Source organism: Canis lupus, chromosome X, assembly GCF_048164855.1.
Source record: "Canis lupus baileyi chromosome X, mCanLup2.hap1, whole genome shotgun sequence".
Classification (NCBI taxonomy): domain Eukaryota; kingdom Metazoa; phylum Chordata; class Mammalia; order Carnivora; family Canidae; genus Canis; species Canis lupus.
The window spans coordinates 95,202,666-95,274,754 of NC_132876.1; the positions used below are offsets into that span (position 1 = coordinate 95,202,666).

The following is a 72,089-nucleotide window of genomic DNA, read 5'->3' on the forward strand; positions in this document are numbered from 1 at the left end:
CTGGGAGCACAGAACCTGGTGGGGGAAAGAGGAGAATGGATCTGGAGGGACAAATGGAAAGTATCCAACACAGTGGCCCAAATGAATAAGGCATTCTCTGCCCCCTTCCTTGAAATGGGGCATGGAAATGTGTGACCGCTTATGCAAATACCAAATTGCTCAGTTGGGGGATTCCTCATAGAATGTACAAGGGACAATACAGTGTTCCTCACGATTATTTGATTGTCTTCTCATTTATTACCTTACTTTTATACCAAAAAAAGGATAAACTGTTTTAAGACAACATCTATTATATTTTTTCTTACTTCTGGGTTTTGTTGTTGGGGACACTGCTGACTAGGCTTTCCAAATTGTGTTCCAAAGCCGCTACTGCACCTGTGGCAGAGTGGGCTAGGCTTGAATAATATGCATTCCCAGAATTACTGGTGTTCAAACTGAAAGGTGGCTTTCTCTTCCCTTTGGATCAGGCTCAGCCAGATCCAAATCAATCTCAAAATAGATCCAAATCAATCATCTAGTCCCTCTAGCCTATTTTCCAAAGAAATTCTTACCTCCCCTGTCATCAGCATTAAACTTTCCTAATAGGCGTGAGATTGCAAACTCCTTTGTAACAACATCTGTTAGTCATATCTCACAGGATGATTAAACTATCTCTGATCCACTGTTGCTGCCAGGTAGGACCAGGGTTTTTACTGGTCTGGAGTTGGCCGAAATGTGTAAAGTTCCTTGTCATGCCTCCTCCTCCAACAACAACGACGACGACGACGACGACGACAACAACAAAATGTGTCTATCCTCACAGAGGATGATTAGTTCATGGGGAACTTGGAGCTGGGTTAGTCCCAAAACTCTAGATCTTCAAGTAGCCTCAGACACTACCAGATTTTAAAAAAAAATCAGGACAGAGATTAACTTGGGTTTGAAAACTCATGGTCACCTTCTGAGGCAGAAACAATTTGGCCCTATGCCTGCCACACTTCTATCTCTGGGAGTTGGCCAAAATTGGCAATCAGGCTCCAGTGACTCCAGAGAGATGGAGTGGTGTTCACAGGGATAATCTCTGAACTTATCTTAAAGGGAACCAGAATGGAGAATGTGTCCCTACAATAAATGGATATTTTACTGCTGCCTCCTCCTTGATCTTGCCATTACCAGCAGAATAAGTCCTCAGGCACTAGAGTGCTAATTGAACAAAAAATCCAGCTTAAAAGCATGGCTTTACATCCAAACACCTTCAGCTCTTGAAAATTCATTTCTGTTTAAGACTTCCTATCCATTTTACAGAGAGGGAGGGAGGGTGGGCGGAGGGGGAGAGGGAGGGAGAGAGAGAGAGAGAGAGAGAGAGAGAGAGAAGAGAGAGAATACAAACACATACACAAGAAATGCTCAAAAAAAAGAGATCATATTGAAGTTGATAATACAAACTTGGAGTTCTAAATCTTCCCACTGGTCTAGGTAGCCTGGATGCTTGGTCCTTTCCTTATGGTTTCATAAATCTCTTGGAATCTGTGCATGTGTATAAGTCACTAATATTAATGGATGTCTAGGTGGCTCAGTGGGTTAAGCATCTCCTTTCAGCTCAAGTCTTGAACCTGAAGTCCTGGGATCCAGCCTAAAGTTGGTCTCCCTGCTCAGCAGGGAGTCTGCTTTTCCCTCTCCCTCTGCCACTTCCGCTGCTCTCTCTCTCTCTCTCTCATAAATAAAATCTTTAAAAAAATATTAAGACAACATGCCTCTGTTCAAAGTAGTGCTGTGTTTGGGGCATCTAGACATTTGGAATGGCCTGGGAAGCAGAAAATATTGTGACCTAAATGGTTGATGGTTATCCCCCAGCAGAAAGGGAGATGGCAGTCTCAGCACCTCTCTCTGTGTGGGACAGCATGTGCCCTGTCTGAGCCCATCCAGAGGCCTCCAAACCCTCAGGAGTGAAGCTAATACAGGAGCAGGGCTGGGGGACTCTACTCTGACACACATTTGTCAGGAAATTTGGAGCTTCATTCCATGTTGTATAGTCCCCTTCCTTTATAGAACAGATTCTATGATCTCTTTTCAAGTTTTTAATTATTTATTTTTAAGTAATCTCTCCACTTAACGTGGGGCTTGAACTCACAACCCTGAGTTCAAGCGTCACACACTCTACCAACTAAGCCAACAGATAACTCAGATTCTATGAGCTCTTAAGTGACACAAAAAACCACAACTATGACAACAATGTCACCTCTTCAGCAAAATAATAATTGTAATCACAAGAAATAGCATTTGTTGGACATCTGCTATATGTTTGTATAGGCTATATTACTTAATCCTCAATACAGTTCATAAAGTACTATTACACACACCCCCTTTCACAAATAAGGAATGTGAGGCATAGAGCGTGGAAGTACTTTCTCCAAAAAGTACCTGTGTTATTAAGGCAGTAAACCTTGAGACTCCTAGAGTACAACAAACTGGCTATCACTGCTATCACTGAGTATCACTGGTTGTCAGACCAGGATGGGCAGAGCTTTTTAGGAGTCATCTCGAAGAAATTGATGCTAAAAGAGATTAAGTTAAATAAGCTCTGAAAGAACACGCAGCCTTTAGTGTCTAAACCGGGATTCAAAGTCCGGGTTTTCTAAACCTCTTTATACTATGCCATACTGGTTCACCTCACAACTTCCTCTAGGGGGCCCTATGTATGACTATTTTTCGTTTCGTTCAAAAATACTCCTTTTGAAAGAATGAAACACTCAAAGGAATGTAACTTAAAAAATATTTTATTAATTTATTCATGAAAGACAGAGAGAGGGGTAGACTAGAAGCAGGCTCCCTGCGGGGAGCCCGATGCAGGACTTGATCCCAGGGCCCCGGGATCATGACCTGAGCCAAAGGCAGATGCTCAACCACTGAGACACCCAGGCGCCCGAGGAATGTAACTGCTAATGCTCAGCTGCACACGTGTAACGGTTGGAAGAGGGATAAAGAGGACCTAATGATAATGGTGCAACTCAGCAAGTGCCAGAGACATCACAAGGTGTTCAACATGAGGTGTTCTCTAATTCTGATAATATTTCAGCATCATCTGTCAGTAAAACACCATCAGTCAACTGAAAATTACAGAAAACTCAAGCTTCTGTTGTTATGCTGTCCACTGGGCACTTCCTGCTGCAAGGGAGCCCGAAGAAGCAGGGGTTTTAGGAGCAGTCTAACACTGCTACCCTAGTTCTAGGATTATTTGTCCTTTTTTTTCTCCCATGACAAAATGCTTTAGGGTCGCCTCCTACATCCCCAGATATGTCATCCGATATTTCTACAAGAAGAACTCATTTTAATTTTTTTTTTTTGGTCTCTCTCTCAATCCCTCCCTCCCCATCTCTCTCTCTTTCTCTCTCTCTCTGGCTTCTGTTTCCATGGACTTTGCTTTTTATTTATTTCCTCTCTGTCTCTTGCTGTGCTTTCTGTGGTGGCTGCTCTTCAATGTGCTACTTGTAATTTAGTCTTCATTTAGAATTTTGTTTTCTATTCAACGATTTAGGCTGATACACATTTCATATCCTGTTTTCAGGCCGTCACTTCCTGTTATCTGGTCACCTGTTCTTTGGGATCTTCTATTTGTGCTTTGTAGAGTCCCTGCACAACTAAGACAGCTCTTTCAAGGATCTGTTAGTTTGCTGATGACTCTTTTTAGTTCTTTCTGCAATGTTGTAATTCTCATCTGCTTTGTGGTAACCATTTGCAGATAAATATTTCTACGATCCATAGGAATTGATGTTGTTCTCATTTATGGTTTATTCTATAGCATCCCTGTGTGTAGGCAGAGCTTCCTCATAGGATGGATTTTCCTAGACTTCTAGTAAGAAATGGGGCAGGGGATATAGGGATGTGTCAATATATCATTTCTAGCTTTACAGCTCACAACTCCCTCCTCTGTTACCACAGTGAATGTCTCAAATACAGTCATCTCTGCAGCTAGCCCTGCTCTCTCAGAGCCCAGCCTGGTTCTGGTGACTTCTCCCACCAGCCCTGGGTTTCCTAGTCCCCTTCACAGCCCTTTCTTCTGCCACAATGCACTTTCAGATACTATTTTTTAAAAGATGCTAGTTATTCGAGAGAGAAAGCAGAGAGCACAAGCAGAGAGTGGTGGGGGGAAGAGGGGCAGAGGGAGAGGAAGAGGCAGACTCCCCACTGAACAGGGAGCCTGATGTGGGGCTCGATCCCAAGACTCCGAGAATATGACCTGAGGGGAAGGCAGATGCTTAACCAACTGAGCCACCCAGGCGCCCCTCTGACACTATTTCTTGATGGGTGCATCTGCCACCTCTTGGCTCCTGAACACTTTCTGAACCTGGTCTCTCTCTTTCTTCCCAGGTGCTCTTGAGGTGCTCAGTCTCAGAAATCCTCACAGCAGTGCCTGTTCATTTGGGAAGCAGCTGTCTGCTGGAGAGGTCTGAGATATTCTAGCCCTCAGAAACCTCTTTGCTTGCCCTGCCCTGCCTTGCCCTCCCCTCCCGTCCCCGTCTTTATGGTCCTCAGCTTCTATATGACCTCACCTTTGTTGTAATCCATATGCAGATGGGAGTTTTCTCTGTCTCCCAGTTGCAGTGAAAATCTAGTTTAAGGTTTGTTTTTAATTTCTCCTCCCCACCCCCATAAGGTTTCCATCACAAAGGAGATATTCCAAAGTGAGTTGCCTGGTTATAAAACTCTTGGTTCTAAAGTTTGATTTCCAAACTTTTCCACACAGTTGTAAGAGTAGATATAACTTACCAAGTGCTGCCAAGGGCCAGGCTCAGTGCCCCATACTAGAGATAGAATGACTCAGTAGAATGAACCTGAGAGCTAATTGCTGTCATTATCTCAGTGTCAGATGGAGTAACTGAGGTTCAGGAAGGCTAAGTAATTTGCTTAACCTGCTACAGAGAGGATAAGTTAGAAGAACTGGGATTTAAAACCAATTTGTTCTAAATCCAGAGCCCGAATTCTGAGTGCATGAAATGACTTGCCACTTTTTCTGCAGATATTAATCTTTCAGCATTAAAATTATTTATATACCTTTCCTACAGTGTGTACAATACAATACTGCATCCTGTCATGACTTACTATGGACCAAACATAAAGACTTCACTTCAAAAACTTCACTAAGTCTGGCTCCCTGAGAGCTTCACTTATTTTTCATTTAGCCTTGAAAGTGGAAATCTGATCTCTCATTTCAATATGAAAAGATAACTATGGCCTACATTGCCGCTACACACCTGATTTGAAATCTTTGAGATAATTGGAGAAGTTTAAGAACACCACCACTGGTAACACAGATAATCTCACAATTTTAAGAACATCAACACTACAAATGGAGTTAACTATATATTGTGCAAGTCTTTTAACAAATGTAGGCATATGCTTTGGTATTTTGATATTTTATCCTCTGGTATAAACTTTTATTATGTACATCCTTAAGATAACAGGTAAATGTAAACATGAGGCATCATTCAAATATTTGTTTGTCATGAAATACGAATTCTTTCTTGAATAAAATTTAAAGAACACTAATTACAACATTAGGTAAATCTCCAAAGATTACTGACATCCCTACTAATAGTCAATTTCAGGAGCTATCCTTCATGACCGGTGGGAGTACAACTTCAGAAGACAGGCAGTTTCTTCAAAACTAAACATACTCTGAGATCCAGCAATCGCACTCCTTGGTATTTACCCAAATGAATTGAAAACTTATGTCCACACAAAAACCTGCACATGGACATTTATAGCAGCTTTATTCCCGAGTGCCGAACCTTAGAAGCAACCAAGGTGTCCTTCAGTACATTAATGGATAAATACACTGTGCCACATCCAGACAACTGAATGTCACTCGGTGCTAAAAGAATCAGCTAGTAAGTCATGAAAAGACATGGTGGAACCTTAAACACATATTGCTAGGGAGAAGAAATAGGAAAAGGCTATATACCATATGATTCCAACTGTAGAACATTCTGGAAAAGGCTATGGAGACAGTAAAAAGATCAATGGTTGCCAGGGGTCGAAGGAAGGGAGAGAAGAATAGGCAGAGCACAGAGGATTTTTAGGGCAGGGACACTCTTCTGTATGATACTGTAATAGTGGATACACATCATCACACATTTGTCAAAACCCATACGATGGACAACACCAAAAGCGAACCCTAATGTAAACTAAGGACTGTAGGTGATAATGATATGTCAGCACAGGTGCAGGATGTTGCTAGTTAAGGAGGCTGCGTGTGTGAGGGAAGGAGCAGGGATGTCTGGGAACTCTGTACTTTCCCCTCAGTTTTGCTATAACCTCAAACTGCTCTTTGTAAACAGTCCGGTGTTATTTTTTTCAAGACTTGTACACTTATTTGAGAGAGAGAGAGAAAGAGAGAGAGAGAGAGAATGAGCAAGGGGAGAGGGAGAGAGAGAGGGGAGAAAAGCAGACGCCCCACTGAGCAGAGAGCAACATACTCATCCGATGACCTGAGATCATGACCTGAGCCACAATCAAGGGTCAGAGTCTTAACTGACTGAGCCCCCCCAGGTGCCCCCAACAAAGCCTATTTTTTAAAAATTCAATGTCGAGCAGCCCGGGTGGCTTGGCGGTTTAGCGCCACCTTCAGCCCAGGGCGTGATCCTGGAGACCCGGGATTGAGTCCCATGTTGGGCTCCCTGCATGGAGCCTGCTTCTCCCTTTGCCTCTCTCTCTCTCTCATTCTCAAAAAAAAAAAAAAAAAAAAAAAAGGAAAAAAAAATTCAATGATACCTGTAGAAGAGGTCTATTCACTAATTCGGCTACAAGTTTGGAGTGTATCACTCCTCTTCTACTGTAAAATTAACCCTGGGATATGTAAGAACATTCAAGCATGTGTCTGACAGTGGTGAGTAAATGATATATTTGAAAATTCCTAGCAGTATCTGACTACAGTAAGTACTCAACAGATGTGAATTGAAAGGTCATTAAGGCATCGGTATGAATTATTTGGGATGCTTATTAATATCCTGATTCAGCAAATCTGGGATGGGGTCTGAGAGTCTGCATTTCATACAGTTTCTCAGGTAATGCTGATGTTGCTGGTTCTTCAGACCACACTTTGCATGGTAAGAATTGCTTTACAAACTGGTAGGACTCTGAAGGGTATTCCTGCTTAATGGTGGTTGGCAAAGGAAAAATTTGCCTAATGAAATTGGTCTGGACAATGATGAATATATGGCCACCTTCTTGGAGAACCTGATATACATGGAAACTTCAAAAGCTCTGGTGAAAGTGTTGAACATGGCATAACCCAGCATTCTCCAATCATATAGGACCATAGCACCTTATAACCTCTCTGAGTAAAAGCTACAAATCATCTTAATATTTCACAGTACACATTTCACAGGATGCTGATTTATACAGGTTAAGAAAATCAAAAGCACACAATTTTAGCATAAGGGTGACTTAATTCCTATGAAAATATTTTAAGCCTAAATTACTCAGCCTCCTTTACCTGATTCTCTTTAAGTGAAGGAAAGGACTGCTCTTAAGTGGCTGGTTAAGCCTAGACAACCGTGAGTTACCTAACTATCCACCAGGAGGGGAACTTCAGGGGACAAAAGTAGATTCCAGAATCTCAGACAGTATGCCTGCTGCAGAGTGAAGATACAATATTCCAGATTGGGTGCCCAGGTGCATGTCAGAGATGATTAGTGAAGGAAAAAAAGGGAACAAAGTCGTTCACTTTCTTGACATCAACTGTCAGGTAAAGGAGAATAAGATCACCTGTTTCCTGCTGACTCTAGAGTGTTCTTGGCCATATATCTCTTCCTCCAAGCAAAGGTACTAGTCTGTATTTTCTTAAGGTTACAAGTCAACGAGGTATGGGCTGCCTGCCCCTCTTCCACCTTGGGTGGAGGTGGGAGATACTTTTGGTTTTTCTAACTATGTGTATCTGAAAGAGTCAGTGCACAATTCCATCACGTTACATACTGTGAAGCAGGCGTAGCTAGGCCAATCATCTCTTCAGATATCACAATCTGACAATTACACTGGCATCCTACCTTCCCACCTAAGGCTAAGAGGGACAGTCAGCTATGAGGAGAGCCCTCAAAGCTGTTCCCAGTAGACTGCAAGAGTGAACTTGAGATTGACACATACGTATTCTTAGTTTCTAGAGCTCTATGCCTTCCTTTTGAAAAAAGTTAATGGAGTAAAAGAGTATTTGAGAAAACAGAGTGAGCAAACAAAAAAAATACAGGGTGACATCTCTTTTAAAAATAATGTTTTGTACTTATTTTAAAAATACATAACAGAAAATACTGATGAAAAGTTAAACAAAATGAATTACAAAATTCTTTCAACTTTACGTTTGAAAATTTTCAGGATAAAATTTGGGGAAAACAAAAGATAATCACAACCATTAAACTGAACATAATTTCTCATCCTGTGACTCAAGAGACAACCACTATTAATATTTTGGCATATTTCCTGTCAGAGATTCTTTTTCTCTGCCTTACACATTATTTCCTTTATAGACTTGGACTCCTGCTGTGTAAGTAACATTTTGTGACTTAAATATTTTCTTTTTTTTAAGACTTATTTATGATAGACATAGAAAGAGAGAGAGAGAGAGGCAGAGACACAGGAGGAGGGAGAAGCAGGCTCCATGACGGGAGCCTGATGTGGGATTCGATCTCGGGACTCCAGAATCGCGCCCTGGGCCAAAGGCAGGCGCTAAACCGCTGAGCCACCCAGGGATCCCCAATATTTTCTGTTATTAAATAGATATTTAGAATATAATTCTATGCCAGGTAGTATGTATAAAATAATTTATTTAACCATCACATGACAGTTTTCACACAGAGTTTCAGTTTCATAAACAATTAAATCCTTCCCCAAATGGCCAGGAGAATAAAAAATGGTTATTTTAATATTTTTGACCTTGCAGGTGTTTTCAGATAGCAGCTAATTTTACAGAAGAATCATAGTATCGACAATAGATACTCTGTATGGTTTTTTTCACCACTTATTCTTCTCATATTGCTACACAGAAGGAAGAGAGTGGCTTGTAGTGATCAGGATCCAGGCTTTCTTTAGAATCAAGGAAAACATTATTTCATTTCTAGATTTGTCACTTACTCTATGATTTCAGGGGAGATGTTACTATACCTAGGCCTCAGTTTTCCCATGTGCAAACTCTGAATACTACTACGATATTCCCCACAGAGGTGTCGAGCTGATGCAATGAAATTGGCTTTTACGCAGGCACCACTGTGTACCCGGTGCTGCTTGCTAGGCTTCCCCAGCTCTTTTCTGAAGAAGCCAGGCAGGTTCAGTCCAGCTGGGTACAGATCAGTGTCCGAGTCTTCAGCTTACAAGAACGACCTTACAAGGATAAAATGCTTTGTGATAATGATTCAATCTGTCACTTGATTTGGGAGCTACATAAATAATCAAACATCTCATAAAACGATGTATGCCCGCAAAAGACACACAAGTGGGGTTCCAGTCTCAAAATGCACGTTTCCCTCTGTGAGGATGAGGTGATAACCCTTAAGCCACGTGGAGAGAGACTAATCTCTGGACTGCTTGGCTAGATTTCTCTCTTTTGAAGTCCTCTTTTTCCTACGTTTCCCATTTCATTTGTGAGTCACAGAAGTTTTTTTCTGAAATGCTACTATCCTGGCTGAGGGCTCTACTCACTGTACACACAGAGTCTCTCCCTATTCTCATGGCAAGTGTCCATGACAGGGCCTACAAGGACGGTCTTCAGCCTTTGTTTCCTACTGCAACACACTCCATCCAGACACTGCGCAAAATGCAGGTAGTGTACCCGTCGTCCAGGTAGCCAAGGCAAATTTCTGCTTTAGCTCTTGCTCTTGATCCATCCTGGAGCCACCTCTGCATCTGAAAACTATATTTTCTAGCTTCTTGCACCGCGTATTTTACTTCACTTTTAATTTTTAAAAGATCGTAAATAAATAAAATTAAAATCAATTCCTGATTAGAATCTGAATCTGCCGCATAAATGCCACCAAATCTTCTGTGAACCTGCCCTGAACATCCCTTTTAGGCAGCAGCCACTCCAGGAATGTTCCCATGGAAACAATCATGTTCAATATTACCTCAAGTACATTAGTGCTATGTCTAGTCTCAAAGTCAATTATGTTTAGCTGAGGATAATCTGCCTTAACGCCCATTAAATTAACTCCTTTTACTAATAATGTTATTATTTATAGTATCTGCCTTTTTTATATTTGCAGTTTTTCTAAACTACAGAGCCAGAGTTTATATTTAAAAAGCGAACAGATCCATTTTTTGACGATTCATAGTTCCTATTCTTTTTGATGATCTGTTATTAGATTCTAAGAATATTCCCATACATTTTGATGAATTTGAGTGTGTCATTTACAAAATGACATGACCTCTCAGTATCTCAAAGAATCACTTGTTCCCACTACTTTAGAAAGTAATATACTCAGTTCAGCTTTAACACGTAAGAGATGCAGACTCTAGAATAGTCCAACAGAACTTTCTGCAATAATATAACTGTTCTCTACCTCTTCTGTCCAATATAGTAGCCACAAAGAGCCCTTGAAATGTGACCAGTGCAACTAAGAGTTGGAATGCTTAAATTAATTTAAATAGCCACACATGGCTAGTTACCACCATACCATGCTGCACAGCTTCCAGAAAACTTCGGAAGGAAATGTCTAGCATTAAATACACTCTGTTTAATATCTTATGCTGTAACAAGCAATATTTCCTTTTGGCTCCTTGCAGCTCTTTTCTTCTTTGTTCAGAGTGCACATTCAGCCAGTCACACTCTGCCACCTCATTATCTCCTATGCATTGGAGTCATTTATAAGTATCCACATCTTCTCCAAGAGGTTAGAAACTCCTCGAGTACAGGAACATCTTTCTCAATTCCGTATGCCTCACTGACCATACTACAGTACGTGGCATATCAGAAGTACTCAGAGTTTGCGAATAAAATGATAACCCTTTCTCACTTCAGTTTTGAGAACATATTCTGAGGGCATGCTTCCTTTAGTACTGACTGCTCTGTGACCTGGTGCAGCTGAACTCCTCCAGAGTTTCAGCTTTGTTCTCTGTGTTGTCCTAGAAGCCTCCCAGAGAGCGCATTTTATTGCTCCGGGAACAATCTAAATCAGAACTCTAGAAGAATACCAAAATTTATATCTTTGCTGTCATATGTTTTGAAAGAACTAGAGTCGACATTTTTTTTTTTTTTTTGCAACACTGCATCAAGAAAAAGCTCTGGTGCTGAACTAGAGGTTTGCAACCAGAGAATTAAAAAAAAAAAAAAAAAACTAGTTCATTAAATGCACCCTTCCTTTCCCTAGCTTTGTCTGGAGGCATTGTTTCATTGATCTTTTGTGACAAACACAAAAGAGAACACTAGCTGGGGGGACAACACACCACTCAGTACAAGGGCATACTCATACCAATTCACAAGGGAAGGAGGCAAGGGGCAGAAATCTACTATTCATCCATTTTACTATGATACATTTTAAAATAACTTCACTATAGACAATTAGAAAGCTCATGGTTTAGGACTAAGGGACAGTAGCTTGAATCATTGATTGTTCCAAATGTTTGGTACCAAGGTGAAGAAAATAAGATTTTAAAGTTTAAAATAAAATCTATAGATAACAGGGGATCCCTGAGTGGCTCAGCGGTCTAGCGCCTGCCTTTGGCCCAGGGCGTGATCCGAGTCCTGGGATCGAGTCCTGCGTCGGGCTCCCTGCATGGAGCCTGCTTCTCCCTCTGCCTGTGTCTGCCTCTCTCTCTCTCTCTGTGTCTATCATGAATAAAAAAAAATCTACAGATAACATTGTACAGTCTAAAAATGATGATAATGAATCTGCTCAAGTATTCTGTTTTACAAAAAGCTAGCTTTATACACAGTTCTGTTTAGGGGAGGAGGGAAGTAAGAATATAGACTGTTAAAAGATACACCGTGTCTGGCTGATTAAATTTTATATAAAATTTCATTTTTCATTTTATTTTTTACTCTGTGGACAAAATGTGTGGGAACTTGATGGCAATTTTGTCTCATCTATAGAGTCTTGTAGAGTTACATGAGAATAAGGGTCTTCTACAGCCTAGAAATCAGGGGCACAGCTAATAAAATCAAGCATTAATTCAAAAGAGTTTGATTATGCTTTCTAGTCTATTCTCTTTTTTTAGATATCAAGTTGTATAGCTAGGTTAATCAACAAACTCTAGGTTGGCTTCTGGTTGAAAAGAATTTGTGCCTCCCTTAGCATAGGAAGACTATAAAATCAGAACAGGTATCAAAATTATGCATCCTGCCATTAAATTCATGAATTAGGGTTCCAGTCTTTGCATTTCTCATGTCTTTTATCGTTTGCAATTACAAGGTAAAGGAGATTTGGTTAGTGGGTGAACAAATTTTTTTTACTAAAAGGATTTCTTCACACTGATACCCCCCAAAATACAGTTTTCTGACCACATAAAAACACACTACAACGGACCTTTGAACACCACAGATCTGAATAGGTGGGTTCATTTATATGCAGATTGTTTCAATAAATATATTGGAAAACTTTTTGGAGATCCATAACAATTTCAAAAACCTTGCAGACAAACTGCATGGCCTAGAAATACCAAAAAAAAAAAAATTAAGAAAAAGGTACATCATGAATGCACAAAATATACGTAGATACTATTTTATCATTTACTACCATAAAATATAAAGTTTATCCAAACTTACACACCCATTCACAGACTGTAAATGGCACCATTCATCGTGGAGAGAAATGTAAACAAATGTAAAGATGTAGTATTAAGTCATATGTGCATAAAATGAACTGTAGTACATACCACACTACTGCAGTAGTTTCGCAGCCACCTCCAGTAGCTACTGCGGTGAGCTCAAGTGTTGCTAGTATCTACTTAGAAAGCCACGTGATGCTAATCATCTCTGCGGCAAATTGCCTATCATGGGAAAAAAGTGATCTCTCATGGTTCTCACATTTTTTTCATCGTGTTTAGTACAATACCGTAAACCTTGAATAACAGTATGGGACCATACGAAGTGCCACTAGCGATGCTGGAAGTGCTCCCAAGAAGCAGAGAAAAGTCATGATATTGCAAGAAAACGTTGAATTTCTTGATATGTACCACAGATTGAGGTCTGCAGCTGCAGGTGCCCACCATTTCAAGATAAATGAATCCAGCTGAAGGACCATTGTAAAAAAAGGAAAAGAAAATTCATGAAGCCACTGATGCAGCTATGCCAGCAGGCATGAAAACCTTGCACTTTTTGCAAAATACTTTTTATCTCATTTTGAAAATGCAGCTATTATGTGAATACAGGATTGCTATAAGGAAAGCATGCCTATAAACTCTAATGTGATTCAAGAAAAGAAAGAAGTCATTATAAGACCACTTAAAGCAAAAGGAAGGTGAAGGATCTAAAATTAGAGAATTTAATACCAGCAAAGGATAGTTTGATTTTAAAAAGCGGTCTGGCTTTAAACAAATGCCAAGATAACAGAAGTAGCTTCTGTCGACCAAGAGGCAGCAAAGTTCCCAGATACCATTAAGAAAATCATTGAGGAGAAAGCATATCTCCCTGAACAGGTTTTAATGAAGACAAAAGTGCTCTATTCTGGAAAAAAAAAAAAAAGCCACAAAGGACGTTTATTAGTAAAGAAGAGAAGTGAACACCAGGATTTAAGGCAGGAAGGGATAGGCTAACTACTGTTTTGTGCGAATGTAACAGCACTCCAACCTGTCTTAACATTTGAAATGGTTAACTTGTTTCAGGTTGACTTGCTTGCTGACCTAAGTAAGGCCCTTGACCTGTAACAGAACCAATTTACTTTCTTTGAGATTTGCAGACCACTGGCCTTGGGGAATGAAGGACCAGAATTTTCCCAGGCCACAGAGGCCAACGAGTCTGTTTGAAGTTGGCTCAGCTTTCTGATTAGCCCAGCAACCTTTTAGCAAAATGTTTTTCTTTTTTAAGGTCACACAAATGACTTTTCCTGACCTCCCTTTGTGCATCCATAGACCTTGGCTTCCTTTGCAGAAAGAACAGAGTATTCTTGCACAACCTTGGGCACTAAGGAACCAGACCCCCTTGCACAACCTCCAAATACTGAGATAACGTCTGTAGCTGGTACCACTGAGGCTGAACGTAATCAAGAAGTGTTACGGACCACTACACTCCCTTTGCTGATTAACTACCCTTATCCCTTAGGCCAGGTAAAAACCAGGGAGTTGGCTTTTGGACTAGAGTCTGCCTTCTCCCCAGGTTGCTGGCCTCCTGAATAAAGATCAAATTCCTTTCCAATCAAAACTTGTCTCTCAAGTGTTGGCCTTTCCAGTTATAAGCAGTCAAATGGGTTTGGTAACACAAATGCAGTGGAGTTTATGATTGAGACTGCCCTTATCTATAAAGCTGCTAACCCCCCAGCCTTGAAGGGAAGAGATGAACACCAGCTGCCTATCTTGGGGTTGTACAAAAAGGCCTGGACAATAAGAAGACTCTTTCTGGATTAGTTCCATCAATGTTTATCCCTGAAGTCAGGATGTACCCTGCCAGTATGGTACTTCCTTTTAAAATTCTTTTGACATTGGACAGTGCCCCATGGCTACCTAGAATCCCATGAGTTCAACACCAAAGTCTAGAAGGATTACACAGTTGAAGACGCTATTGTTGTTATAGGAAAAGCCATGAAAGGCATCAGTCTGAAATAATAAATTCCTGCTGAAGAAAACTGTGCCCAGATGCTTTGCATGACTTCCCAGGATTTATACAGAGCCAATTAAGGAAATCATGAAAGAAATTGTGGCTATGGTAAAAAAAAAAAGTGGGATATGAAGGATTTCAAGATATGGGTCTTAGAGAAGTTCAAGAGCTAACAGACACCACACCAGACGAATTAACAGAAGGCAACTTGATGGAGATAAGCGCTCCCCAACCAGTGTCAGACAATGGAGAAGAAGACCTAGAGGTCACAGTGCCAGAAAACAAATTGACATTAGACAGCCTGGCAGAAAGGCTTCAATTATTCAAGACTGCTTTTGACTTATTTTACAACATGGAACCTTCTGTGATATGGGCACTGCAACCAAAGCACACAGTGGAAGGACAGGTACCATATAGAAACATTTTTAGAAAAATGAAATAACAAAAAAGACAGAAATTACAATGTATTTCTATAAAGTTACACTGAGTGTGCTTGCCTCTCTTGCTTCTCATTTCACTCCACCTTTCCTGCCTTGGCCACCCTGGAGACAGCAAGACCAATCCCTCTGCTTCCTCCTCCTCCTCAGCCCACTCAACATGAAAAGACAAAGATGAAGACCTTTATGATGGTCCACTTCCACTTAATGGGTAGCAAATAATCATCATGCCATCCAGTTAAATAAGTTTATCTGTTGTATATGTGTATGAGTGCCCTCATGTGAAAATCCAACTGTACGACAAGAAATGTATGAGATGTTTTTGTGTCTTCATCGTCATCATCATCACTTAAGTATTCATTGTGTAGAACGTAGCATGCAAGTCTCGTATGGAAGTTGTTAGCCTAAGGTGAGTGATATTTAATATAAAATTAGTAATGTGTTAGTTTTACTATTTTTTAACTTTGCTTTCAAAGAATTACGTGAACATATAGTATGCCTCTCTCTTGTAATTAGAAAAACTGTATATCAGACTATCATCATAGGTAAATGTTTAAAGTGTAACAATATTTCCAATACTGTATTATGAATATGACTGTAATACTATATGTCATAAAATTTTTATAATGATCCATTCATTAATGTATAGGGTGCACTACTGTGAAGCAATATTGTCAATTATACTAGGCTACCAATTCTATTGCTACTTCTTTGTTAATCCATGAATTGTAATACCTATAAATAGACATAAATCTTTTTCACATTATCTTTTTATTTTTGATACCTCATGTTAGCGATAAGTACAACATCTACAGTGTTTTGTGTCATATAAGGCAATATTGCTATAGGTACTGACAGTTCCATCTTTAGAACAGACAATGTAAACTTACAGTATTGATAAATACAGTACTGTAAACATATTTTTTCTTCCTTATGCTTTTCGTAATGATATTTTATTTTCTCTAGCTTACGTTAAGAATGCAGTATGTGATACATATAGCATACAAAATAGGTGTTAATCGACTGTTTACGTTATTGGTAAGGTTTCCAGTCAACAGCTATTAGTTAAGTTTTGGGGGAGTCAAAAGCTATACACACATTTTTAACCCATGCTGTTCAAGGGTCAACAGTAGTTTCAAATCAAAATGAAGCATATAATAGAGCATTTCCTCTCAAGGAATGAAGATCCCTATCAGTTTATTATTTTCCAAATATGGTTTGGCACTTTAGTAGCCTTGGAATTAAAGAAAATGGCCAATGATTTGAAACCAACCATAAAGTTCAAGCCTCTGCTTGGCTGTCCTGAGTAAAAAAACGGGGGCCAGTTGGTGAAAATGATTATGGGTCAGTCTATTCACTACATATGTAGGTAATGGAATATGATAACTCTATTAGCTGCAGTATTTGCAGTTTTTGACTTTTGTTTTTTTCATTCAATAAAACATTAAGTTTTTTTAATTTAAATTTTGTTAGTTAACATATAGTGCAATATTGGTTTTTGGGATAAACTTCAGTGTTTCATCACTTACATACAACACCCAGTGCTGTATCACATTAAGTGCCCTTCTTAATACCCATCACCCATCTAGCCCATCCCCCACCTACTTCTCTCCATCAACCCTCAGTTTGTTCTCTAAGAGTCACTTATGGTTTGCTTCCCTCCATTTTTTCTCTCCTTCCCATATGTTCATCTGTTTTCTTTCTTACATTCCACATATAGGTGAGAACATATGGTATTTGTCTTTCTCTGACCAACTTATTTCACTTAACATAATACACTCTAGCTCTGGGGTTCCTGGGTGGCTAAGTGACTAAGCATCTGCCTTCAGCTCAGGTGATGATCCCAGTGTCCTGGAATCAAGTTCTGCATCAGGCTCCCTGCAGGGAGCCTGCTTCTCCCTCTGCCTATGTCTGTCTGTCTTTCTCTGTCAGCATTCTCTCTCTCTCTCTCATGAATAAATAAAATCTTTAAAAATACACTCTAGTTCCATCCACACCATTGCAAATGGCAAGATTTCATTCTTTTTAGTGGCTGAGTAATATTCCATTGTATGTATACACCACAGCTTCTCTTTCCATTCATCAGTCGATAGACATTTGGGCTCTCTAAATAATTTGGCTATTTTTGACAATGCTGCTATAAACATTGAGGTTGCATGTACTGCTTGGAATCTGTATTTTTGTATCCTTTGGGTAAATACCTAGTAGTGCAATTGCTGAATTATGGGGCAGTTCTATTTTTAACTTTTTGAGGGAACCTCCAATCTGTTCTCTAGAGTGGCTGCACCAGTCTCCATAGTATATTTTTGAAAGTGATATAATTGATATTTACTATCATAAAGGAAAGTATTAAAAATAAAAGCTTAAGATTTTTCCAAGACAGAAGTCCTAATTCTAGGATAACCAAATATGAATCAAACTGTGAAGATAAATGACCTGTTTATTTAATGTTCAAAAAGGTGACTTGTATTTGGATATTTTATTCATTTTAAGTAAGCCAGTTCTATTGTTAAATCTGGGTATATGCTTTGATTCTGTGAAAAAGGCAAACAAAAAAGAGCAAGAAAGCTTAAGTATAGCAACAAGTATTTTATTCTAACAAAAACTACTAGACACTTAAGATCACAGTTCTCCATCCTTATCCCTACAATGATATACTGCCTTTTCACAGCTCATATTTATAATGAGCCTAGCACTGTTTAGAATAATTTTTAGTAATGGACCCAGCAGGAAGAGCATGTAGGCTTTAGAAACTAATGTGAATAAAAACAACAAAATTGCATTAAAAGGGTGTCCATTTACTACAATTTAGAATTATAAGACATTTGAGGGGAGCATTTCCACCTTATTATGTTTTTAATTTTATACTGAACAATGTTAAAGTGTGTACTTTAGCTATATACTGTTTTGAAGCCTACTGATCAGATTTACATTTTACTTTACATATTGAAATGCCAGCACCAATTACTAGTAATATAATAGAGAACAATCATTCTCACTTTATGGCTAAAGCAAATCATCACACTGTCAAAGGTCAGTTAATTTTTTAGAACGTATTTTTGATTCTGTTTAGAAATAAATTCTGTTGATTTTTTTCCCTTCACGTTTGGGTAGCATTCAAATCTCACCTGCAGGAGTGACATCACCAAAATATGGTGATGTAGAACACATCAGCCTCCTCTCCACGTCTCCCTATAAATATCAACAACTAGACAGCCATCCACAAACAAAAACAGTTCTGGGAGAGTCCTAGAGTCCTATTAAGAAATTTCCACCACACAGTGGAACAAAAATACCTGAGAATAACTGCAAAAGAAGAGATGGAAGACAGCTTCATTTGGCCTGCACCATCCTGTCCCAGAAGCCAGCATTGTTCAGTGCCAAGAGGGAGTTTCCCAGACAGAGAGTTCCCCTCTCCAGGAAAGGATGAGTTGGGTAAACAATCAGCTTGCCCATCATTTCAGGGCACCGAACAATGGTTAACCCCACCCACAACAGAAAGCAGAGATGTACTGAGAAGGCTGGAACAAGGAAGAGAAGCAGGGGTTATTATCGCAGCTACACAGCAGGAGCAATTATAGTTCACAGTGACCTGCTCTGCACAGAGACCCAGCAGATTTCACCACTGATGAAACCAACAACCAGCACAACACTGTGGACCACCTGCAGATGTCATCAGCTTTCACCCCACAGGTGTTCATATTCACTGATGCCAGCCACCTGAGTCACCCCCGGCTCTCTCCCCCGCAGTCCCTGCCAGAACCAAGGAACAACCCTAGCAGCTGACTCAGGCCTCTGCAGCTGTGAGATTGCATGATGCCAGCCTACATCCCCTCAGCTGGCCCCCTTGCCCTGCAAGTGCTTAGGGATAGTCCCTTCAGCTGTGTATTCACACACCCTTGGCCCAAGCCCCCGTCACCAGCCTCTACTGCAGTGTGTACACCCAGCGAAATAGTGTGTAACCATGGGGAGCATGTAACTGCCAGGGCCCCCATAGCTGCTTGTGGGCTCAGATCAGGCCCTGCCTTCTATCACTGGCCTGCACCACCATGCTCATCTGTAGTCAGCCCCCTCCAGATGTGCACCTGCACACCCTCCATATAGACCCCCATCCAAGTTTCCACTGCAAGGTGCTGGAGGAGAGTCTGTAGTCATTGGAGACCATGCTGGTGGTCAGGGTCCCTGTAGCTGCTAGTGAGCTATTAGTTGGCCCAGGTCTTTGCTGCTGGCCTTGGACTTGACCACTGTGTGTGCATCTGCAACCAGCCCCTGCCTCTATATAGGCAACTGCAGCTTGTCACCACAGCTGAGAGCGTGAATACCAACAGCTCAGGCCACCACCAATGTTTTCCCTGCTACCTAGCAGCTGATGTTGGAAGGGCCACTGAAGACCTCACTAGTGCCTATAGCCACTGAGGACCCCTGACAATATTCACCAAGAGCCACATAGTTGTCAATAATGTGGAACCAAACAACCTGAGCCAGAGAGACATCATGCTTCCCCAGACCCAGTGCTACCACATGCCCCTACCCTAGGTGTCCTGCACCACCAGACCCAGAATCCCAGCTTGATCTAGTGCCTACCCGCTCACAGGTGAAAGTCTAGTCTTCCCTTATCAATGTCAGTCCGTAAAGTCTGGCAGAGGTGACCGCTTCTTCAAATGTGCAGATACCTACACAAGGCTATGATATCATGAAGAATCAGGAAAATATGACTCCATCAAGGCATACAGTAAACCTGCAGTAACTGGCCCCAAAGAAATGGAGGTACAGGAATTGCCTAACAAAGATAAGTAATTAATGATACCAAGAAAACAATACAAGAACAAAATGAGTAGTTTAACAGAGAGAGAAAACATTAAAAAGAACCAAACAAATTCTACAGGTAAAGAGTTAAATAACTGATATGAACAATTCAATAGAGATCTCTACAGCATACCTAACAAAGTAGAAGAATCAATGATCTAGAAGCCAATGCAATAGTTTTACCCAATAAGAGGAACAAAAGGGGGTAGAAAGCTTACTTAAAGAAATATTGGCTGAGAATGTCCCAAACCTGGGGAGAGATTTGGACATCTAAGTTCATGAAGCTAATGGTTTGTCCCAAGGGTCCAATCCAAAATGATCTTCACTGGGACACATTGTAAGATAATGGGATGATTTACTCGAAGGACTGAAAAAAAAATAAACTGCCAACCAAGACTACATTACCAGCAAGCTGCCTTTCAGAGATATGAAGGCAAGATAAAGATGCTCCCTAATAAAGAACAGCTAAGGGAATTCATCACCACTAATCCTACCTTATAAGAAATGCTGAAAGAAGTTCTTCAGGCTGAGATGAGAGGATGCTAATTAGTAACATGAAAACATATGAAAATATACAACACACTGGTAAAGACAAACATATAGTCAGATTCAGAATACAGCAATGTAGTGTTCTAGTTAACTCTAGAGTAAAGGATAAAAGGTAAAAATGTATTAAAAATAACTACAGCTACAACAATCTATTAATGGATACACAATATAAAAAGATGTAAACTGTGACATCACAAACATAAGAAAGGAGGATTGACAGGGTAGCATTTTGTATGTAATTGAAGTTAAATTCTTACCAACATAAAATGGACTTTTATTTTTAAAGATAAGGCATAACAATCACAAATATGTATGCAACCAACATCAGAGCACCTAAATACATTAAGCAAATACTAACAAATCTGAAGGTAGAAATAGACAACAGTATAGTGATATTAGGGATCTTTAATACTCTGCTTTTGGTAATCCAGAACAGACAGAAAAATCAACACAAAACATTGGACTTCCATCACACTTTAGAGCAAATGGATCTAACACATATATAGACCATTCTGTTAAGTGGCAACAGAATATACATTCTTCTTAAGCACGCACAGAATATTCTAAATCATAAATCATATGATAATTCACAAAATAAGCCTTAGCAAATTAAAAACATTTGAAATCATAACAAGTATCTTTTTTGACCACAATGGTCTGAAACTAAAAATCAATAACAGGAGGAAAACTGGAAAATTCATGAATATGGATATTAAACACTATATTCCTGAATTATCAATGGATCAAAGAAGAAATCAAAATTGAAATTAAAAAATATCCTACCACCGAGGGGGGCACTTGATGGGATGAGCACTGGGTGTTATTCTATTTGTTGGCAAATTGAACACCAATAAAAAATAAATTTATAAAAAAAATTTAAAAAAATATCCTAAAACAGGGGTGCTGAGTGACTCAGTTGGTTAAGCGTCTGCCTTCAGCTCAGGTCATGATCCCAGGGTCTTGGGATCAAGCCCCACATTGGGCTCCCTGTTCAGACTGAGTCATGAAGAAATAGAAAATCTAAACAGACCAATAAAGGATAAGGAAATTGAGTCAGTAATCAAAAATCTCCCAACAAAGAAAAGCCCAGGACTATATGGTTTTCCTGATGAATTCTGCCAAACATTTAAAGAAGAATTAATGCCAATTCTTCTCAAACTCTTCCAAAACTTGAAGAGGAAGGAACACACCAAAACTCACTTTTTGAGGCTGGCACCACCCTAATACCAAAGGACATTCCCAGAAAACCATAGATGTATATCTCTGATAAATATACATGCAAAAATTCTCAACCAAATATTAGCAAAACAAATTCTACAGCACATTAAAAGGATCACATACCACGATCAAGTGAGATTTATACCTGGGATACAAAGATAGTTCAACATACAAAAATCAGTAAATGTGCTATACCACATTAGTGGAATGAAAGATAAAAGTCATATGACCATCTCAATAGATGAAGAAAAAAACATTTGAAAAAAACGCACCATCCTTTCATGGTAAAAACCCTCAACAAAATGGGTCCAGAAAGAACATACCTCATGGCAATAAAGGCCATCCACATATGACAAACCCACAGCCAACATTATACTAAATGGTGAAACTTTGAAAGGTTTTCTTCTGATACCAGGAACTAGACAAGGGTACCCACTCTCACCACTCTTTTTTTTATATAAAGATTTTATATATTTATTCATGAGTGACACAGAGAGAGGCAGAGACACAGGCAGAGGGAGAAGCAGACCCTGCGGGGAGTTCGATGTGGAACTTGATCCCAGAACCCTAGGATCATGCCCTGAGCCGAAGATAGACACTCAACCACTAAGCCACCCAGGCATCCCCACTCTCACTATTCTTATTGAACACAGTACTAGGAGTCCTAGCCAGAGCAACCAGGCAGTAAAAAGAAACAAATGGTATCTAAATTGGACAGGAAGAAATAAAATTGTCTTTGTTTATTGATCATATGATCCTATATATATAAAATCCTAAACACTCCACTAGAGAACTGTTAAATCAATAAATTTGGTCAAATTGCAGGATACAAAATCAACACATGGAAATCAACAAGACGTGAAAAAGAAAGAATTGCATTTACAATAGCATCAAAAACGACAAAATGTTTAGGAATAAATTTCATAAATTTAATCAAGGATGTGAAAGATCTATACACTGAAAACTATAAGACATTGATGAAAGAAACTGAAGAAGACACAAACAAATGTAAAGATACCCTGCATCCATCGATCAGAAGAACTAATATCGTTAAAAGATCCATACTGCCCAAAGCCATCTACAGATTCAATGCATTCCTTATCAAAATTCCAACAGCATTTCTCACTGAAATAGAACAAACATTCCATAATTCTGTATGGAATTACAAAAAATACTGAATAGCCAAAACAATCCTGAGAAAGAAGAAACAAGCTGGTGACATCACCCTTCCTGATTTTCAAATTATACTACAACACTACAGTAATCCGAACAATATGGTACTGCCATAGACACGGACACAGACCAATGGGAAGGAATCAAGGGCCCAGAAATAAACCTTCACATATACCTCCAACTAATATTTGGCAAGGGTGCCAGAATAGTCAATTGAGAAAAGATAGCCCATTCAATAAATGATGCTGGGAAAACTGGATGCTTACACACAGAAGAATAAAGCAGCATCTCATCATACACCACATACAAATTAACTCAGAATGGATTAAAGGCTTCAATGTAAGGACTGAAACCATAACGACAAAGAAGAAACCTTAGGGGAAAAGCTCCTTGACATTGGTCTTGGCTATAACTTTTTGGATATTATAGCAACAATTCAAGCATCAAGAGCAAAAATAAACAAGTGGGACTACAAAATAAAAAGCTGCATAGGGGCACCTGGGTGGCTTAGTCAGTTAAGCATTTGACTTTGGTTCAGGTCATGATCTCAGAGTCCTGGGATCACACCCCCATGCCAGGCTCCTCACTCAGCAGGGAGTCTACTTATCCCTCTGCCCCTCCCTCCCTGTACACACACTCTTTCTCTCTCTCTCTCTCTCTCAAATAAATAAATAAAATCTTTCTTTTAAAAAGTTGCATAGCAAAAGAAATCAACAAAATAAACAGGCAACCTAATAAATGGGAGAAAATACTTGGAAATCATGTATCTGATAAGATGTTAATATCCAAAATATATAAAGAACTCACACAACTTAATAGCAAAAAAGAAAAAATCTGATTTTTAAAATGCACAGAGAATCAGAATAGACATTTCTCCAAAGACATCCAGACGGCCAACAGGTATATGAAAAGGTGCTTAACATCACTCATCATCAGGAAAATGTAAATCAAAACCAAATGATCTATCACTTCACACCTGTTCAAATAGCTACTACCAAAAAGTCAAGAGGCACTAAGTGTTGGCAAGGATGTGGAGAAAAGGAAACCTCTGTACACTGTTGATGGGAGTGTAAATTGGCACAGCCACTTTGGAAAACAGTATGGAGGTTCCTAAAAAACTAAAAATGAAATGACCATATGATCCAGCAATTTCACTTCTGAGTATATATGCAAAGGAAATGAAAACTGGATTTCAAATGATATTTGCACTTCCATGTTCACTGCAGTATTATTCATAATAGCCAAGACAAGGAAACAACCTAAGTACATGCCAACAGATGAATGAATAAAAATGTGGTATATATTAACAATGGAATGTTATTCACCCAGTAATAATACAAAAGAACCTCGAGAACATCATGCCAAGCAAATTAAGTTAGAGAAAGACAAATACTCTATAATCTCACTTATATGTGAAATCTAAAAAAAAAATGATCTCATAGAAACAAAGTACAGTAGTGGTCACCAGGGGCTGGGGTGTGGGGGAAATGGGGAGATGTTGTTTAAAGATTACAAATGTCCACTTATAAACAAATTCTAAGGATCTAAAGTACAGTATGGTAATTATAATTAATAATACTGTATTAAATACTTGAAAGTTGCTAAGAGAGTAGATTTAAATGTTCTCACCACAAACAAGAAATGATAATTAAGTGACATGATGGCAGTGTTTGTTAACACTATAGTGGCGATCACTTTGCAGTATATATTAAATCAACATGGTAATAAATAAATAAATAAATAAATAAATAAATAAATAAATAAGTTGTATACCTTAAACTTACAAAATGTTCTATGTCAATTATATCTCAATAAAACTGGAAAAAATGAAAAAACCCAAATCTAATCTGTAATACATAAAAAATTTCCGAGTCTGAAATATAAGAAAAATTGAACTCTTTTCCTGTAATAGGATAAAATTTTAAAGAACAAAAATACATTGAATAGATTAACAATGTACTTTCTGCCATTTATGTCCTTTATTACAATAATGCATGAATAATGATTGCAATGAAACCTTTGTGGAAATATATATATGACATTCACATTAATATCTAATGAATCCATTATGATTGGTGTTATTTTGATGAATACTAATTCACTTCAGAAGACTAAGCTACTCAATTTCATAGTATGTTTAATTAATGCCAAGCTACAGTGGAATTCTCATGACATTAACTATGATAGTTACATGATATCAATTATATTAATATTGATCAGTGCCTTGACATTGAAAATGAATAGGTAAAATTTTTATGATCAAGTATCAAAAAGTCAGTAAGAAGTCTTCACAGTATATTTCAAATTTTTACAAATCCATGATAATATCAATAATATAGAATAAATCAACATTTTACACAATTTAGCAATCCAAATTCACATTCCCCTTTATAACAACAATCATGATGGTCATGATGATGTCGAATTATAGTTAACATCATTGACTGCATACTTTATGTCAGGAGCTATTCTATGCTCTAAGCACTTTATATGAATCAATTCATTTATAAGAAAGATTTCTAGAACTCTCTATATAATTTGCATACAATTAAGAAAACTATAGTGATGCTCTTATGCAAGAAAGAGAGACCATTAACTACTTATGAGCAGATATTTCACAGCTTTGTTGGGATTGAAGACTCCTTGGTATCATCTTTAAAGCCATCAAAATAGATGTATGTTTGTCCTCATTCAGAAAACTGTGTATTTTAACTGTGTATTTTAAGAACTGTGAATTTTAAGAAATACCAAGACTGATATTTTATATTTCTTATCATTCAAAGAAAAAGCATCTTTATAAATTACAACAGTGATAGACTTTACATTTAAATGCAATTTTTTATTTGTGCATTTTTATAAACTTAAATGTAAGTAAATATACATCACTTGTTAAAGCGTAGGTCAGGAGGAAAAGGTGTCAACATAGTAGTGATCATAATCCTATCACCTTTGTTAGCCAAGTCCTTTCCCTCCCTATTTTGCACCAAATCCAAACAGATGATTTTATTTCTAACATTACTGAGATTTTAACTATTTAACATGTGCTTTCTCACCTCTACTCCATCCACCTCCCTCTCCTCTCTTTCTTTTCTCTTATGTTTCCTTCTTGGGTGAGAAGATGGGACATGTATATTTCTTTCTAGGGCTAACACAGTCACCTTGCACTTTGATGCTTGGGGCTTTACTCTGAATTACCCATACTCCCTTCTAAAGTTTTTGTTTCTTCCTCTAAAATTTATTTTGCTTGATTTGGGGTTATGATTCATTTTTTTCTCTTCTTAAACATTTCTTTTCTCAACCCTGCTACTTTATAAAGATACTATCCTTCCACATCCTTCTAAGTTCTTCCAAGCGCCAATCCACACCTCCACAGTTACAATTTTTCTTTTGATAATCAAAAGCTTTATCTCTTCACCCTCTTCAAATCCTCTGCAGTACTTAAACCGATGATTAACTTCTCCAACTCTTTATTCCCTTAGCTCTCATGATGTTATAGCCCATGGAGGTTTGCTCCTATTTCTCTAATCTTTGGTTTTCCCATGTTGTTAGTTCTCACACCACCTTTTAAAGTAACATATCCTAAGATTCCACAGTAGCCTCTTATTTCTTACCTCACGATTCCTAGTTAATATGCATATCTACCTCCACAATCTCATCTTTTCCTCAGGGCAGAATTTTCGATCCTTGAACTTTAGCCCTGATTTCTCTCTCAAATTCCATATCCTTATGTACAAATGATTCTTAGACATCTCCACATGAATATTTCCCAAGCCCCTTAAACAACATATCCAGAATTAAAAGGATTATTTTTCCCAACTTCAAATCTACCAATTACACTAAAAGGAAAACAACAATATCCACTATTTTCTGTCTTCTTTCTTTTTCTTGATGCCATTAACATTCTTTCCATTAACCAAGGCCTAACATCTGAAAATCATATTTAGCCCTTCCTTCTCCCTTAACCACCCCTTCTATTCAGTTACCAAATCATTTGACTTTTAGCCTTAATTCAATCAAATAAATAGCCCACCTAAAAAAAAAATCTTCTGTGGCTTTCCATTTCCTAAAGTCCGTGTGAATTGTTTAGGGTTCTCCACAACCTGACTTGTACCTCCTTTTCTAGAACCATCTCTTGCTACTCCTCTCCAAGAACCTTTCAACCAAATATGGTCTTCTCCCAAATAGGGTAACTTTTTCTTGTTTCCATGACATTGTTTATAATACTTCTTTGGCCTGAAATCCCTCTCCTTATATTCATACACACATTCATCAATTCATTCAGTGAGTACCTGCCTGCTACATACTACATACTGTTCTAGATGCTAGAGATGCGATGGTGAAGAAAACAATATCCCTCCCTATGTTAAAGGGGCCTGTATTCAATGAGAAGATTAAGTAAATAAGTATTAAGTAAGGGAACATAATAAAATGTCAGGTATGAAAAATAAAACAAAATAAGGGGATAGAGGTTACTACCTAAATTCTAGCACTCAGGGAAGCACTCCCTGACAGGAGTGACATTTGAACAGTAATCTGAATGATATAAGAGAGCTGGACACATTATATTGGGATTTGTGTAATGGTAGGTACAAAGGACCTTGACAGGATTATGTGAAGTGGTAAGAGGAATAGCAAGGAAACCAGGGTGGCTGATATACCTTGAGTGAGGGGTTTCAAAAAAAAGAAGGTAAGAAACAAGGTCAGAATAACCAGAAGCCAATCCTCTAACGCTACAGACTGTAGTAAAGCTACAGGATTTATTCTCAGTGCCATATAAAGTATTTAGAGGTTGGAGAAGAGGGGAGTGATATGATTTTATTTATTTTTCAGAAAGATCACTTTGCAGGTGTACAGAGACTGTGGGGGTGGTGGAAAAAGTGAACATAGGACAGGAGTTAGGAGACTATGGGACCAATCCAAGTAAGAGATGATTGTGGCTTAGGCTGGGGAAATTGGCATGGAGGTGGTAAGAAATGAGAAAATTAAAGATTAATATGAAATCAGAAACAAAGATTTGCTAACAATTGGACATGAGAAATCAAAGAATGGGAAGAATCCTGGATGACTCCTAAATTTGGGCCCTAAGCAATGGGCTGAATTATGACATGTGCCATCTTCGGAGATAAGAAACACTGACTGGACAAGGAGCAGATTTAGTTGGGGAATCAAAAGGTCGACTTTTGACTTGCTAACCTTGAAAATGGGCATTAGACAGCAAAGTGGAAATATCTAGTCAATCCTTTAATTATGAGTCTGGAGTTCAAGGGACAGCTCAAGGATGGAGATTTCCATTTGAATAACCAGATTTTTTGTGTGTCATTTGGGGTCATTGAACTGCATGAGTTCACTCCATTCAGCCATTCTCAACCCTGGTACAATTTCAATTAACTGGGGAAGCTTTAAAATAAAATACTGATCCCCTCTCCCATCTCCAGAGCAACTGAATCCGAATCTCTGCAGGGAAACCAGAGTATTGGTGAATTTTTAAAACTCCTCTAATGTACAACTAGGTTGAAGAACTCCTGACCTACTGAAATGAGAGATGTCTGAGTACTCACCTCTGTGGCACACCGAAATTTAGAGATCTATAAAAGTAGGTCACAGAAAGGAAGCCAGAATCAAGCTTGGCCAGCAAGGCACAGAGGAAATCAAGAGAACAGGGCAGTATCCCAAAAGCCAAGAAAAGACACTGTTTCAAGAAGAATAAATGAATTCAGTCAAATGCCATTAAGAGTTCAGTCAAAGTGAGGACTGATTTTAGAGCAGAGGACTTGATCATGGGAAGGTAGCTGTAACAAGTGGTTTAGACAGTAGACCTGGACCAAAGACTTATGTCATGCATTCAAAAGAGTAGAAGATGAAGTACAGAGAAGAATCAACACAGGCTCCTGGCCCATACGCATCTATCAGTGTTCTGCCCATTTCCAAGGCCAGTTGAAAGGTGCTGAAGCCTCTGCTAATCTCACCAACTAGAGGCAATTTCTCTGCTGTGCAATTTTGACTTGCTCTTTCCTTTAAGATGCCAACTTGAACTCTAGTTATTTGTGCTCTTGGTGGAGAAGGATCAAATTTAGTTAATCTTTCTATGCCCCACAGTGAAGGAGAAGTAGGTTCTTAGGAACTGTTGGCACAGAATTTAGGAAAGAAAAAGCTTTGAAATGAGGCACCTGGGTGGCTCAGTTGGTTAAATGTCTGCCTTCAGCTCAGGTCATAATCCTGGGGTCCTGGGTCAAGTTCTTTGTTGTCTTGACAGGCTCCCTGCTTAGCGGGGAGTCTGCTTCTCCCTCTCCTTCTGACCTCCCCCACCCTCACCTCCCCACCCCTGCTTGTGCAGGTGCACACCCTCTCCCCCAAAAATAAAACTTAAAAAAAAAGCTTTGAAATATGCTGCAAAGTAATGAGGATTACTGCAGTGCTAAGTGAGCAGAACTCTCATCTCACATACCAGAAAGGGAAGATGTTGAAATTCACTCAGGCATTTCAAGTAAATGTGAAGTATTGGGAGATTTTTTAAAAAAGGCAAAAATACTCAAAGAGCTGAAAAAAAGTTTCAGTAATTATCTCTAATGCTATCTTCGTTCCTGAGCACTGTGAGGCCCTAAATTGTAGTTATGTGACAAGCTAGTGACCCATGTATAGATGACAACAAACCGTTCATCCTCCTCTTAACTCACACAGAACCGCCAGCCCTCACCTGAACCTCCAAATCTGCCTATAACAAGGTGATCAGCCGGAAAATGCTAAAGTCGTTGTAAAGGAGATTCATGGTCATAATTTGTTTGTTTTAATTTTTTTAGTAATACAAATTTTACGACACAGAACATTTTTGCAAAATCTGCCTATATAAGTTGGCAAAAAAAAAAAAAAAGCAACCTGGAGGGAGTGGAGATCATTTAATAGGTATATATCCAGTGGTGAGTGTCAGATTTTTCAGTGGCTTTGAACATCCCTGAAGTGCTTAGTATTTACATAATTTCCTCTTTTAGTGGATCTTTAGACACATTCACTCTATCTGGTAATGATTTTTGGTTTAAATGCTTTGTAAATTGAATTTATTTCAAAATATGAACCATACATAGCCAAAGGCCTTGGGTATATTTTGATTTTTAAAAGTCTTTACAGGGTTTGATTGCCTCTTTTGAACCCCCAAGGCACTAAGTGCCCCCATAAACTTGAGTACAATCGCTTCAGCTGCCATCTTTGAACCTTTTGCCCCCAAATCAATAACCTTCCCTCAAACTGATGAATAACCCCCAATGTTGGAGCAAAGATGATTTTGTCTATCTTTCTTTTAAAAATGAGATACAAGAAAACTGAGTCACAAAAAAAAAAAAGAAAGAAAAACTTCCCTCACCTCCCCTTGGAAAAAAAATTAAGAATACATTTCTTATGAAAGAGCTCCATGAATAAAAAAGCACTGCTTAATAAAATTAGAAATGAAATTTGAACTTTCTCTCTCTAAAGCAAGAAAATATATAGTACATATTTCAACATATGTTTACTTGGAAGAATATGTTGAATCTGGTTCATGATTAAGGACTACAGTTTCTGAATCAGAGCCATGAATTTGACTTCTGGTATTTCTCTGAATATAGATAAAATTATGTATTACAGAATACAGTGTTTTTATAACTAGTGAAGAATAAAGGAGAAATTATTACTAATTAGAAATAATTTTCAATGCTTAGACATACATCTATTATAAAGGACATAGCTTTTCTAACAACAGAAAATACCCACAAAACAGATACTACTTTTAAGCACTTTTTTTTCTGGTAAATCTTAACATGAAAAGAAAATCTTAGGTTGCTGTGAAAAACTACAATATAAATCAGTGCCTCATAAAGACCTGAAATTTCTTTGCTTTTATTAAATCTGTGATTTTTAAAAAATAATATCAAAGAGTCACTAGTATATCTGAGAAAGCACTTACTTTTTATCTAGCCCAGCTCCAAAATCAATAAGGAATCCCCCAGAAGCAACCTTAAATGGTGGTGTTCATACAGCACCTTCTGGAACTTTCCCAGCAACATGAAGTTCATTACTTTGTCAGGCAGGCTGATCCACTATTAAAAACTCTAATTGTTAGAAGCTTCTACCATAAATATCCAAATTATGAGCCTGAGTTACAACTGAGGAAGTCAGCCCAGACAGCATTAGCCTTCATCCTTTAATATGCTCCTCACACTGAGAAAATGTCCTTAAGTCCTTTGCTGTTAAGAAAGTGAAAGAAGGAGGTCCTGGGGTATAAAAATTTCTTTTTTCTAAAGATTTTATTTATTCATGAGAGGCACAGAGAGAGAGGCAGAGACACAGGCAGAGGGAGAAGCAGGCTCCATGCAGGGAGCCCCATGTGGGACCCGATCCCGGGACTCTAGGATCAGCCCTGGGCGGAAGGCAGACGCTCAACCGCTGAGCCACTGGGGCTGCCCTAAAAATTTCTTTTTTTTTTAATTTCTTTTAAAAGAAAGAAATTAAATTAAATGTACCCAATGCTGAACCATTTTAATGTTGCCACGTGATAGAAGAATGATTTACTAGAACAAATTCCATAAAAAATCACATGAAATAACCATTTTCTGAAAGATATCTATAAGAATACCTGAAGACAAACCTACAAAAGTGTTTCCGAGAAGCCAGACAAATAAGTTACGGATCACAAGTTGAAGACTAGAGGGGAGAAGAACAAGAATTTGTGAATTAAGAAGAAACTATAGAGCAATCACACGGAAAGGGGGGGTGTAGAGGAAGGAGAAAGGCCACTGCTTGGTTTCAGGGGACAGGCTGTAGGCAACTGTGCAGGGCATGCCCACAGCAGAGGTGGGAGCACTATATGATTAGTACCTCCTTCTCCTCCTCCATATGTACACAGCAGGCTCCCCGGGTGAGGCCAAGTGGGGACCCCACTGCCACTTACATAAATATGGGGGTGCACAGGCACGCAAGACACACGCACTCCACTCCATATCAGCTAAATGTAAACACAGAGAAACTCATCACCCTCTGCTGGCCCCAGAACAGCACCCCCAGCACCCTGGCCCTAGCCACAATAACCTCTCCCCCAACACTCAGCCCTGTTCCCTAATCCACACCGGCGCAGATGCAGAATTTGGCAACAAGGGCACCTGGGTGGCTAAGCCGCTGAGCATCTGCCTTCGGCTCAGGTCATGATCAGCCCAACGTCCGGCTACCCTTCAGGGGGAGTCTGCTTCTCCCTCTCCCTCTGCCGCTCACTCTGCTTGTGCTCTCTTGGACTTTCTCTCTGTGCATCAAATAAACAAAGAAAAAAATCTATAAATAAATTAAAATAAAAGTGATAGTTAAGTTTTTGAGGTTGCAAATAACAAAATAATGAGATTTTAAAGTCTATATAGAAATCAAGTGAGGGACACCGGGGTGGCTCAGCGGTTGGGCGTCTGCCTTCGGCTCAAGGCATGATCCTGGGGTCCCGGGATTGAGACCCTCATCTGGCTCCCTGCATGGAGCCTGCTTCTCCCTCTGCCTGTGTCTCTGCCTCTCGCTCCCTGTGTGTCTCTCATGAATAAATAAAATATTTTTAAAAAGAGAAATCAAGTGTTTTCATTTCTGACTTGAATAAATTAAACATGGGTGTTGAAAAACAAAACTAACCTAATACATATTCTCTTCAGAATATAAAGACCACCTTCAGAATTCATGCTCAGACATGCACATACATATAAACACAGCCTCATATTTTATATCTCATTAGTAGGATAGTTTAGAGGCAGTAACTATTTCTTCTTTGACTTCATACCCTTAGTTTCTAGCCCACTATCTTCCTGCTTGATGTTTGGTATCTTCCTTCTTGTTGATGCTAAATGAATGAAGCTCCCAAGATACTGGCTGGCAAGCTTTTCTGAACAGTGCTACTACAGTCTACACAGCTATTTGTCCTCTCCCTGCTCTGATTCTGTGTTGTGAAGAGTAACGTATGTCTTTACTTTTCCTTACGTCAACGGGAACACTGTTCTTCCCAGTATGTAAAGCATAGGCCTTATGCATCCTACTTTATGCAATGTTGCATTTCCAGTATCTGAGGACTTTAACAATCACCCATAAATTTTAGCCAAAAATCCACAGTAAATTGGGCCTGATCATCTACCATGTTACCTCAGAGTGTATTGTGGTTAGTATAAAGATTTATTGTGGCACTGGGCCATACATCTAGTAAGTTAATCTCTCCATTATTTATTGCTAAAATAGAACTAACTAAATCAAATTGTTTTCTCCATAAGAGCTCTAAGATTTTGGAACGAATACAACTGATGTCCCCTGGAGTCTACACTCTTGGCTAAAAAAATCAAAAGAATTCTGTTTCCATGCTTTACATTGTTGCTCTGGGTCACTTCCCTTGAGCTACACTTAGGATGAATTAAGAAAAGTAGTTTCTGATCAATACAGTAGGACTCTCCCCTTCTGTAAACTAGATACTATTTCTTTTTCTTTTTTTTTTTTTTTAATGATAGTCACACACACAGAGAGAGAGAGGGAAAGAGAGGCAGAAGCAGGCTTCATGCACCGGGAACCCGATGTGGGATTCGATCCTGGGTCTCCAGGATCACGTCCTGGGCCAAAGGCAGGCGCTAAACCGCTGCGCCACCCAGGAATCCCCGATATTATTTCTTTTAATGCAGCCTAAGATGGCAGCAGTGGGATGTGGCGTTAAACACTGCCAGATGTTTCATGGTTTTTATTCTGAGAGCCATCACTGCAACTCATGTAATGCTAAACAGAAGTGTAGGTCACAGTTGCTATGTGTCCTTACAGTTCTCTATTTTCACCCAAAATCATTGCCAGTCATGGCACTTAACTGCCTGGTCTATATCATAGGTCTGAGAAAATACCTTTGCTTTCCCTCATATTAAATAGTGATCATTTCTTACCTTATACCTTCTAAAATTATCTATTTCCCCGTATACACATGACTTTAGCTGGGTACTATTTTTAGATGAGCCAATGCCTTTTTCTAAATATGTTATCTAAAAGATGTACTCTTTTTCTAAATTATTTTCATATTTTTAAAATTTAAATTCAATTAATTAACATATGGTGTATTATTAGTTTCAGAGGAAGAGTTCCATGATTCCTCATTCTTTTATAATACCCAGTGCTCAGGGCACCTGGGTGGCTCAGTGGTTGAGCATCTGCCTTTGGCTCAGATGGTGATTCCAGAGTACTGGGATCATTTCCTGTACGGGGCTCCCTCCCAGGAGCCTGCTTCTCCCTCTGCCTATGTCTCTGCCTCTCTCTGTGTGTCTCTCATGAATAAATAAATCTTTTTAAAAAATCTCTGTGCTTATAATACCCAGTGCTCATTACATCACTCAGTTATCCCATCCCTCCACCTCCCACCCCTCCAGCAACCCTCACTTCGTTTATGATTAAGAGTCTCTTAGGATTTGTCTCCCTCTCTGATTTTGTCTTGTTTTATTTTTTCCTCCTTTCCCCATGATCCTCTTTTTTTGTTTCTTAAATTCCACATACGAATGAGATCATAGGATAATTGTCTTTTGCTGATTGACTTATTTCGCTTAGCATAATACCATCTAGTTCCATCCATGTCATTGCAAATGGCAAGATTTCTTTTTTTGATGGCTGAGTAGTATTCCATTGTGCATATATACCACATCTTCTTAATGGGCGATGCCTCTTAAGAGGGCACTAGTTATGATAAGCACTGGGTGCTATATATAAGTGATAAATCACTAGATTCTACTGCTGAAAAAAAATAAATAAAAGATGTTTTCTTAGGACAAATGCCCTTGGGAAAAACAGCCATATTTATTCTTTAAAACAACAATCTCTTTAGCTCTATCCAAAGTAAAAATTACTAATTTTACTTAGTTGTAAATTACATTAATATCCAATTGGTTGGAAAGGCAAAAAGCCACCTTAAAATTACACATTAGCTGTATTAACTATGTATCTGATAGTTTCAAAATGATGTCTGAAAACTTGTTAGAGAGTCTTTCATAAAGTTAATTATCATAAATTACTAAAAATGCTGGCAAGAGGTATGCTTTAATTCATCTCCTAACTACCTTCTACCCCTCTGCTATAAAGCAGAATGGTGATTGTCTTAGTACTGTTGAAAAAATGCAGAGTATAGACATTATATGATTCTAATAATAACATCAAATAGTCTGAGTAACTTTTTTAGATAATAATATTTTCCAATCTTTATGTAATTGTACTCAGTTAAAATATGAGATTCATTTTCCTACAAGGTCAATTAAATATGCAATTAAAAGCTACTCCCGCATGTCTTCCTCCCATGGCTGTCAGTGCAAATTCCCCAGGGTACCGATTTGTACATTTTACAGAATCATTCATGTGAACTGTATTCCAAATGGCTTTAAAATATTAAAAGTTCCATTTTACAATTTCTTCTGCTCAGTGATCAGTATGGTGAATCTCCTTCATCTTGATAAAGGTCATAAAGTTTTTGTCTTCTTCCAAGTGCCTGATTTTGCAAGTTGTAGCATGAAGAAAGAGTGAAGAGAGAACAGGTCATGAAAAAGAAAGAGAATGGAGTCAGCATCAGGAAAGAGATGATATTTAAGAAGAATGAAACAAAGTTCCCTCATTCTGGATATTTCTTTCTTCCTTTTGTAACTTATTCAGTCAGATGGCCATTGGTCATGACTCAACAGAAGTGGAAAGAAGCGAACCTAAAAATAATAAAATTCTGTCTTTATAATTTCAAACATCTAGGTTCAGAGGAATAGAGATAATTTTTATCCAGAAGCAATATATTTACGAGATGTTTTGATCAGTAGAAAAAATTTAATAGTTTCCCACTACCTTTCCATCCCCCCAAAGTGTATGATCCTTTTGCACTGTTGGTTGGAATGCAAACTGGTGCAGCCACTCTAGAAAACAATATGGAGTTTCCTCAAAAAGTTAAAAATACAGCTACGCTACAACCCAACAATTGCACTACTAGGCATTTATAGAAAGAATACAAATATAGTGATTCAAAGAGGCACATGCACCCCAGTGTTTATAGCAACACTATCCACAATAGCCAAAATATGGAAAACGCCCAAATGTTCATCAATTGATGAGTGAATACAAAAGATGTGGCATATATATATATATATATATATATATATAATGTAATATTACTCAGCCATCAAAAAGAATGAAATCTTGCCATGTGCAACAACATGGAAGGAACTAGAGTCCATGACGCTAAGTGAAATAAGTCAGAGAAAGACAAATACCATATGATTTCACTCAGATATGGAATTTAAGAAACAAAACAGATGAACATAGGGGAAGGGAAGAAAAAATAAAATAAGATGAAAATAGAAAGAGAGGCAAACCAAAAAGGACTCTTAGCTATAGAGTTGCTGGAAGAGAGGTGGGTAGGAGGGTTGCTGGAAGAGAGGTGGGTAGGAGGATGGGGTAATTGGGTAATGGGCATTAAGGAGGGCACTTGTTGTGATGAGCACTAGGTATTATATGCAAGTGATAAATCACTAAATTCCACCCCTGAAACTAATGCTACACTATACATTAACTAACTTGACTTTAAATAAAATCTCCAAAAAAAGGAGAGAGAGAGAATGAAGATGTGAATAAACATCAGCAGTGAAAAATGGGTACCTAATTATTAAGTAACCAACCACTTAAGATTAAATACCATACCTATGACCCAGGAATCCCACTTCTGAGTATTTATCCAAAAGAAACTAAATCAGTATTTTGAAGAGATATTTGCACTCCCATGTTCATTGCAACACTATTCACAAGATATGGAAACAAGCTAAATGTTCATCAATGGATGAATGGTTAAAGAAAATGATATGTGTATATTTAAAGGAATAGTATTCAGCCATAAAAAGAAGGAAATCCTGCTGCTGTGACAATATGGATAAATCTGGAGTACTTATGCTAAATGAAATAATGTAGACATGGAAAGATGAATACCATATGTACTCACTCATATATAGAATCTAAACAAAACAAAACAAAAGCCAAACTCATAGAAAAAGATAGTAGAATGGTGGTCACCACAGTCTAGATAGAGGCAAAAATGGGAGATGCTGATCAAAGAAGGGGTCAAACTTTCCATTATAAGGTGAATAAGTTCTCATGCTCTCTTCAGCAGCACATACACTTAAACTGGAATGATACAGAGGAGATTAGCATGGCCCCTGTGTGAGGATGACATGCAAATTAGTGAGTGTTCCATATCATATTTTTCCTCACACCATACACAAAAATACATTCAAAATGGATAAAACAGCTAACTGTGAGACAGGAGACCATCAAAAGCTCAGAGAAGAACATAGGCAGCAACCTCTTTGACATCAGCAATAGCAACTTACTAGACACGTCTCTGGAGGCAAGGGAAACAAGAGCAAAAATGAACTATTGGGACTTCATTGAGATAGAAAGATTCTGCACAGGGAAGGAAATAATCAACAAAACTAAAAGGCAATTGATGGAATGGAAGAAGATGTTTGCAGATGAAATATCTGAAAAAGGGTTAGAATCAAAAATCTATAAGGAACTTGTCAAACTTAACATCCTAAAAACCAAATAATCCAGTTAAGAAATAGGCAGAAGACATGCATTGACATTTTTCCAAAGAAGACATCCAGATGATTAACAGACACATGAAAAGATGCTCATCATGATTCATCATCAGAGAAATACAAATCAAAACTACAATGAGATATCATCTCATATCTATCAGAATAGCTAAAATTAACAATGCAGGAAATAACGGATGTTGGGAAGGATGGAGAGAAAGGGAAACCCTCTTACACTGTTGGTGGGAATGCAACCTGGTGCAGCCACTCTGGAAAACAGTATGAGGGTCTCTCAAAAGATAGAACTACCCTACAATCCAGCAATTGTACTACTAGTTATTTACCCAAAGGATACAAAAATACTGATTCAAAGGGACACATGCACCCCAACATTGACCATTATCAATAACAGGTACATTATGGAAAGAGCGCCACTGTCCATTGACTGATGAATGGATGAAGAGGTGATACATATATACAATGGAATATTACTCAGGCATCAAAGAGAATGAAGTCTTGCCATTTGCAGCAACATAGAGCTACTGTATATTATGCTAAGGGAAGTAAGTCAGTCAGAGACAAATACCATATGATTTCACTCATGTGTGGAATTTCAGAAATGAAACAGATGAACATGGGGGCAGGGGGAAGAGAGAGAGGCAAACCATAAAACAGACTCTTAATTTTAGAGAACAAACTGAGGGTTGCTGGAAGTGGGCAGGGGAATGGGTTAAATAGGTGATGGGTATTTAAAGAGGGCACTTATTGTGATGAGCACTGGGGAAGATACATAAGTGATTAATCACTAAATTCTACTCCTGAAACTAATATTACACTATATGTTAATCAACTGGAATTTAAATAAAAACTTGAAACCAAACGAAAATATAAGATGCATAAGTTATTGGGACCTAACATACAACATAGTGACTATGTTAATCATACTGTATAGTCGACTTGAAATTTGCTGAGTATAGGGGATCCTAAGCACTCTCACTATGCACACACAGAATAAAAAGTAACTATATATAATGAAGGATATGTTAATTAACTTGATTGTGGTAATCATTTAATAATATATACGTATCAAATCATCACATTGTATACTTTAAATACCTACGATTTTATTCAGCATTATATTGCAATAAAGCTGTAAAAAAGCATTAAATAAAGGTACAAATAACAAAATACAGTGACCAACATAGCAGAAATAAATATGAAAACCTAGATAACATGAAAAAAAATTCTAGGGAAATATAAATCAGCAAAGTGGCCCATCATGAAGAAAATCATAAAATCAAAGAAAGAGTAGAAAAATTTTTAGAACCACAAAGATATCAGACCTACTAAACTTTTTTAAAAAGCCAATTTCAACTATAAAAATATTCCAATATATAGGACAGAAAATAGACAATTTCTCACTTTCTAAGCTTAGTAATGTCTGTGGCCCCCAAGGCAGAAAAGCACAAGAAAGCAAAAACATATATTAAAAAAACTTATAAACATAGAAGCAAAATCCAAACAGAGTATCAGCAATTCACAATCAATACTTCATTGTAATGAACTCATGACCAATGATTTAATCTCAACATTACAAGGATAGCACAATTTAAGAAAATTTCCCAAGTTAATTCACTAAAATAAAGTACCTAAATGAGAAAAAAACATGACTAAACATAGGCCAATATATCACTGAATGATATCCAGCAAACATTCATGAAAAAAAAAAAAAACCTTGGCAAACAACTTTCATAAATGTATCTACCAAATATAGCAAATACAGTATAAGATGCAAATTAAGTTCAGAAATTTAAAAAGTTATCTCTTATCACCACTACTAATCAACACTGTCCTAAAGGTTCTAGCCACTGCAAAAGATGAGAGAGAAAAAATAAGTGGCAAATGGATGCAACAGTTGGATGGATTTTCTGTTGGAAAATAGGAAATAAAATATTTTCAGTGGTTATGATCATCTATATAATCAATCTAAATAACCAACTGACAAACAGAACTAAAGAGGGAATTCAGCAGTGCCTAAATACAAGATCTACATACACACACACAAAAACTAACTAATAGCTACCCTGTAGACCAACAATGAATCATTAAAAAAATTACTCAGGACTATGAAATCTGGAATGGAGACATTTGGATGGTTTTGAATGAATCTGAGAACTATGAACTTTAACATTACCTGAAGTCACGTTTCCCAAATGAAACTTCCTTTCCTCTTTCCAATCTAAGAAAGCCAGCCCCTCCTTCACTAAAATATATATATATACATATACATATATATATGAATATATGTATATAAGGCCACCTCTGGGCGGGACTTCTAGCCTCCACTCATTGGACCATGCTCCATTCTATTTCATTTTGGTTCATCAGAGAAACAGCCAGAAGCACTAGGCAGAGGCTGTGTCTCCATCGTTTTTTCCATGACCTAACGGGAGCCATTTTTGAGGTTGAGGCCTACGTTTCTGCTTTGTTAGCCCAGCTTTAGTTTTGTGTGTTGTCCCTTTGTGTGGTGATTTGGTGTTCCTGACCATGGTGTGGACGATCTTGGGCCTTGTACTTCCTCACATCTGCTGAGGCCGCCCTTTCAGGGCCTTGATACTATAGCCATGGCGGAGGCTGGTGCGCAGTCGGATGCAGCCCACAACCTTATAACCTTTGAGGATGTTTGTATATACTTCACCCAAGAGGAGTGGGAGCTACTTGATGCTCAGAAACGTCTATACTGTACTGTGATTCTGGAGAACTTTCTACTGGTGACCTCAGTGGGATTTGCAATTTCCCCAATTCCCCAACCACGGCCAGTGAGAGAGCCTATAGTTTCTGAAAAATGTGGCGATAGGTCCAGCCGAGGCAAGGATGGTCCAGGGGAGCCTTTGCCCTTGTCATAAAGTAGAAAATGAAGATGAATCTTTTGAGCACGGTGTTTCTATAAAAGACTCACAGGTGAGAATTCTCAGAGTGAGTCCTTCTATCCCAAAGAGCCACTTGTGTAATATGTGTGACCCGATCTTGAAAGACATTTTGTGTCTGTCTGGGCATCAGGGCACATCCCTTGGGCATCAGCCACACCCATGTAGATCATGTGGAAGAACCTTCTGGGTCACTGTCAACATTGACCAAATCCTGAGGCAGCACAGTGGAGAGGCAGTCCCTAGAAAAGAAAATGACCAAGCCTCCTTTGTGAAGAGCTGCAGAAGCCACATGTCAGAGAAGGTCTTCACTTGAAAGAAGGATGAGGAGGACTCCTTGGCCAGCTCTGGACTTGTCCAGCCCCATGTGACTCAAGATGAGGAGAAGCCATGCACCAGGAGCCAGTGTGAGGAAGCCTTTCATGTTGGACAAAAAGATTGCAAGTGCAGTGAATGTGGGAAAACTTTTAGCAACAAAGACAAATGTGTCCAACACCAGAAAATCCACACTGGAGAAAAGCCTTACAAGTACAATGATTGTGGGGATGTTTTTGTCTGCAACTCCAGCCGCCAAGAACACCAGAGAGTTCACATGGGATCAAGGTCTAATGACTGTGCTGAATGTGGGAAATCTTTTATCAGAAAATCCCATCTTATTCAGCACCAGAGAATTCACACTGGAGCAAAACCTTTTGAATGCAGTGAATGTGGGAAAGCCTTTGGCCGCAAAGATACACTTACGCAGCACCAGAAAACTCACAGTGGAGAAAGGCCTTTTATGTGCAGCAGATGTGGGAAAGCCTTTCTCCACAAAGATGTGCTTGCTGAGCACCAGAAAAGCCACACTGGAGAAAAGTCCTACAAGTGCGATAGATGTGGGAAATTCTTTAGCCACAGCTCCTACGTAAAAGTACATAAGAGAATTCACAGTGGAACAAGGCCTTATGTGTGCAGTCAATGTGGGAAAGCCTACATCAGCCATCCCCACCTTATTCAACACAAGAAAAGTCACACCACAGCAAAGCCTATGGATGAAAAGAATGAGGAAAATTCTTTCATGACAAGTCCAGCGTCAGTATGCACTGGAGACACAACACCAGAGCAAAGCCGCATGTGTTCAGCGAATGTGGGAGGGCTGATGGGAGATACTCCCACCTGGCTTGGCACATAAAATTTCATACCAATGAAAGTCTTCTCGAGCCTCGGTGTCCATGGAAAGATGAATGGATAAAGAAGATGTGGTCTATGTATACAATGGAATATTCCTCAGCCATCAGAAACGACAAATACCCACCATCTGCTTCGACGTGGATGGAACTGGAGGGTATTATGCTGAGTGAAATAAGTCAGTCGGAGAAAGACAAACATTATATGGTCTCATTCATTTGGGGAATATAAATAATAGTGAAAGGGAATATAAGGGAAGGGAGAAGAAATGTGTGGGAAATATCAGAAAGGGAGACAGAACATAAAGACTCCTAACTCTGGGAAACGAACTAGGGGTGGGGGAAGGGGAGATGGGCGGGGGTTGGGGGCAACTGGGTGACGGGCACTGAGGGAGGCACTTGATGGGATGAGCACTGGGTGTTATTCTATATGTTGGCAAACTGAACACCAATAAAAAATAAATTTACAAAAAAAGAATTATTTCAAAAAAAAAAAAAAGAAAGGCTTCCCATGTGTGTGAGTTTTGGTGATCCTTCAGCTTCATCTTTTAAGTTCATTTAGCACCAGGAACCTTACACTGAGGGAGGCCTTAAGAGAGCAGGGAACGTGCTTTCTCCTTGCTCCACACAGCATGACTCACAAAAGAGAAAATCTCTGCAAGGTGGCCTTTGAGATGGAGTCAACACCCTGAAGTTGAACTTCGTACATCTAGCTCTCCACGCTGGGGAGAAAACTATAAGTGCCAGGTGTGTGTGTGTGGGGGGGGTTCAGGACCTACTTTACATTTTCTAATCTTCCCAGGGCCTTCACTTGATCTGAGCAATGCCATTGCCTGCATCTGTTGCGGAGACCACTGCACTTCTGCCGGCAGTCAGGACCCCACAGTATGTGTCTGTCCCCCCAGTGTGCTCAGGTAAGGCACACCTTTACCCTCTCTCCTATTTCCTGGAGGGAGTCATGAGTGATGTGAACCCATTAGGGATCCTCATTTCCTGACCTACAGATGGTTTCAGTGTGGACATGACTCAGCACCCAGATCTGAGCTGGAACCTGCTGCTGTTTTCCAGAGGTTTCTGTTTTCCATGGACAGTATTGACTCTACATGAGATGGCTGAGATGAATTTCTCCAGCCTCCAAATCACCCGTCCTTGGAACTGCCTGCCCCACACTGATCTGATTTGTGCAATGAAAATGCCTTATTGTTAAAGCCTTTGTTCTGTTCACTGTGTGGGTTTGATTGAGAAAAGAAATGGGCTTTCAAGAAGCAGGTCATGACTGACTGAGCTCATTGCTTCCCTTCACACCTGTATACAAGGGTGTTGATTGCTTTCCACAGGAAGAAAACTAGGACTGTGGGCTAAATAGAGTTGTGCTGTCCAATACAATAGGCACTAGCCACATATGACTATTGAATGCTTGAAATGTGGCTGGTGTGAGCTATGTTATAAAATGCACACTAGATTTCTAAAACATAGTATGAGAAAAAGAGTGAGAAAGAATGCAAAACATCTTATCTTTATACTGACTACATATTAAAATGATAATATTCAGGGCATATTGGGCTAAATAAAATATTAGTTTTTTAAAGAAAAGAGAGAGCGAGATATGGGCTTTGCCAGCATGATGGGAAGAGGGAGCCCCAAACTTTTTGTGCATCAGAGAAAATGGCAGGAGGGTAGAGAACAGTTTTCAGTCTAATTTGGCCTAATTGTCAATGCTGCCCAAGCCTTCTTAGGAAAATTTATTCAGCCTTGTAGGACTGATCTTAAAACTTAGATGTCATGATCTCCTATGAGCCCTCAGCTCACCCTGATGAAGGGTAAGTGGTATGACAACCTCTAGTTCTTTTGGGAACAGTAGGATTTAAGTCCCTTTTTCCTAGAGGATGTCTTACATTCCCCAACACTGTTGAGGTGCAGCTGTCTCCCAAGACCAACCCAGAAGTTACAACCCCTGTGAAATCCAAAATTCAGGAGGCAGATCAGACCTTCAGGGGCTAAGTAGGAAACATAGTTGATATATTTCTTGTTCTGATGCAGAAAAGGTTGTCATTTTCCTGACATTAGAATTTATTAATGGTAAAGATACAAGTGTTGTTTTGTTACTTTCCAAAAATTTAAGCATTAGCACTTAGTAAGTCTAACTCTGGTAAAGATTGTTTTATTTAGATATCCTTAAGTAGGCTTGACTATAACTTATTTAGGAAAACAAACCTTTCGAACATTAAAATTAAGTAAAATACACTTTTAAGATTTAAAAAAACATAATATAAAAGCACTGTGTACAGAAACATAATTAAGGAGTGGTGGAGATTGTGGCAAACTAGAGGTTATGTGTCTGCTCGGAAGGACATACATAAATTTCATGTGACTGTGGTTCTGGGTTAAAGGTGTACAGAAACTCTTAGAACCTACAGACCTTTTTATCTCCTATGGCAGAGGTCAGTGTCAGAGCAACTAATCTAAGGTTTTCTGGATTCCTATACCTTCCTGGGCTGTTGACCTTAGGCCATCACTGCACAGGCAGGTACCCCAGGACAGAGAAGAAAGCTCCTGCATTCTTGGGTGGGTCTTGTGACCCAATCAGTGTTTGGGTGGACATGGTATTAATTATTCTTCAGTTTTTGCTGTCACTGAGGTCGGGCTGACCCTACCAAGATATGAGAAGTGGGAAATAGTTGAGTCAATATAGGGTTGGTTGATATTCCAAGCAAAATGGGAGATCCAGATTTTTATGTTGAAGCATTATATCTCTTAATAGATTTGTTGGTATATAATTAGAATATAATAATAAACTGCTCATATTTAAGTTGTGCCATTTAATGAATTTTGACATATGTAGACATCTGTAATACTATCACCATAATTAAAGTAATGAGCATATCATTACCCCCAAAAGTTTTCTCATGCCCCTTCATAATCTCTTCCTCTTGTCCCTCCCTAACCTCTCATTCTTGTTCAACCATTGATTTGTTTTATTTCACAGTACTATTTGCACTTTCTGGTATTTTATATAATAAATAGTATATAATAATATGTAACAAATAATAAAGCCAGTATAGGCTTCTTTTTTTTAACCTCCTTTCAGTAAGCATAATAGCTTGAAGATTAGTGAAATTATTTCTTTTTGTCACTGAGTAATATTTCACTGTGTGTGGATGTAATACAATTGTTCACCCATCAATTGTCAATGGATATTTAAGTTTTTCTAGATTCTATTAAAAATAAAGCTTATTTGAAGAAAAAAAAATCTTTAATGAATTTACAAAGGCAAAGGAAAGGCCTTGCGAAAGAAAGGCAACTCAAGAAGAAACCCCTCCACTCATATCGTCTCTCCATTGCCCTTGAGGAGTCAGATTCTAGCATGGTCCAGGTAAGATTGAGGGAGGAGATGGCACTTATATCCAATGTACTTGCAAATTGCTGCTAATCTGTATAAGAAATCAGGATGTATTGTGGGAATGTATTTTAAGTTTGCTGGGCCAAGGAGAATAGAATGTAAGGTTAAATTAGGTAAAATTTATCAAGATAGGTAAACTTGGGCCACCTGGGTAGCTCAGTCGGTTAATCACCTGACTTGATTTCAGCTCGAGTCATGATCTCAGAGACTTGGGATCCAGCCCCAGGAGGTATTGGGCTCTGCACCCAGTAGGGACTCTGCTTCTCTTCCTCTCCCTCTGACCTTCCCCTCTCTCTCTTTCAATCTCTCTCTCATTCTCTTAAATAAATAAATGAAACTTAAAAAAAAAGATAAGTAAACTTACCTGAGATTTAGCATTTAACGGGCAAAGAAACAGTTTGCTAAAGCCTGGCCTGAATGTTGGCCTACATGGAAGAGTTCAAATGCCCCAGAATTTCCCTGGGACAATTTTTCTGCATCTCAGAGGTATGACTCCTGCATATTACATTTCCAAGGTTTTTTCCTCTGGCTTCTATGTAGGCTTAGCCAGTGGGAGGCACTTAAGGGAGACTGGAGGTAGGGAGAATTCAAGTTTCTTCTCCTCCCTCTATGCATCAGCTGGCTTCCCTGGCAACGTCCCCATCTCCTTCTTTCCTCCAGTAGCCCTTCCAAACAGTCCTACCATGGTTAAAAACATCTACCAAGTGACCTTGAGCCCTGGGTAGCAGCACACCACCCTAGGTGTATCCCTCTAGCCTAGGGGTGGTCCTTGTCTTCTGCCAATACTAATATCTGTGTTGTCCCGCCTCCCCTCAGTTTTGGGATCCCCACACATCCATCAACTGAGTGGCCAATTTCTTGAATTAAACTCCTTCTGTTTAAATACTTCACTAAAGTATTTTTGGTTAAGTCCTATTTTTCTCTAGTTATATTCAAACTAATGAATGACTACACTGAAAGAATCCTGGAGGATGTGAGTGAGAAATGTGGGAGCTAAACATTTTTTAGTCAAGATTTCCGCAGAAAACAGAGAGCTTATTCCAAAAGTAGTTGAAGAAAATTTCATGAAAGGACAATTTAGAGAGTTTAGAGAAGGATTACAGAACTCAATTCAGGGGTGCCTGGGTGGCTCAGTCAGTTAAGCCACCACCTTCAGCTTGGGTAATGATCCCAGGGTCCTGGGATCAAGCCCCATGTCAGGCTCCCTGGTCAGTGGGGAGCCTGCTTCTTCCTCTCCTCCTGGCTCCTGCTCTCTCTCACTATCTCTGTCTCTCTCAAATAAATTAATGAAATCTTAAAAAAAGAATTCAATCGAATGGTGATGCATCCAGAGACTAACAATAGTATGAAGCTATCCCCAGCTTACAAGAGAAGGCAAAGGAGAGAGCAGTGTTACTGGAACTGACGAGATCTGTACCTATTGGAGACGGGCCCTCGACAGGAGATGTAGCCATATGTAGGGGCACATGGGCACTATTAAACTGCAATCTGGCAAGGAAGGATCACCCAGAAGTGAGTACAGACACCTGACCTCTCTCTGCTCCTGACCTTAGATTCCGGTCCAATACCTCTCATCGGCAAAATGCAATTATAAGCCAAAGCTCAAGGGGGCTCTGGGGATCCAGTCCAGGGGGTTATCCTGTCAGCACACAGAAGAGAGCAGAGAAAAACCCAGATTGGATCTAGAAAACCAAATAGAGATTGAGCAGCATAACCAATTAATGCTTTGAAAGTTGAGAGGACTTGCTAAAACTGATAAGAAATAGGCCGTAACAGTCTGTATCTAGGGAAAAACATAATTTCCTCACACACGGCATTTCTGACACTAGATGTGTGGGATTTTTCCCTCACTGACGGACTCTCTAACACCAGCCAAATGTCCTGCAATTCAATTCAACCATGATACTAACTGGAGGTAACAGACACCACAGGTTAAGGGTATAGTCCCACAAGACCGCTCCCTACTTCAGATGCCAATTGTAGTAGGTCCCCAGGTCACTCACAACTTCTGTCTGACTTGGCCTCAAATCAGAGACTCCCCAACCCCCTCCTCAGGTTTGATAGTTTGCTAGAATGGCTCACAGAACCCCAGAAAACAGTTAACTTACTGTTGCCAATTTATTACAGAGGAAATTTTAAAGGATACATTTGTATCCTTTATAAACGATACATTTGTATCCTTTATAAAGGATACAGATGAAGAGAAACATAGAGCAAGGTCTGGAAGGGTCCCAAGCGTAGGGGTTTCTGTCATTGTGGAGTTGGGGTGTGCCACCCTCCCATCATGGAAATGTGTTTACCAACCTGAAAGCCCCTCCAGCCCCATACTTTGGGGATTTTTATGGAGGTTTCACCACATAGGCACAATCCAATCACTAACTCAATCTGCAGCCTCTCTCTCCTTCTGCAGATAGAAAGTGGCACTGGAAATTCCAAGCTTTTAACCGCGGCTTGCTCTTTCTGGCTTGCCAGCCTGCATCCTAAAGCTACCCAGGAGCCCACCAAGAATTACCTCATTGGAACAAAAGAACACTCCTATCAACCCAGGAAATTCCAAGGGGCTTGGGATTTCTGTCAGGAACTGGAGTTAAAGACCAAATATTAAAAGATGCTCCTAGTGCTCCTTCTAGGAAATTTCAAGGGCTGTAGGAGCTCAATGCCAGGAAATAGGGGCAGAGACAAATACATATATTTTATATTATTTCACAGTATATCATATGTAAAAATAATATAGCTAAAAGAGTTGAAAATGATCACTGCTGAAAGTGAGGTGTAGAGGTAGAAGTTTAAAAAAAAATAAGCCCTAATGAACTATTTGAATATTTAAACTATGTACACATGTGTGTGTACATATATACATATTGTTTTGTGTGCTGCTCTTGGCTTATTAATAACCAACATTATGGCTGGACTGGTTCTTAGGGTTTTTATGATTTCAAGTTGCCCTCTGGCAGTAACTACCAGGAAACTTTGAAAAAAGAAAAAAGGTTTATTACTTACAGATCCTGGGAATTAGATGGCATACCTGAAGCCACACTGCAAGGTCACAGGTAGAGAGAAAGCACAGGCCTGGGATTCTATTTTTATTGGGGTTAAGGGTGGGGGCCTAAGATTTCACAGGCTCACTCTTAATTGGTGAGTTTAAAACATGAGAGCAGGGAGCACCAGGGTGGCTCAGTCAGATAAGCCTCCGACTCTTGATTTTAGCTCAGGTCATGAGATCAGGCCCTATCCAGGCTCTGTGCTGAGCATGGGGCCTGCTTGAGATTCTCTTGCTCCCTCTCTGTCTGCTCCCCCTCTCGCCAGTCAGACTCTTGCATTATAAAAAAGAGAAAACCAACTGTCAGGGTTCACACTACACACTTATACATATATATATGTATGTCATGTAATTTAATTAAAAATAAAGTTCTTAGAAGAAAAGTGAAAACACTTTGGTGTCAGCATTCTGGTTTTTCCAGGACAGATCCTGTTTGCCCCTGTTGCTGCTCTTGAAATTATTCACGGTGCTCTCTTTTACTGTCTGTGATACGCTGAATAATAATGCCCCCCTCTCCTAGAATGCACATCGTAATACCTGGAACTTGTAAATGCTACCTTATATAGCAAGGGAAAAAAAGCATCTTTGCTTATGCAGTTAAGGTAAGGATTTTGAGATGGGGAGACTATACTGATTATCAGAGTGATTATCAGAGTGAGTCCTAAACGCAATCACATGTATCTTAAATGAGACAGGGGCAGAGGAGGAGAAGGTGATGTGACCACGGAGGCAGAAATCAGAGTGATGCATCCACAGGACAAGGAATGCTGACAACCACCAGGAACTGCAAGAGGCAAGGGACTGCTTCTCCATTAAAGACTGTGGAGGTGAGGGAGCATGGCTCAGCTGACACCCTGATTCCAGCCCAGTAAAACAGGGATAGGACTTTTGGCCTCCAGAACTCTGAGAGAACAAATTGCCGTTTTTGTTGTTGTTGTTGTTGTTGTTTTTTAACAAACCAAGTTTATGGTAATTTGTTACAACAGGAAACAAACACATCATCAAAAGTGCCCCATTTTGGAAGGTAAATTCTATGTTCGCTCCATCTCCATCTCAGCTAGTTCATGATATTTCGGCTGTCCTTACATCCTATTCTACCCATTTCCCTTCACTCTCAGCTGATGAATATAAGATCTATATAATCAACAAGTAGACATGTTCGGATAAGAAATTTCTCAATGTCTGGCCTCAGTTTACCTGTGATTTGCATGAATATTAACCTTCACCTCCCTTTTGCTGCTCTCCGTGGAAGTGTTAACCTCACATTTGTGCTATTTGGAGGCAAATTTGAGATCTTCAGATTACTGGATTGTTCTTTCATAAGTAACTGGGAAGCAGAAAGCCTGGGCAATAGTCACCATACACTCAAAAAGGCAGGTTACAGAGGAAGCAATTATCTATGAGAAGGACACAGAGAGCTACTGGCCCATATAATATCTGCATGTGCCTCTTGGTGGATGCAGCCCAGCACCAGTGTGTACTCATATGGCCACTCTGCAGCCAGCAGTCTTCACAACCAGATACAGGAGCCCTGGATAGACACCAGCATCATAGAAGACAAAGAAGAAAAAGTGTTTGTTAAGAAGTTGGGATTCAAAGAAGACAGGTTGAGTCTGAATTACTGATAAACACAGAACTAGAACATGACATTGAAGTAGCTGATTTTGAAATTCCTAATGGATATTTGCTATGAACTTCAGGCACTCTAAAACTTTCTTCATGATGAGTGGGCACCAAACCTTCTAATGCCATATTTTCCTGATGTTTCTGTCTACTTCTTCCTCTTCCCTTATCTCATTTCTTCAACTGTCCAGATTTCTGTGTAGGAATCACAACTTGGTAAAAGCTACAATCTCTTCCTGATAGGAAACATTAAGATCTGACTTGTTTTAGATTGTCTATTTAAATGCAAATCCATTAGATAATTTCAACTAATTTTTCAACTTTATACTGTGCAGATGCAGCTTAAATGTAAATTTCTTAAATTGGAAAAATACAATTAAAATGAGAAAATTAAATATAAGGCAGACACATCCTTCTTTTTCCCCTTCAGAATTTTGTATATGCTCCTCCCCAAGGTTTAGTTGAAAATTCTGAGAAGGAGCATGAAAGTAGTTTCCTTAATGAAACAAGATGTCCTGTTTAGGCAAAATAATGTTTTCAGTTCTCATATTCAAAAGTACATATTTAATGTTGGCAAATTGAACACCAATAAAAAGTAAATTTATATAAAAAAAACAAAAGTACATATTTAGTTAAAGAATGATAGTGATAAAGTTTAGGGGGATGAAAAACAAAATCAGCCCTACAAAAGATGCTACTTAAAGAATAATATATAATCTTCATTGCTCTGTTGATAGTAAAGACAATATATGAGCATTGTTTTGAGTTGATAACAGTATTCTATCAGTTCCAAAATGTATAAATTATATCATGTGGTTTCTTTTTTAAAAAGATTTTATTTATTTATCCAAGAGTGACACACACAGAGAGAGAGAGAGAGAGAGCAGAGACCTAGGCAGAGGAAGAAGCAGGCTCCACACAGGTTGCCCCATGTGGGACTCGATCCTGGAACTCCAGGATCACGCCCTGAGCCGAAGGCAGACACTCAACCTCTGAGCCACCCAGGAGTCCCTATCATGTGGTTTATTGATGTAATGCACACATAAATAAAAAAAACAGATCAAAGCAAAACTATGTTTCATATGGAAATGAGAAGGAATGAAGAAATTAGAGGTTAAGTAAACATGCTTTCTCAACCTCGCAGAAGAGCATAGCTCTACACTGAGAAAGTGTCTATTAGATTTTAAACCTGTTGGTTGGCAGGCTATTTCTGCTATCGTTTCCCTTAGAGATGCACTAGATACACACACACATAATCCAGTTCATTTCTCATATGCAACAACACTTAAAATTGAGTAAGAACAAATGGCCTTCTAATCTCATGACGTTTGGAAAACAGCATGTGGAAAAGAAATTACAGTATGGATTTGGCAGTAAAATAAAATGACAGAAGTGGATTCTCTCATCTATTCTTCTTCAGCTTAAGGGAGATCTAAATTAAGAAGATGGTAAAGAAGGTAAAATGAGCCAACCATAAACACAGCAACCTATTTCAAAATCATTTCATTCTTAAGTGTGTCAGGGATTCATTTATCCATGTATTCCTTTGGCATATTTCCATAACTTGTAAATTTTGAAAGTTTGCCTTTGAGACAAATTACTGACAACAAGCTCAATCTCTTTCAATTGAGGAAAATCAAGTCTACTCCAAGTGGTCTGTACTTAAAACTTTGCATTTTGAAGGGTAGCAAGCTGTTATAAAAAAAATGAAATCTCTTCTCTATGGTAATGGAGTTAGAAGCTTCCAAAGCAACAGTGCTAATAATAAGATTTTGAAAGCAATTTTAACCCACAAAGTCAAGCAATGACCTGTAGGATTGATTTTACTTCACTAAGGATGTATTAATGTGTTATTTCTTTTGGTTTCAGCAGTAACAGATTTATTTCACTCTAAAAACAAAACAATGAAGTCAACTCTAGTTTGTTTTTTTAAAAGATTTATTTTTATTTTAGAGAGAGAGCGAGAGCACATGCATGAGGGGGAAGGAGACAAGAGAGAGGGCAGAGGTAGAGGGTAAGAAGCAGACTCCCCACTGAGTGTAGAGCCCGAGGTTCCATCTCAGGACCCTAAGATCATGACCTGAACTGAAATCAAGAGTTGGTTGCTTGTGAGCCACCCAAGCACCCCTTAACTCTAGTTTTACATGACTAAGTTATTTCTTGACTATCTCTTTTATGAAATATTTCTTGGGAATTACTTTAATGTATTGGGTTAATTTTATGCAGCTCCTAACAATATAGATTCTATTGGCCAAATGCATTGTTTTAATCTATTATTAAACAAAAATGTTCTTTTGCTAGTAGAGCACGTGTATAAATTTCACTTTCTAAATGGACATTAAGACATTACTTAGCCTTCTCATAATAAGAACAGAAGTTGATCATGGTGCTGTTCAGGAAAATAAATAGTTTTTTATATTTACAAATATTATATCTATAAATATATAATATTTATAGATATTATAAATATGAACACTATTTTCTCATTAAGTGATTTTATAGAATGGGGGTAGCTACCTTCAAAATTGAATGATTTTAATGAGACAATCGATGTAACAATCATATGTATGGCACTGGGGGTTATGGCCCTATTTTTACCCCATCTCCCCTCCATCACTCACTGCTTTATTCTCAAACCCTCCTGTGTCCTAAAAATTTCCACAAATTAGGTTTAGCCCTCTCTTTCTGTTTTTATCTTATAAGTATTGAAATCTTATAAAGTAGGACTATTATCACATATTTTCAATAGTTGCTGCCATCTAGTATGTGATGTTCTAATATGTGATGAACAAGCTTCATTTATTAAATAATTTATTAAGATCATGCCTGTTATAAAAATTAAGTCATTGCCTATCCAAATAAATTTCATAAGTTTGACATTTTGGGTTAAGTAGGACTGCGGTGAGGTAAATCATTTGACCTATGATTGTTGTTGGTTTTCAAATAGTCAGCAGCTTCAATGACGTTTCCAAGTTTGTTGGAGGAGGAAATGGTGGAGAAAATGTCAAGGATAAATGTCTAACTCTTTTCCATACAATAAAATGTAGGTCTGGAAGAGTGGGGATAGATTACACAGCAAAAATGCCTTTAGGACCATTTTACAGCTAAAATTTTATATTAAATATAATTGTTTTATTAAATCAACTAATTTTATATACAAATACAAATATATAGGGTTCCCCCGATACATATTTTGTGCAATTGTTCCCCGTGAGGCATCAGGAAGTAAAATTCCAAATAAGCTAGACTGAAAAAATGATCCACTGTACTCTGTAGAGTAAACTCCATCTCTTTGCCAAAGCACAGAAGAGAACTGATAGTTTTGAAAAAAAATAGAGGTACATCTTGGACAATGTCATTCAACATAGGTGTCAACACCCTAACCACTGGGCAGAAGAAACTACGAAAACCTACACCACTTTTTTATTGTATTGCAGAATAAAAAGGCAGGGCCTATGTTCTTCACTTGATGTATTCCCTTCTTTTTTAATGCCGTCGAAGTGTAATAGAATAGCTATTGTTGGGCTATTTTCTGCCTGTAATAGAATCTTTGATTTATAAAGGTGCTGAATCATGCATTAGTCTTATTTCTCAGTATACACACAGGAGTCATTTCAACCAGAACTGAAGGGCTACTGCCATGATAGAACACGGCAGCTGTTTAACATCACACAATATAATCATGCATATAAAAGAGCAGCAAGGATTTCACTTTATTGATTTAATTTCAGAACATTTGCACATTACAACAGCAATCATACCAAGACATTTTCATTTTAAGGGACACCACTGGTCCAAGTTAAATGAGATTCTATCCTCAATAGAATTTAAGGGTCATACAATTTAAGAGTTAGAAAATCCTTTAGAGAATCTATTCCCCTCCCCCTCAATTTATACACTAAGAAACCAAGGCCCAAAAGAGGCTAAATGATTTGACCAATATCACATGGCTAGTAAATAGCTCTGACTAGAGCCCAATTCCGAGACCTTTGATCTTTTTATATAGCATAATTATTGAAGAGAAAAAATACGTAATTCAGTTCTTCTTGTGTTCCACACAAAATCTGATATTTAAAATACACATTAGGAGCCAGTTATTCTTAGCAATTATGTGGCCTGAAATAGCATGAATGGCAGTCATTCAGTGGGCATTTGTCCCGCTGAAAATTCCTATAGATTTCCTAGGTTTGAATACTTGACTATATGAGGAAATTCAATATAGTAAAAGTGCATTCCAGGAGGGACACAGTGAACATTTGTTCTGAGTAGAATTTCTTTAAGTAATTTTCTTAATTTCCTGGGTCATTACTTTTCTAGCATTCTAATCTCACACGATCTTAGTTAAGCTCCTCAACTTCCTAAAACCTGATGGAGAATAAGAAAGAAACATTTTTAAAAAGGCAAAAAAAAAAAAAAAAGGTGGTTGAAGAAAAAATTGTAGCAGAATGACCAAGTACTCCTATTTTCTAAGGCATTCCATAATGAGTGACATAACTGATAGTAGTTAAAATCAAGTGAAAGGAGTATATTTTATTTTAGTTTAATTAGTTGTTTCAGTTAAAGACTATTCATGCCCAGTTTTGACATTAACACTAGAGGCACCAAGCCCATGCCATTTTTAACTGAAATAGATGAAAGATCCTGGCTTCCTGGAACCCAAGCTGGTGGTGTGGCAAGTCAAGAATTACCAAAACACAGAGAAAAGGTTAAATGACTAAAAATACTTAGCAACAAATAATTTTTAAAAAATGTCTAATCCTTAATATCAACCTTTAAAGCCTGCTGTGATTGGTAGGTTGAGTGATCTTTTTTTTTTTTTATTGGAGTTCAATTTGCCAGCATATAGCATAATACCCAGTGCTCATCCCGTCAAGTGCCCCCCTCAGTGCCCGTCACCCAGTCACCCCCACCCCTCTGCCCACCTCCCTTTCCACCACCCCTTGTTCATTTCCCAGAGTTAGGAGTCTCTCTCATGTTCTGTGGTAGGTGAGTGATCTAAGTGGTTGTAAACTACCTAGAAGCCGAGTAAACAGTAGTTGAGGTTCTCCTTTCAAGGAGAGAGAAAAAAAAGCTAGATCAGGGAAAGTGGTAGGGGCTCCTCACAATTAATAACAGATTCTTAAGGATTTTTTAAATAATATTTTAAGTAATCTCTACACCCATCGTAGGGCTTGAACTCACAACCCCGAGATCAAGAGTTGCACACTCCACCAAGTGGGCCAGCCAGGCACTCCGACAACATTTTAAATGTAGAAAACCCTGTTACCTGAATGTATCCATATAAATCATAAATATTCAATATTAAAGCATTGTTTTTAACAAATTGAAAAGTACATGAATGGATAAGTGACTAAATTAAAAACTTCACATTGATACTTTAAAATAGCATGCTTCTATTATATTGAATGCAGTAAATCCAGATGTATTGACTTAAAGGTATATCCTTAACATAGAGTTAAATTTAAAAATGCACAACAATATTGTATTTTATCACACTAATTTCATAAAATCTGTTTTTGTATCTCCAACCATATAAGAGTATATTTGTTTTTACACATGTGCATAAAGAAGGAAGCGTGATGAAAGAAAACCCATTAGATTCCAAAAGGTGGTCACATTTCAGGGGCAGAATTGGAGTGTGGTGGAGGGGGAGGCCACTGATTTCATTTTAGACCCCCTGACAGTATCTATATAATGAGTATATGTAATTTATTCAAATAAATCACTGGAGTTTCTTTTTTAAAAACTGAGGTTCAAAATAACAAGCTTCTAGAAACACATACTATTTCCTTATAAAGGCCTAAATAAAACACTTGGCAGTTCCTTTATAGACTACTAAAATGCAAATACTTAACAAGGATATATACGTGAACATATGGCCAAGAAGAAGGAACAGTGAATTGGAAATCAATGGTGTTCTCTAGAAGTCGATAGTCTTAAACTTTGGTTCTCCCTCTACTCTTTACATCTGTGGTCTCAAGCAAGCTTTAAACAAGATTTCCTTTATGGAGTCTCTGTAAAATGCAGGGCAAACATTGAGCAAAGGGAGTTATACTTCTCTTTTGAGATCCCTTCGAAGTGAAAGGCAATATATTTGATAAAACCATGATGAAATGTGAAATTGTGTGATATTATTGCATGGCAAAGGCCTTAGGAAGTCTGTGTAAGAAAAGATCGGTAGAAGCTGATCTGACCAAAGCGCATTACCATGGACAAAGGAGACTTAAGTGGGCTTTGAACAATGCATCACTAGACTTCACATTGAAAAACCCAAGAAATTGATTTCATATTGCCAGATCTAATAGATATCTTGCTGGATTTTGATACTCTGGCACCAATCACCACATTCTTTGGTTAAAGTATCAAGTATTTTCAATTTCATGGAAACATTATCATTTCCTCCTGTTTTTCATCCTAAGTCCTTTCTGAAGTCCATAATTAACTTCTCTTTTCTTGTCTCCTACCTTACAATTCATATCTCAATGGCTCTATCTGGACCATTGCTCTGTTCATTTTACATGATATGCCTGCGTGATTTCATTCCCCTTTTTCTTCCTTTTAACTACCATTTAAATGCCAATGGCCCTTGGTTCTTATCTCACCCCAGAGCTTCATTTATATATATATATATATATATATATATATATATATATATATATACACACACACACAACTGCTTGTTGCATATATCCACTTGAATGTTCCATAAAAAAACTCACCCTCAGGTTCCTTCTTCACTATATAATCCTCAGACCTCCACCTATTCCCATATTCCATTTTTCAGTTAATAAACCATTTATAATGTTAGCCAAACCAGATATACGTTCTTCCTAAATTTCTTTTTCCTCCATAACCTTAAAAAATACTCAAAATATACCCCCCATTCATTTATTTCTCCTTTTATTCTTTGAAAAAACCCTAAGGACCACTGTAGCACTTGTGTGCTATAGTTCAATGATTCTAAGGCTGGCTCAGACTACTCTTACAAAGGTAAAACCTGGAATTATCTATAGCAGTGCTTCTCAACTAAGGATGACTTTACCCCCAGGGAACATCTGTCAATGTCAAAAGATGTTTTTGGTTGTCACAACCAGGGGAAAGAATGCTACATGGTTGGTAAGGCCAGGGTTACTACAAAATGTACTATGATGCATAGGGTGGTCCTGCCACAACAAAAAAAACTCTCCTACCAGAATGTCAGTAGTATCTCAACTGAGAAACTTCAACTCATAGTTTTATATTCCAATGGGAGGACTCTTAAAGACATATTTACAGATTGGCTTGTAGAACCAGTATATAGCCACTCTCTAAGAACACAGTCCAATATTATTTGGCTAATTAAGTCACAGAGATAATTTATTTTTAATGAGTGTTGGTAGCATTACAGTGGACACATCCTGAGGTGGTCCTCAGTGAATCATGTCTTTATAGAATCCCTTCTTCTTGAGGTCAACAGGAACCTGTGACTTGCTCTTAGCCAATAGAATATAGCAAAGATGATGAAATAACCACTCTCTTGATTACTTTAAACTACAGAAAACTCCCTCTTAGCACACTGGAGCAAGAGAGAGTCTCCTGCTGGCCCTTGAAGAAGCAAGCTATGTTTTCAGAGGGCCATTTAGCAAGGAATGTGGGGGTCTCTAGGAACTGGGAGTTCATCCAAAATACTGCAAGAAAGCCAAAACTTCAGTCATCAATTACAAGGAACCGTAAGGAATTGAATTCTGCCAACAACCACAGGAGTGTGGAAAAGGAGGCCAAACTACAGATGAGAATACTGGCCACCTGACACCTTGATTGCAGCCTTATGAGACTAAGAGCAGAGAACCAAGATAAGCCAAGTCAGGCCTCCTGCCTGACTCACAGAAACGATGAGACAATAAATATATGTTGTTTTAAGCCATTGCATTTATGATAATTTATCACGCCACAACAGATGACTAATACAAATGCCATTAGGGAAAAAAGAAGCAAAGAGAAACAGGAAAAGTGAACACAAATGCCTGGAGTCAATAAAGTATGACAATTTATAAATTTTATTTTACATTTTCTTTTTTTCCTTTTTTTTTTAAAGATCTTATTTATTTATTCATGAGAGAGAGAGAGAGAGAGAAAGACAGAGACACAGGCAGAGGGAGAAGCAGGCTCCATGCAGGGAGCCCGATGTGGGACTCAATCCTTGGACTCCAGGATCACTCCCTGAGCCAAAGGCAGATGCTCAACCGCTGAGCCACCCAGGGGTCCCTATTTTACATTTTCTTGTTCTCTCTTCTAGCCATTGATTTATTTCAAATCCTTTTCTTTTATATATATATATGACTATACTAACGTACACATTAATCTAAATATGTACCTTAAGAGTCTCCCAAAGTTTTTCACTTTACAATTAGCCATGACATAGTTATGGTGAAGAGAATTTTGGCTGAAGGTCTGAAATTAAATAGAATACTTCAGCAAATGGATGGTCGAGTGTGATGAGATGTATATGATATGGACATGATATGGATTTCTATGTTTTTAGCTTTGTTTAGTAATTTAGGTCATTTACTATAGTTATCTTTAATACATATTATTAAATTTTAAATGGATGCGATGTTTCTCTGGTGCAGAATGGTTACAAAAAACCGAAAACAGTCAAAATTGCTGGTAACTTAGCAGAGGATGAGAAATATGCTGTGTAACAAAGTACGGGGGAAACATAAAGGATACAGAGCTAACTTGTGATTATTTTAGCATTTTGCAATAGCCACATCCATTAAGATGACTAAATTATATTAAATATTAGGTTTCTTCAAGTCCAAAATACTTTTAAATTTTTAGATATCATAATTTTTTTTTTCTCATGGGTCTTGACCCTCTAAGGCAGAGATCATCAAACTATGACGTAGGGGCCAAATCCAGCTCACTGCTCATTTTTGGACAGTCTGCAAGCTAAAAATGGCTTTTACATGTTTAAATGGTTGAACACAATGAAAAGAAGAGTAATATCTAATGATCTGAAAACTGTGATATTCAAATGCCAGAGCAGATAAATAAAGTGTTCCTGGAACTCAGCCACACACCATTCACAAACTGTGTATGGCTGTTTTTGAGCCACACTAATAGAGACAAGTAGTTGAGACAGAGACCAGATATAGCCTGCAAAATTTAAAATATATCTGTCCTGTTTTAGAAAAAGTTTGCTGATCCTTTCTCTAAAATACACTGTGCTTTGAAAACCACCCTTAAAAGAAAGAATCCATGCATATATTGTATTTAGTCTATGTAATGTATGTATTTATATGTGTGCTTATCTATAATCCTATTTTTTAATGAACCTATTTGATATTTTATTCAGTTTCAATTAAATATCACATTCCGTAAGTACAAGATATGATTCTTTCATATAGCTTCACTCTTCAGGATTGTATGGTCTAGGCTTCAAGTTTGGATTCCATTATTTTTTTCTTTGTCTCCCTTTTTTATGGTTGTTTCATGCCTCATCCTGACTGCACAAAGCCTCTAAGACATTCCTGAGACCCATCGCCCTGCATCTACATTGCACTGTTCAGGAGTGTTTCACACCATCTGGGTGACTTCTTTACAAAGGCCCCCACAGGGGCAGGGAGTTGTAAATCATGACTTGGCATTTCCAAATGGTTAACAAAAGGGATGGAAATTCTACTAGCAGTGCTTGAGAAGGACAGGCCAGTCCCCATCTTCCCTGCCTGGAGAGTTGATAGCATGAGGTCTCTATAAAATGGAAACAGGCCCAAAAGGAAGATAAAGATGCCAATAGTAAAGGTTAGAAAACTCTAGTAAAATTACTCTAAAAACATACAGACATCATGGCTGCTTCTGACATGTAAAAAAGGAAAGGGATGAATTAATGTATTGTTTGTTGCCGTGGACATTAGGCTGCTAAGCTTGTGACAGAAAGATTTGGAAACACAATTGAGATTTGTCTGATACTTATCTTCTCAGACTTCCCCAATATGTAGAATTCATTTGTAATTTGGCTTGTTAAACAATGAGACATAACAAAATACATTTTAAAATGCATCTTTTTGCAGATAAGCATTTACATTTTTATTCCTCCCATTTACAACCTTAATTTTACTAATATCTGTGATATGTGAAGATAATACAAAAACCAATTCTTTAATTCCAGTACAGTTTACATACAGTGTAATATTAGTTCCAGGTGTACAATATTGTGATTCACCACTTTCATACAATGCCCTGTGCTCATCACAAGTGCACTCCTGAATCCCCATCACCTATTTCAACCATCCCCCAAACCATCCGCTCTCCAGTAATGATCAGTTTGTTCTCTAGAGTTAAGAGTCTGTTTTGTGGTTTGTCTCGATAGATAGATAGATAGATAGATAGATAGATAGATAGATAGATACGGTTTTATATATATATATATATATATATATATATATATATATATATATATATAAACACTTCTTTTTCCATTCATCTATTTATGGACACTTGAGCTGCCTCCATATTTTGGCTACAGTAAATAATGCTGCAATAAACATAGGGGTGAATATATCTTTTCAAATTCGTGTTTTCACTTTCTTTGGGTAAATACCCAGTAGTGGAATGACTGGATTCTAAAGTAATTCTTTTTTTTTTTTTGAGGAAATTCCATACTGTTTTCCAGAGTGGCTGTATCAGTTTGCATTCCCATCAACACAAGAGGGTTCCCCTAACTCCATATCCTCACCAACACTTCTAGTTTCTTGTGTTTTTTATTTTGGTCATTCTGATAGATGTGAGGTGACATCTAAGTGTAGTTTTGATTTGCATTTCCCTGATGATGAGTGATGTTGAGCATCTTTTCATGTGCCTGTTGGCTACCTGTCTTTGGAGAAATGTCTGTTCATGCTTTCTGCCCCTTTTTAAAAATTTTTTTAAACAAAGGTGTTTTCTTTTATTTTTTAAGATTATTTATTTATTTATTCAGAGAGAGAGAGGCAGAGTCAGAGGCAGAGGGAGAAGCAGGCTCCATGCAGAGAGCCCCACGCGGGACTCGATCCCAGGTCTCCAGAATCACACCCCGGGCAAAGGCAGCGCTAAACCGCTGCGCCACCGGGACTGCCCTTTGCCCATTTTTTAATTGGATTATTGTGTTTGGGGTGTTGAGTTGTATCAGATCTTTATATATTTTGGACACTCTCCCTTTATCAGATGTCATTTGCAGAAATCTTCTCCCACTTAACAGGTTGTCTTTTAGTTTTGTTGCTTCCTTTGCGGCTGTGACAGTCTTTTGATTGGGCTCCAGCCAAGGGTGTATTAGAAGGAGCCTGGTCTGAAGGAGAACTTGGTGGGGTGTGCTGTTAGCAAGTTAAGTAATAGGCATCTTGCTGCACTAGTTTCTGCAGATGCCTTTGCGTCTAAGCCGGGGGGCAAGGAAAGGAAATGACACCCATTTGGTCTTTTGTTTTTGAGGTCTCCCTACAATCCTTGGCCCTTCAGCACAGGCTCTGAAATTAGTAAACAAATCTCCCCTTCTCCCTATGCCCCAGGCATTTTTCAACCTGCTGTTTCTATGCTCTGTGTCTGTGGGGCTGTTTGCTGTGCTATCTCCTAAGGGCAGGGACTCTTGTCTTCCCAGCTCTTCCATAGCCCAGCCTGTTGATTTTTGAAGTCCAACGTGTTTAAACTCCATTGATGATAAGAACTCGTGAAATTATGGTTTTCATGCAGGTGCCCAGTGCCTGGGGCTCTTGGGGTGGGATCTGTCCCTCTCCCCTTTTCAGGTTCCTGGTGTTCTGCCCTCTGCCTGACTGTCCTCTGGAGTCCATTTAGCTCCCAATCGCATCCCCTGTCCTACCACCTTCAATGTAGCCTCTTCTCTACATTTAGCTGTGGAGAGTCTGCTCTGCCAGTCTTACGGGTTGTTTTCTAGGTTCTTTATACTGATGTGGGTGTTATCTAGTTAGAACTGTGGAATGAGGTGAATTTTGGGTCCTCCTACTCTGTCATCTTCCCTGGAAGATATATCACAAACCAATTCTTATATGAATGGAATACTTTATAGATACTTCATACGAGGCCTTTACTCTAACCTCTCTTGCCCAATAGAAGATACTCCTCATCAATAGTCCTGGCAAGGGCAGCCCGGGTGGCTCAGCGGTTTAGCGCTGCCTTCGGCCCAGGGTGTGGTCCTGGAGTCGCGGGATCGAGTCCCACATCAGGCTCCCTGCGTGGAGCCTGCTTCTCCCTCTGCCTGTGTCTCTGCCTCTCTCTCTCTCTCTCTCTCTCTCTCTCTGTGTGTGTGTGTGTGTCTTGTGAATAAATAAATAAAATCTTTTAAAAAATAGTCCTGTCAATACTTATTAGGAAACAGAAAAGACTGGGGTCCTGTTATGGAATGGTGTTAACCATGGCTCTGGGCCAGAAACCCAGAATTACTTCAATCCTACCTAGCCCAGCAAGATCTTTCCTATCACCTTCCTAAGGAAGGTATACAAGAGGCACAGAAAATAAAGAGGTCCTTTATTGTTCAATGGGGCCTTGTTCCTAAACCTCACATAGAGCACTACCAGATGATCTCAGTCACCTTGAAGGGTCCATAATCCTGTAGTCTGGAGGAGAGATACTTAGAGTTTAGAATCACAGTAGATTGAGTGGCTTTCTGGCATCCAGAGACCCACAATCAAAAGTTTTTGTTTACTATTTTCGATGAGACAAAAGGCTGCACCCAATTTTGGGGTTAAATCCTGGCCCTTAGGCCCCATTCCTTTGAACAAGGGAATAACAAATCAATGGGGAAAAAAAGAGCTGCTCAGATAAGGCCAAACCGTATGGGTAGAGAGAGTATGAGACAGGAGAGAAAGGTCAGGGTTATTTGAGCAGATCCTTTATACACTCAGAGCACTAAGTCCAATGAAGGATTGACCTACCAGATGAGGATCATAACATTTTCTTGAAGAAGGAATAATGAGGAAAAGAAAGCCTGAGTTAATCTGAAAATGTCTCCTTTTAATAATACAAGTTGTATCTCTTTGTAACTTTCAACGATTTCTTCTAGCCCTACACTCTGCATGTAAATAGGTAAAGGCAATTCAATAGTTGTTCAAGAAGTGGCTGGAATTGCAGGATTTACTCTCTTTCTTACTTCATGTGGAAAACTTTGTCACTACACCCTCCTCATACACATATACAAAGAGGTAGCAAAAGGTAATATTTGAATGCACAGGAAACCCTGACTGTAGGAAACCACAGTCTTTTAAAGGGGGCTGCTAGTGAACCTGCCCAGCCTTTACTCTTGAAGGAGACATTATCTTTTTTTATTCTGGACAGCAAAAGAAAAAAAAAAAAATCTGCCCTCTGTCCCCTGTCCCAGTGGGAGACACCTTTTATCCTTCAAGGCTGTTTGTATAGCAACAAACAGCCTTGAAATGTAGTCCAAAACAAAAACTGATACAAGATGTGCAAATGTGAAAAATCCATGGATGCCTGTCTCCCAAGCATATGTATGTATGTATGAATGAATGAATGGATGGACACACACACACATACATATTTGTAGTCTTCACACTCATAGAAGTTAATTTTTGCAAACATTGAATCAATTTTAATATATTTTGCAACGTGCTTTTGACATGCTATCTTTCCTTGTTAGCATACCTTATTCTTTTTAGCAACTACATAGCATTCTGTAGTACTTACATACTATGATTTATTAAAAGTTTTAAGTCATTTCCCTATGAATGAACTTTTAGTTATTTCCCAAATCTTCCTATTGCATTAAAATGCTGGGGAAAAGTCTTTATACAGCCTTTTCATCTTTTTTGCATGTGCCTCAGTATTTCTGCAGGAAAAATAAATAGAAATGGAATAACTTGATCAAAAACACATGCATTGAAAAACTTGAAGGATATTTACAAGTTACCCCAGTCAACGTATTTTCTTCCAATAGTATACAAGAATATCCAAGTCCTGTTATCCTATGCATGCTAAAACACTTACATGTCCCTACTAAGGATAAACCTATGGAAAGATATGATTTAAAATGATCAGTGGATAGTGCTTGGGTTTTAATGCAATTTTGTCCTCTCTATTAAATTTATCCTTATACAAACCCTGGGAGCTGGGTATTATTAGTTCTAATTTTAGATGCGCAAAGTGAGGCATTTTAGTAAATGAGGAAGCTATGGAAAAGAGAGATGTAATCAGAACTTCCGTTGCTAATTTCTTATATTTTGTATTCAGTGCTGCTGGCTTCCCCTGACACAAATAAGGTATGTGCAGTCCAGGAGGTCATACATCAAAAAGAATGCAAGAAGTTCTTACTGGAGCATTTCTAGAATGTATTTCATCCCCCAAAGGCAACTTTACTATATAGCTTCATCACATTTTCCAAAATTGAGTTTCATAGCAATGGACTTGCAACCAGGGACTCATATTGCACTTGAAGTCAACTAAAACTTCAGGTTCCTTTTGTGTTGTGGTTGTGGTCATTACTGTTGCTTTAACATAATCTACCACTTATCAGGGTTTCCCCAACCTGTTTATATATGCCATTGATTTTTTTTATCCTGACTGAAGAACTTCATATGTAATTGTTGCAAGGTATAAATTGTTGCACCATATGGCTGTTAGCTCATATTTCCAATGTGTCAAGATCTTTTTGACACTTGATTTTGTCATCTATCACATTAACTGACCCTCCCAATTCTGCATCATCCATGAATTTAACAAATATACATCCTTTCCATGAATTAATTCAACTCACTAAAATGTTGAACAGTATATACATCCAAACCCAAGCACGTGTCTGTTCCACCAGCATCTTGTCCAAAGGTGGACATCATTCTGTTTATAGCCCTGTCTTGCTTTTCATCAGGAGAGCCATGGCCTTGAATTGAAATGAGTCTGATGTCACTAGCCCAGGCGTGGGGTATATGAGATGACTGTGGCAGGAAGAAACACTAATGGAAAGGAGAAAGCTGCTATTTTTCACACAGATCTATAGTTAAACAGGCCTCATGGGAAAGGTAGTAGAGAAGGACAGCATATAAATTGAATTAAATTCTCATAAAATGAGATGCCCTTAATTTATTTTTTCCTGAGCATCAGTGTAATGAATAATTAAAAATGCCCTTTCTCTTCTTAGATTTGCAGAAAGCAGTGAATTTCTCATATCCACTTGGCAGCTTTATTAGCTACTATTGTTCCTTTTTTTCAAAGAGGTCATCCGCCTGCTGAATTGTTTTTCTTTTCTTTTTTTTTTTTTTTTGGCAATTACGTTTCGATGCTTATATTTGCATGATTATGTTCAAAATTCTCATGTCTAATAAATGCATTGAATTTAGAAAAAAGGCAGAGGGATAACATTGGATATGAAGGAAATGGTACTTTAAATGCCCATATGTAATTGTGGTCTTAATTAAAGACCAGTTCAGAAGAACTTTAGGTATAAAACCAGTTTCTTTCATTTTTACTTAGAAGTTTCCTATTTTCAAGATGAAGGAGATTTTTTTTCTCAGTTAAGTTGCCATTGGGAAATTTGCTCTAGTAACAGTGAGAGGACCCAACTTATGTTTTTAAATATTGTAATTAGGTTAATTTCCTTGTGGTCATAGCAAAGCAGTGATCAAATCTGGAACACACCCGAACTGGAGAGGATAAATCCATGACAATTGCATCCCCAAGGCACTGCAGGATATTGTGCTAGGCAATATCCAGAAGATAAGGCAAATTCAGTGAAGGAGAAAGAAACAATGTCAGCAGAGAGGTCGGTGAAGCCAACTTGGCTAATCCTCAATGCCAGGATCTGCTCAAGAGGGCAAGACTTCTTGACAAGTTGTGCTCTTTGGGGACTTCACTGCATGGTCCTATTGTGCACCTAAAATATGGTTTGCAATAGAAAACCCAGCCTTTGATCATTCCACCAAATTTATTCATATTTCAAGATGTAACATCAATGTGATCAGTCTTCTTGTCCATCTTGGTCAAGTCTGGTATTGAAGTAGCAGTGGAGCACACATTGCTGCTATTTTTCTTAAATGCAAGAAATAACAAATATAATCCAACCTAGATAATTTTTTCTTTGTATTTCACTTTCTTCTTTGACTCAATTTTTATTTCTCCCTTTCTTTCTTGCTAGACATTACTAATTCTATGCAGTAACTACTTAGTTTAAAAACATGACTCTGCAAAAATATTGCAATAGTAGGAGGGAGATGACTACGCACTAAAGGTCATTTTTTGTGTGGAGTAAATAGAACAAGTAACAGTCATGTGCATAACATTTATTACTTATGAATTTATAAACATTTATCACAAAATCACCAGTACTACTGAGCTAAAGGGCACTTTAGCTATTTTTTTTCCTCTTCTACAGTATTTAAGCTTTTCTAACATATGTGACCTTATTACTTATAGAAATTTCTTCCTTCTTTTCCAGACTTTAATTCTATAAAGTTGATTGTGGTTTAATTGATCACTCAATCCTCAATAGATTTGATGGTGCCTGGCAAATAATAGGCATTCAATGAATATTTGTTAATCAAATCTTCTCTATGTAAGGTAAAGGAACTAAAACCCTGAAAGATTGATGTGATTTGCAGTGGCTTACACAGCTACCCAGCAGGAAAACCTACCTGAAGCCCTGGATCTTCCAGTAAAAATCTTATGTTATTAACTATTTTGGATTTGAATCTTGCCTTGCTTCCTTGACTTGCCTTGAGGATTCAAACCATGTTTTGAACTTCTAGAACACTGTCTCTGTTCCTCCATGTGCTCAATTCCAGTACAAGTGCATGGCTCAGAAATTGTTCCAAAGAAGGTCTTTTTAAAAAACATATGCTGGGGTGCCTGGGTGCCTCCGTTGGTCAAGCGTCCGACTCTTGATTTCAGCTCAGGTCACAATCTTAGGGTTGTTAAGATGGAGCCCTGTGTTGGGCTCCACAATGGGCATGGAGCCTGGTTAAGATTTGCTCTCTCTCAGGGAGGCAAACCATAAGAGTCTTAACTATTGGAAACAAACTGAGGGTCGCTGGAGAGGGGGAGGTAGGTGGGGAGATGGGGTAACTGGGTGATGGGCATTAAGGAGCCCAGCACTTGATGGAATGAGTACTGGGTGTTGTATGCAACTGATGAATAACTAAATTCTACCTCTGAAACTAAAAAAAAAAAAGTTTAAAATTACCATCTGGATACCTGGCTTCAGGGGCAATGTACTATAATCAGTAGGGGACTTGTTTTCCATTTTATCTTTTAATGTCGTATAGCACATTTATGTGACTGTGTTTTGATTAAATCATATTCCCATAAGTCACACACAAAAAAGATTCTCTCTCCCTTTCCCTCTGCCCCTTCCCTCAACCCCCCACTCTATAAAACAAAAAAACAAAAACACATATGGACTATTTTATTCTAAAAATTGTGTTGTTAAAAAATGCTTGATGAAAAAAATGTTTTATGGTCAAACCCAGATGCTATATTGTAAATAGTTGACCCACCATTTTTCCTTGCCCCAAATCACCCAGATTCCTATAAATCTCAGGGAAATATTGAGAATACAGGGTAAAAATTTTTGTCTATTGTTTGGTAGTTCTCCCAAAAGAAAAGTTATGCTTTTTACTGCCCAGTTAGATACTTTGCAGCTCTTAGAAATTCGAGAAGGTAAAACCTATGTAGTAAAGGTATCATGCAACAATATGTATCACTCCCCACCTCCTCCAGAGGGTGAAAAGTACAAAGGTAAACCACATGAACCTAAGGAACAAAGTGAACCACACAGATCTGTTGGATTTGATATGATCAAGAGGAAAACCATCTATTTCCTTCATTGTGCATAACAATTCTGAGAATAGCATCACTCTAAAATGCTAATCCTTACTCAGTGCTCTCAGGCCTTGCCCTAATCCCCTATAGGGGCAATTCTCTCAGACAGCGGGCACTAGTTCAGTCTCCAGTAGGCAAAGGCATAAAACTGATAAACATAAATCCCTCCACCCTTAGCCAGGGAAACAATAAATAAATTCAACGGATACGTAATGAGCAGGCTGCACAGCCAGTGTTCTGAGCTCCCCAAGCAGGGATTTATTTTTTTTAATATTTTATTTATTTATTTGAGAAAGAGAGAGAAAGAGTATACAAGCAAGGGGGAGAGGCAGAGGGAGAAGCAGGCTCCCCGCTGAGCAGAGAACCTGATGCGGGGCTCGATCTCAGGACCCTAGGATCATGACCTGAGCCAAAGACAGATACTTAACCGAGGGAGCCACCCAGACACCCCACAAGCAGGGATTTAAGTCCAAATATGCACCAGTGTGTTGCCAGTAGACTAAAAGCATACAAAAGAGAGAATAAAGATAAAAGCATGCAGATCCTCCAAAATTCAACCAGAGGATTAGTACCCAGTAATCATATCAATCTGTTCCAGTCTAATACTAACACGAATACTTTCTGCCCTTAGAAGTCCCCTTAGGTCCAGCCAACAACTGTCTGCACTTGTTTAAAAAGGAAAGCCTTAACACAGGGGCTGGGGCTGGGGAGACAATATAGAAAGAAAAGACAAACATTCTTATGGCTAGTGCTTCATGTTTTGTTTTGGAGGATTTGGCTGTAAAATTTACTTCTTGCTTCTGAGAATTGTTTTTCAGCCATAAGGCTTTCAAAAATCTGGTATACCTAATTCAAAGCCTTTAAAATTTATGTTATAAAATTTATTGTGGTGCCCTCATAAATCAGCACTTAGTAGTAACAAATTATCAGAACGTGCCATATATTAAAAAGATAAGTCAGAATTAAATAGTAAAGAGAGAAGGTGTTTTCAAGTCCGACAGCGAAAGCACTAACTAATGGGAACATTTGCAAACACGACAATGATTTACAGCAGGGCTCTTGGCTACAGTGCATAAATCTAGCAGAAGATTTTTGCATCTATCAACTGGGACTTTTGGTCCATTGTTTATAAATCAAGAAGTTAATGAAGAGTCAGGGATCTGTAAATCCAGACACTAAATTAGAGATTTGTAGCTTTTGATTTATAAACAAGTTACCTCAAAAATTACATATATAAATAAGCAGAAAAAGAAATTGCATTTAAAATCAGGTGGAGGTTAGCACATATAAATCATAGTTGTAAATTAAAAGATTACCAATATCAATGCAACCAATTCAACAACTCTGCATTTCATAAAATTGTAACAGGGATATGTAGAACAGAATGCCAACACTCAGCAACTTCAGTGAAATAATTAGCTCATTCTTATTCCTTTAATTTTCATAGGTTACTTTTTCAAAAATAGGGTATTGACAGTGCAATATTTTTTTGCTCTACCATAAAAGAACCTCCAAAATGGCCAATCATAAGCCAAAAAGACACTGTCTAGTTATATATATGAACTTCAAAGATCTTTCTTTTCCCTTCAGATACACACACACACACACACACACACACACACACAAAACATACCAGGTAAGGACAATTCTCTCACATTTTGCTGTTTGCTAACTTTATCTCACAGTGGAATACTAGATAAACACATGCCATTTTGGGAGCAGGTTGCTCAAGCCCCACATGGTTGCTTTACAGAAGCCACAGGCTATGACACTGAAGTACATGAGCTTGAGGACCTCATAGACCTCCTGTTTGTTCATCCCCAAATATCTCCTGAAGGGAGAGGGAAGCTCTCATCACAAAAGAATGCAAGCAAAGCAGAATCAAGGAACATTAAAGAGCATGGGATTAAGGAACCCAGACAGGTAACTGACTCCAAGATGAATGTGAACAGGGCGCGTTTGCCTTCCCCTGGCTCTGTTTCAGGGAGACTCCATTGTTCGATTCTCTCCCTATGAGTTACAGCAGCAGGGAAGAGCTGGGCCCAATGGAGTTTCAGGGAGACTCATCCTGTCAAAGCTGCTCTCTGCCCTGTATCTCTACATCCCACTCAACCCTTAACAGGGAAGTGCCTTGTTCTCTTGGCTACACTGAGGCTATGGTAAAATATCCTGCCTTCCCATTCTGACTGCTTTCTATCTTCTTCTTTCCATATCACATTAGTTAGTATGTCACTCATCAATGAAATCATATATGCTCCAGATTTGGACAGAGGCTAATCTGTGACCCCACGTGGACTAACAGCTGTACATGTTAATAGGGATCTTTAGTACTCTTCCTTCAGGGAAGTCTTTTTTTTTTTTTTCCAGGGAAGTCTTAATGTGAGACCTTATCAAGGTAGAGGAGAAGGGTAATAAGCGGTAGGAGTAGTGGGGGTGGGTTGTGGAAAGTGTTCAGGAACAGGGACATCTCTTCTAGGATCATCCAGATGATACCGTATAGGACATTGATTGTTTACTACTCTGACTAGAATGGGATTAAATAAAATTTTAGCAACCCACTGCATCATAAGCACTAAGGACTTGAGTAGAAGATCCATCCTTTTTTTCTCCTCTGTGTTTACTGACTAGTTATTCTTGGACATGAACACCCTGGACTCCAACACAGACCTCTTACACAAGGTCTGAAATCATAACATCTTAAGGCAGACACAGTGTCCCGAGAGGAGTGAGGAATAGAACAGTAGACCTGAGGTTTATCCTTCCAACCCCATTCTCCACCAAGTCTTCATAACATGCCCCTGTTTTTCTTTACTTCACACAGTTCTTGCTATATAGCATCCCCAACTCCACATTTATGGACTGTGTACTTCTATTGATTCCCTGCGTTTCAGTTGGGCAACTGTTCTGCTCTTCACAGCATGAAATTCTTTGGGGAAACCATGTAAAAATGTAAATATCAATTGTGTTCTCATCTCTGACTATAGATAGAACCACTTGTCCTATTATACCATGCAGATTCCTTAGGAGTCACCTAATGTTATGTTAAATTTTTTAAACACAGGCATAAAGACACAATGCATTTCAATGCTTGTTGAAATGTGTTGTAATATTTAAAGCAAGTTTGTATGTCATAAATTAATTGAATGAAATCAAAGAGCGCAGATCCTAAACCTGGAGTTTGAAGATAAGATTCTTCACTTAATATTTATTCTTAGGTTTATTTAACATCAGTTCTAACGTTAGATCTGATATGGCATTGCAGACTCATGGTACCCTTCTACATTTTGTTCAGAACTTTAGAGAGCTGGCCAGTAGAGTATTGGGGTAGTAACAAAGTAGAAAATCAGAGTAAGTGGTTTCATAAGTTAGAAAAAAAAATCTTTCATCATACTGATGAAGAAACTCCATTAGTTTCAATATAATCAAAGAACTACGAAATTGCATAACATGGTATTTTGCTTCATAAGCTTATGCTTATGTTTTGTCTATTTGGAAGAAAAAAGAAGAACCATTAGTCAGGAGACAGATACATACACACACACAAATATATGAACATATATTGATTATTATAAAGAATAAAATCAAGGATTTTTCACTCTTTATGCTTTCATTTGCAATGTTAAATAGAATAATGATAGTTGTAAAGTTCCAAACACTTCAATGTTTTCTCCATTATAAGTTCTTCAACACTAAATATGTGTTACCCAAATTGTTGTTGTTGTTTTTTTTTGGTGTTACCCAAATTGTAACTATTCTAATATCACCTACCTTAAGAGAACTACCAAAGCTGTGTTATTAATAAAATTTTATTCTCTGCAAGAAAATGCAGTACTAGTTTCTAAATTGGAGTTTGTAAATTTCGATCAGTCCTGAAATAAAGACCAATGTTTTTCAGCTATCCTGGAGAAACTGGCTGATTTGTGAAATGGGGATACTCGATCTGCAAATTACCAGAGAGCATTTGCAAATAGGCTGTTTAAATGAATAAGCAATCAAACAAATAAATAAATGACAGCTAGAACCTATCATTGCAAAAAGAACAACCAAATCATGATTGGTATCTCCAGGAGATATGTTCCATCTGCCCTTAGATCCACTGAAAACATTCATTGTTCTTCTCTGTACTAGGGAGGTCAAGCATGGCAGTGTACATCACCTGGGCTCCTCTGTATGGCTTCTCTTGGGTTTGGTCAATGGGAGGCATCAGCAGAAGCTTGAAGGGCAAGAAAAGAGCAAGCTCATGGAATTTGTTCTTGTCTCTTTTCCTGGCTAGAGCAGTTGTGGCAGTGGCTGTACACCTGTAGAGCTACAACTTCTGCCAACAACCCTTCCCTCAAGGCTCCCTCTCTCAACCACTTGCCAAAACACCTTTCTCCTTCAGTTGTGGTAAAGTCTTCTATTCTATGATTCCCATGGGCTTCCCTAATCCTTCCCACACCTCTGTAAGTAGCCCTATGCTAAAAGAAGTCACCTGAAGGATGGTCTTGTCAGCCACCCTCCCTGTTTTTTAACAGATGAAATTTGTCAAACATTGTACAGCTATTGCAAAATTAGGGTTAGAATTTAAGTCTGGACTCCCAGTCTAGGCAGTGCCTCAACATAACTCTCTGCCATATTCCCATATGGAAGGAGGCCTGGAAGATAGATTTACAGTAGTAAAAGAGGAGAGCCCATGGCACTGAAATG

At 38.5% G+C, this 72,089-nt stretch overlaps 1 non-coding gene across 1 annotated transcript; it reads left to right on the plus strand.

Annotated features, from left to right (window-relative positions):
- The first annotated feature begins 37,014 nt into the window (after positions 1 to 37,014).
- On the plus strand, positions 37,015 to 37,125 carry LOC140628868 (U6 spliceosomal RNA). The gene has a single exon (XR_012026800.1). It is a non-coding gene; the product is annotated as a U6 spliceosomal RNA (small nuclear RNA).
- The last annotated feature ends 34,964 nt before the right edge of the window (positions 37,126 to 72,089 follow it).